This window comes from Vigna umbellata, chromosome 7 (assembly GCF_029865625.1).
Source record: "Vigna umbellata cultivar VRB3 chromosome 7, Vumbellata_1.0, whole genome shotgun sequence".
Taxonomy (NCBI): Eukaryota; Viridiplantae; Streptophyta; class Magnoliopsida; order Fabales; family Fabaceae; genus Vigna; species Vigna umbellata.
This window is the reverse complement of record NC_142171.1, coordinates 37,603,340-37,672,889: the sequence shown is the minus strand read 5'-3', so window position 1 is coordinate 37,672,889 and position 69,550 is coordinate 37,603,340. Positions and strand designations below refer to the sequence as shown.

At 32.9% G+C, this 69,550-nt stretch overlaps 5 protein-coding genes and 2 pseudogenes across 6 annotated transcripts; 5 read left to right on the top strand and 2 right to left on the bottom strand.

Moving 5' to 3' along the window:
* The first annotated feature begins 326 nt into the window (after positions 1–326).
* Positions 327–2,052, top strand: LOC148195912 (protein BASIC PENTACYSTEINE4-like). Its single transcript, XM_088094073.1, has 2 exons — positions 327–799; positions 895–2,052. Exons 1-2 carry the CDS (start codon positions 731–733, stop codon positions 1,762–1,764), a joined length of 939 nt encoding a protein of 312 aa, XP_087950199.1. The 5' UTR covers positions 327–730; the 3' UTR covers positions 1,765–2,052.
* A 17,063-nt stretch (positions 2,053–19,115) lies between these two features.
* On the bottom strand, positions 19,116–21,841 carry LOC124836328 (uncharacterized). Of its 2 annotated transcripts, XR_007028632.2 has the most exons (9): positions 21,412–21,841; positions 21,109–21,288; positions 20,888–20,953; positions 20,713–20,781; positions 20,525–20,611; positions 20,208–20,405; positions 19,817–19,925; positions 19,626–19,700; positions 19,116–19,542 (listed from the first exon to the last, which is right to left on the bottom strand). XR_007028632.2 is itself a non-coding variant. In XM_047311474.2 (8 exons), exons 1-7 carry the CDS (start codon positions 21,715–21,717, stop codon positions 19,836–19,838), a joined length of 996 nt encoding a protein of 331 aa, XP_047167430.1. In that variant the 5' UTR covers positions 21,718–21,841; the 3' UTR covers positions 19,118–19,700; positions 19,817–19,835. The 2 variants fall into 2 exon arrangements, 1 of the variants encoding a protein (XP_047167430.1); XM_047311474.2 differs by having other exon boundaries at positions 19,118–19,700.
* Positions 21,842–40,091: 18,250 nt separating this feature from the next.
* LOC148195911 (cationic amino acid transporter 1 pseudogene) lies at positions 40,092–40,769 on the top strand (annotated as a pseudogene).
* A 2,535-nt stretch (positions 40,770–43,304) lies between these two features.
* LOC124821781 (uncharacterized) lies at positions 43,305–49,071 on the top strand. The gene is made up of 14 exons (XM_047293714.2): positions 43,305–43,501; positions 43,603–43,696; positions 43,798–43,911; positions 44,513–44,610; positions 44,845–44,928; positions 45,071–45,204; positions 45,349–45,421; positions 45,515–45,560; positions 45,657–45,766; positions 45,851–45,958; positions 46,035–46,094; positions 46,651–46,712; positions 47,664–47,976; positions 48,469–49,071. Exons 1-14 carry the CDS (start codon positions 43,424–43,426, stop codon positions 48,679–48,681), a joined length of 1,587 nt encoding a protein of 528 aa, XP_047149670.2. The 5' UTR covers positions 43,305–43,423; the 3' UTR covers positions 48,682–49,071.
* Positions 49,072–49,394: 323 nt separating this feature from the next.
* On the bottom strand, positions 49,395–52,911 carry LOC124821782 (mitochondrial phosphate carrier protein 3, mitochondrial-like). Its single transcript, XM_047293717.2, has 6 exons — positions 51,861–52,911; positions 50,871–51,232; positions 50,679–50,722; positions 50,274–50,488; positions 50,044–50,168; positions 49,395–49,937 (listed from the first exon to the last, which is right to left on the bottom strand). The coding sequence occupies exons 1-6, from the start codon at positions 52,176–52,178 to the stop codon at positions 49,898–49,900; spliced, it is 1,104 nt and encodes a 367-aa protein (XP_047149673.1). The 5' UTR covers positions 52,179–52,911; the 3' UTR covers positions 49,395–49,897.
* A 523-nt stretch (positions 52,912–53,434) lies between these two features.
* LOC124821783 (acyl carrier protein 1, chloroplastic-like) lies at positions 53,435–54,709 on the top strand. Its single transcript, XM_047293718.2, has 4 exons — positions 53,435–53,616; positions 53,881–53,976; positions 54,061–54,189; positions 54,388–54,709. Exons 1-4 carry the CDS (start codon positions 53,542–53,544, stop codon positions 54,559–54,561), a joined length of 474 nt encoding a protein of 157 aa, XP_047149674.1. The 5' UTR covers positions 53,435–53,541; the 3' UTR covers positions 54,562–54,709.
* Positions 54,710–59,298: 4,589 nt separating this feature from the next.
* LOC148195910 (serine carboxypeptidase-like 45) lies at positions 59,299–63,053 on the top strand (annotated as a pseudogene).
* Positions 63,054–69,550: the final 6,497 nt, after the last annotated feature.

Genomic DNA, 69,550 nt, shown 5'->3' with positions numbered 1-69,550 from the left:
ATGTTTTTAAGTGCATAACACATGAGTCTGTTGGAAGTTTTAAAGTCTGAAAGTTCTAAATGTTTGGGCATTGCCTTTTTCCTTGTGCTAGAATAAAGGATTGTGGTTAGGTATGGATTTGACTAAGTTATTTCTGTTCAAGCTTTGATGGTCCTTTTAAATGCCAAACATTTAAATGAAGAGTTTATATCTAGTTAATTACTTTTTTTTTATTAATGTCTATTTCTCAACGTTGCATCATATCTGCTTTATAATGTACATTGGTGTTTGTGGTATGTAAAAAATTGTCATTTTGGTTAAATGAATTTTATCTACAAGCAACAGAAATTAAGTTTTTCACTGTCTACTTTCCACCATATAAATCTATAGTTGATAAAATTGAAACAGGGAAGGTTGAGTGCAGTTCTTGTTGGAGACTGGTGGAATCTCCACTTCACGCCTGAGTTTTTGTTCAATAAATGGTTTCTTTGTATCTACTTCTGTCTGTAGTGTGCAAGATAAAATAAAGAACTATTTAGCAGTCAAAGTTTGCTAAATTCTTTTCAGATTGTATTAGAACAATGTTTGGGAACGTTGATGTCTATTTTCTTTGCTTATTGACCTAATGCTACACTTTTTCTTTTCTCATTGTTAACAGGAGTTTCCTTTCACCTGAAGATTGTTGATTAATTAAATCCATGATTTCTTGACTTCAACTATCACATCTGTTGCAAAATCCTCTGGATGAAAAATGGAGGATGGCCGTCAAAATGAAAATGACAGACATAAGATGGACTACTACAGAGGACCACATTCCATGGTAAATAGAATACATGAATTTGTGATCTTTCTTTTTTTCAGCTTTGCACTACTGGTCACTTTATTCATTAGTTGAATTGGATTTTGCATTTGCAGTGGAATACTGGTTCCCAGCATCAAGTGAAAGAGCCAAATGCACTGGTTATGAATAAGAAGATTAGGTCCATTTTGGCTGAAAGGCAGGCTGCTATTCTAGAGCTTGAACTGGAGGCTGCAATATCTGAAAAGAATGAAGCCTTGGCTGCTCGAGATGAAGCCATTCGACAGAGGGATGAAGCACTTGTTCAAAGAGATAATGCTATTTTGGAACGGGATAATGCCCTTGCAGCTCTTCAGAGTCGGAACAGTTCTGTTACCTTCCCTTTTGGCAGTGGAATTCAATGTGGATCAAAACGAATTCATCATTCTTCAAACCATCTGTGTATCATGTCTGAAGCTGCGTACAAAACAAAGGATGCCTCCCCAATTACAGTTATACCTTCTGAAGTTGTCAAATCTCATCAAGCAAAGAGAACAAAGGAGAACAAGGTCATTGGTTCTAAGGCATCAAACCCACCCTACAAAGTAAAGAAAATGGGCGAGGATTTAAACAGGAAGGCTTCTTTTGAAGGTACAAAAATCCGATCTGAATGGCATAGGCAAGATGTTGGCCTGAATTTGGTTAAATTTGATGAAACTACCATGCCAGTTCCAGTTTGCACATGTACTGGCATACCACGACAGTGCTACAAATGGGGGAATGGTGGATGGCAGTCATCTTGTTGTACCACAACATTGTCTATGCATCCATTACCACAACTTCCAAACAAACGCCATGCTCGCATTGGAGGACGAAAGATGAGTGGAAGTGTTTTTACCAGACTTCTCAGCAGGTTGGTGTTAGAAGGCCATGATTTATCAATACCACTAGATCTTAAGGAGTATTGGGCCAGACATGGAACCAATCGCTACATCACCATCAAGTAGCCTCCTGAAATTTGTCAGTATTGAGTAGGTTTCATTTTGAACCTCTTGCAACAGTTTCATTTTGAACCTCTTGCAACAACTGACCTCTAGTTGAAATCATGCCTTGACTGGTATGCTTGACTCTTGGGAACATGATATGACTTTTCAGTAGAAGGTACCCCATACGTAGTCACTGATTTGGCTAGACTCAACTTTGATCCTTATTATAAATGAGATACCTGTAAAGTATCATGTATACATGTGACTTTCTAAGTAACTAGGGGTAGACCCTTTTGGTTCCCACCATGTTTTCTGCTTTGTCTGTCCACTGTGAATACGGTGTACGAAACTTTCTCCATCTTTTGTTTTTTAATCCTTTTATCAATCGTCATTTACAAAATTCCATGATTAAATTTTCCACTTTCAGTCAACATAAAATTTCTGCAGAGAAACTGTGTGATGAGACACTTTAATTGCTTGTAATTGCTTTTGTTCAAGTTTGGTAAGGAGTTACAACAATCTTTCTAGAAAAATGGTCACAAACACAACGAATTGTTTTTGTTTGTGTAGTCTGGAGAAAGGTATTCTTAAAGATGAAATTGCTTTTCTGTAGTATTGGGGAAGGGTATTCTTAACGATAAAATTTATTAGAGAAAGTCTTGAATTTAAAACGTATATGAAGGCTAGTTGACACGATCTGATAAGAAAATAAAGACATGTTCTTTATTACTTGCTCTGTAATATGGGGATTACAGTGTTTTTTTATCTTTACTGATTCTCTCAACAAAAATTTCACAATTTTAACGAAGCTAAAATAATTCAATTTTCATTTCAAATTGATTACATTTTAAAAACATCTTGTTTTAATAAAACAATTCAAATTTATTAAATTTTAATATTTTTATTCAAATGAAATATTTTAGATACCAAAATGATATTATTTTAATATTAAATAATATTTAATAAAAGTATTAGTCGATATTGATTAAACTTTTTTTATCTTATAAAAAAAATGATCGTGTCAACAAATTTTCTTTTTCGATCGACTTCATGTAGTGTTATTTTTGGGTTGTTTATTAAACTCATGTCCATAAAAAAAATTGACCATAAAATGATTTTGCTATTCATAAAAAAAAAATAACAACGATCAACTACCCAAAAGTAAATCCTAATTGACAAAAATTACCTAATTAAGGTAAAAAAAATAGTATTTGATATATTTGAGAAACATAACTGATGTTAACATAAGCAACGTTGACTGATATCATTTGAGAAATAATACTAGCTTATAAATGAAAAAAAAAATAACATTTGTACTGTTGGTTGAAAAAATAACCATGATCAACAAACTTCTGTATAAATTAAATACGTTTATACAGAAATTCAATATGATTTCAATAAGGAAAAAAAAAACGTTAAAATAGAAAATGCAAACGCAACACAAATATTAAATAACAATGAGAAAGATAATTGCATTGAATTTCATCTAATTACCAATTATGCAACATGCTCCTTGAATATACATGATTTCGTTCAATTAAATATCATTGACTTCCCTATTTCGTTCCAAGTTAATTCTTTATTCTTTAAAATTATAAGAATCTCAACATGTACAAATTAACATCCTTACCTTAAAAGATCAAGAATTTTAATGTCAACAACTTTAAATTTACTCCTAAAAATTAAAACTATTGAGTGATTTGATTTAGATTCGAAGTCCAAAAGTATTTTCCAACCACAATTCAATTTTAATTTCATGAAATAAAGATTTCTTTCTTTCAAAACATTAACAACAAAACCAAAAACCTGATATTAATTAAACCATGAAAACCATATATAAACACATACATATATAAATACATACATATATAAATACACATAAATGATAAGATAATAAAAGAAAATTAGAAAAGGATTTCAGAATTACTTGAACAAAATTTAAAACAAATTATGGCATAAATGAGAAAACAATTACTTCATTGTGAAATTTAAAACAATTACTTGAACAACTTTATTTCCATATTGAAAATAAAAGTTAATTAATTTTTTATATATATATAAAATCCCACTTCCCAAATAATGTATACAAACAGGAGATCCATTCTCTTTTTACAAACTCATTTTATGAAATCGATTTAAATTTTAATTATATCTAAATTTTAAAAATGGTATAAAAATTCGTTTTAGAAATTCTTATTAATTATCATATCACTATTATAGGATCATCCACATAAACATATTATATATTATCAACCTTGAGTACTAGAAAAATAATATATGTGCATATAAAGTAAGAGAAACATGACATGAAATCATTATAATATAAAATGTCACCATATGTTCTTTTTAAGATTCTCTATAATTAGTTAGTTGATTTGATCAGTGTTACTAACATAAAATTTATTAAAAACTACAAGATAAAATGAGAATGATTAAATAAGAAATAAGATTTTGAAATCTGTTATTTTCATTAAATTTTAATGATACAAAAGAACATATTATTAGTGAAACATAATGTAAAGAATGATTTACTGAAAAACTAATGAAAAGAAAGTAGAAGTGAAGATTGTCACATACCATTTAGAGTTGATGATGCAATGAGAAGCAAATGCAGCACATTGATTGATGAGGTTTCATGGATTATGCAGCATATGATAAGAGTGAAGAAGGTCTAACAGGTAAGACAAGAGAGAAGCAAATAGCCATGGAAACTTGCCAATTTACCAAACAAGGATCTCAATATCTTATTATGAAAAATGAAAAAGTCCCTTAGAATGGAAAAACTAGGCAAGTCATCCTTGGCTATTAACATGACTCTTGTCTACATGCAAGACCTCTTCTCTGATCTAAATCTGTCTTCTGCTATGTGTTAGCAATCACTCACAGATCCACTATTTATAGCTCAACTTACACCACACACTTCAATGTTAGTGACCATGTGACAAAAAATATGAAAATGGTTTTGTGCATTATTTATTCCTTGTTATCAATCAAATGTGTTATTATTACTTGGTATCATATCCATAAGACTTCTTCTCAGTGCCCATAACTTTTTTGTCCAATGAAATGTTGAGAAAGATAGAAGAATATGTTGAGAAAGTCAAAAACTAGCCAGAAGGGACCATCGTGCATGGTGTCAATGTGGTTGCTGTTGTTCATATATTTGAGAGATCAGAATATAGGAGAACCGTCTGCAGGTACTACCACAGTTTCATCTTCATTATGCAACTTGCATTCAATTTGTTCCTTTTCACATTCCATCTCTTTCTTACAGTCATTATATACCATGTGAAAAAAAAATGTTAACCCACATCATCTTTAATATCAAATTTAAAGGAATAAATATATTTTTAAATCTCTAAACTTTGATATAAAATTAGAATTTCTTTATGTTAGATTTTCGTATAATGAATGTATTCTGTTTAATTTAATTAAATTATTTTTTTTACATGTCAACTTCCTTTCATAATAATATTTGAATTATTTACATCATTTTACGTGTTGTAATTTTAATGTTATTTAGAAAATGCATTTCACTGGTTAAAATTTTTTAGCCTAATTAAATTAAAAGAATTATATTCTTTCATTTTTAGAGTTTAAAAACTAAATTATAAAAATTTTGGATAAAGACAAATTTAAATTTGTATTCCAATTAAGAAACTAAAGATATATTTTAATGTTTATTGATATTTTTTTATATATATAACAACTTTTTATTATTTTTATTCCTTAAGAATTTGAACTCATTTATATTCAAAAAAAAGATCTTTAAATAAGTTTTGAGAATGTAAAATCTAAGAAAGAGTGGTTGAAAAGTTTTGGATCTCTTTTCTTGTTTGCTTTACGAGCTATGTACCACAATGTTATGGAAAATCCATGCATTAAAGACAAAAGGATTACAAACGAAAGTGTGAAAGTAATTGGTGATGTGAAAATTTGGGTTATATTATGGCTTTACAATTGGACAATGAGACACAAGATGTCAATTTTATAGTTGACTTTGCTCCCTTTATTCCTCTAAACTCCTTAATAAAATAAAATAAAATGAAAAAAAAAGAATCAAATTGCTTGAGTTGACTTCAAAATTGTGGTCACACAAATGCATTTTCAACTGTACCATTGCAAGCATATAGCCCTAATTACCGATTTATGCATTATTCCAATCTTCCCCGTCAAGAGAGTATATTTCAGCTTTGTAATTTTTTAATTTGTATTACAATTACAGAAAAATAAAAAAGAAAATTGAAGTCAATTTTCTTTCAGTTGCAAGCAATTATTGTTCCTGAATTTTATATATCATTCTGAATTATTGTTTTTATAAACTTTCTGAACGCACTGTGTAATATAATCATTTTCTTGTTTTTTAAACTACTTTTGGCTTTAATCATTTTGGATGTTTAGCTTCCCTTGAAATTTTGTTGTTATATATTGGTTATCTGACTTAACCTATCAGTCTAATTAATACGGGTTGCAATGTTTGATGAGGCCCACAACCTTACCTCAATTGGGTCGAAATTGGACCAACGAGCCCATTTTTCCCAGCCCAACTTGATTCAAAGGCCTTATATATACCTCTAACTAACAAGGATCTGTTATTCAGTGCCATTTCTTACTACATTCCATTGTTTCAAACTGCACGTTCATAAAATTTTGAAATTTGAAATATATAATTTAAACTTTTACATTTTAGATTGCACATTCTAAAATATTAAATAAAAAATATATTTCAAATTACATAATTTAAAATGTAATTATATTTTTTAAAATATAAAGTAAAAAATACATTTTAAATTATACATCTTAAAACACAAAGTTTATATTTTGGATGGTATAATTTTAAATACAAGAATTTATGAAAATTGAAAAAAAAAAAATATGGAAGTACATAAAAAGCTGCCATTAGTTCAACCCCTCTTGTTTTGTTCTCTGCACCTTTGCTAGTTTTTTCTTCTTTTTTTCTCAAAATCCTTTCAGAAAACAGTTTTGGAGAAGTGTAACCAATCTAGAAGAGATATTGAAAAATAAAAATTGAATGAAATTGCATGAAGTTAGTGATGATAGGTTATTTATTTATTTATTTATATATGAAGAAAATAGTTATAATTAAAGATAATATTAGAAAAAAAGAATGTATGACAAGCCGATAATTCTTGTTATATGTTATACACTATATAATATGTTAAGTTAGACATAATGGTTATTTTGTATGTATCGCTTACACATGATCAGATAAATTATATAATAAATTATGATATTATATTTATTGTAAAAGTGTTAGAGAACTTGGTTGTGATATTTTTTTATAAATGATTGAATTTGATTAAATTTTGGGAGTTAAATTGAGTTAAAAAGAAGGGAAAAAAAAAAGACAATGGATGAATTTGAAGAGTTGGAGAAGTACAGTGTTTGGACAGGCCATGTTTAAAGTGTTAGAAATGAACGGCAACTTGTATCTCTAACTTGTATCTCTAATTAAGAAGGAAGGGACAGATGGGGCCATTATATTGTAAGCCTTATGCCAAACTGCCTCCATACCATTCATCTTATGAAGAGGAATATGAACCAAGGATGTCTAAGATTATTCACTTTCAATTACTTTTTCACTTCTCAAAAAACAGAAAAATCAAAATTAAATATATTTTTAGGTTTTTAAAATTAAATTAAAATTTGTCTCTGATCAAACTTTCTTTAAATTTTAAGAATAAATAGATATAATATTTTTAATTTAATTTATTAACTTTTTTTAATATGTCAAATGATAATACAAGTTAGCGTTTGAGTCTGTTTAATACTAAATGTTAGTCCATTCTTTAATAAATAAAAAAGTTAAGATTATATAATAAAATTTAGATATCGAAATTTAGAAAGATAGAGACAAGACGAATTGAAATTTAGGAAAAAACAAAATTATCCAAATTTAATCCTTAAAAATATATTAACTTTTTTAATATATCAAAATTATATAATTTAAAATCAAAGAACATAAATAATGTTTGGTAGATATTTGTAGAACTGAAAGACTAAATTTTCTAACGTGATTTTGCTACTTTTCAATGCTTGAGTTACGTACGTCGTTTGGTTAGATTCTAGATGTCGTTGGATTGGACTATGGAGAATATGCAAAAAACACTCTCACACTCAAAAATCCAACTAAACTGACACATAACTCAAACATTAGAAAACATAAAAAAAAAAAAAGTTAGTCTCCTACAAATCCCTATCAAAACAAATAACAATAACAAAATATGAACTCTAGAAGAAAAAAAAATAATGTGAAAAAGGAAATTAATGCAAATGTTTTTACATGCAAGGACTGATTTGTTCTGTCTCCTCTGAATATAGACACATTCACAAAATTTGTCAGAGTGAAACCGTCGCTAAGCCCACCATATTTTTTGAGCAGTATCAAATAGTTGAAACAGGCACAGACATATGATGTTCTTTCATTTTCTTTTTCTTAGCAATCTGACATCTTATTTATGTATCACCACCAACCCCGCCACCAACTATATCATCTCTATTTTAAACAATTTTCCAAAACGATGCCATTTTATTCTCTTATATTCCTTTTTTAATTTCATTTTTTCTTTTACTTTATGATTTTTAATTCACATTATTTTCGTTTAAACATGGAACTATGGGACATATTATAGTAAGATAACTGTTATTTTTTTAATACTGACCGTATTTTAATTTGAATTATGTATCTATATTTCAAACATAAGTATATATTCGATATTTTAGAATAGTTTATGAATTTTTATTTATGAAGTATTTAATCTGTCAAATGGATATTAATACATAATTTTTTATTTTAACAACGTTGATTTTATATTAAAGTATGTTTTTTAATGTTTAATGTGTTTTTTATGTTCGATATATTTAGCATTATTTGTTTTTTTATAATTCGTAATTATATATGTTTAAGCTTTGTTTATTTAATATCATTTTGAGTTAGTCTTAGTTTTTGTTTAAAATTTAATCCACAAATTATTTATTGTTTCTATGTTTTAAGAAGAAATTATATTTTTTAAAAATTAATGTTTGATTGGGTAGTTTAAAAAGATTAATTATTTTTCATAGTTTATTAGTCCATATTGTTTTAAAATGCAAAACTTAAAATTCATAAATATTTGTCAACTATATTTTGTATTGATCTTTAGTGCATATTTGATTTTGATTGATAATCACTTTCATTTCGTGTAATCTAAAGGCTAATATGAAATGCACAAAAATTTGTGAAATTTAAGTTATGTTGTTTAAAATTGATATGTAGCAATAAACTAAAAGAAGTAAATCTTCATCAACGAGATAAGATTAGGGATGACAATTTTATCCGCGGGTAAAATCCGCGACAGGTAGTTACTATCTGCGGGTAACGGGTATTTTAATACCCGTTTCTAAACGGGTCGAGTACGGGTAGTATACTACCCGCCCCGCGGGTACCTGTTACCTGCAAAAAAAATTAAAAAAGTTTAATAATTTATATATTTTTTAATTAAATTTAATTAAAAATAAAATAAAATTATATTTTATTAGGTTAAATTTAATTAAAATTAAAATTTAATTTATATTAAATTTATTTTATATTATATTATATATATTTTTTGTAATTTTATTTAAATTTTATTTTAAAAATGTATTAAGTATATATTTTTGTAATTTTATTTAAATTTTATTTTAAAAATGTATTAAATATATATTTTTTGTATTTTTTGTGGGTATCCGCGGGTTTTAAAATACCCGTGGGTATCTTTTAAACGGGTACCCGCATGGGTAGCGAGTCGAGTACTAGGTACAGTTTTATCCAACGGGTCGGGTTGCGGGTAGGCACTACTCGTGCCCAACCCGCCCCGTTGCCATCCCTAGATAAGATCACATCTTGAATACAAAAGTGAGGTCTTCAGTCATTTACAAATTACTAAAAAATTTCACACAATTTTAGTATATATACATATGGATCGATATCTAATTAATTCATCACGCATCAATGTTGAGTATGAGAGAGGAGTAAAAGACTTTATACAATTTGTTCAACGTAATAAGGGTAAAAGTGATGATGAAGTGAAATTTAGATGTCCTTGTGTTAATTGTTTGAATGGAAGAAATTTGAATGCAACCAAAATTAGAGAACACCTTAGTGATGGTTTCCTTCGAAGTTATACAACATGGACATGACCTGACAAATTAATAGACTTTCAATTGTCTCTTAGACTAAACATGTTATCAATTCCGCCATTGAAGATCGACTGAAAGAAGACAAATTAAAGGACATCATTTGCGATGTTGACACATAAGCTTTTGCCTAAACACATGTGTATGAGACGATGTTTACTGATGTGGTGACTCCATTGTATGTCGGTTCAACTAAGTTTACATATTATCCTAAAAAACTCCTTTTTTTTTCATAGTTCAATTGTTGGACATAACATGTTGTTAGAGAAATCAACTACTAAGGCAAAAAAGTTTGTATGATTGTCCCTCCAGATTTGTTATTTTAGTCTATATAATTTTTTTAATTGTTTTTCTTCCTCAATTATTTATAATTGTATAATATACTGTAATGTAATAAACAAACTAGCTTATATGAATTTGATTACTATGTAATGCAATGAATGACAATCATTGTTCATTTTCATATTACATCTGGTTGGGAAAGTAATAATTGCATTAAATCAAATACTTTACAACTTTATCTTTTTGCACACTATAATTGAAATGATTGTCTTTTGTATATAAATTCAAGAGTCATATACCAATTCCTGATAAGTCCATAAACTATGTAAGGATAACTTGTGCGAAATATATAATAGAAATGTATAATAATATTTATCACATTTACTAGTAAATTATTTAATATTGAAACATCTATTGTACTCAAAGAAACATCTATATCATATTGTTGTATATAAATTTTGATTGATTATGGATATCAATTATATAATATGTTGGTTCTGACTTATTATAATTATGTCTAGGTGTGATATGTAGACATCAAAAAACCAAAATAAAGTATTTAAAAAAATATCTATAGGCTTAAGTTATTACCTAAACTGAAACATAAAAAGAATATTAAATTTTGATTTTAGTAATAATTAAAGTCTAATCTTTTTCTTAGTTATTTAATTTTAAGAGGGTTAAACTTCCATTATTTGAAAAATTGAAGCATAATATCTCTTTAAATTAAAATTAAATCAGAAAAGGATTAAACTTTGATTATTAGCTAAATCAAATCTTGGTTACCTTTTTTATTTATTTTTCGTTATTTATTTATGATTTTATACTTCTGTTGTGAAAAAGGCTAAAACCTAATATAAAAGTTTAGGTTTCGGTTAATCGTTAAAATAAAAAAATTACATTTTTTAACTTGTATTAATATGTTTATATTGTTAAATCGAAATATAATGTACAAAATAATCACTACCAAAATCCTTCTAGTATAAGCAATAACATTATTCTATTATTAGTGATATTATTAGTGATGACTTTTGAGTAAATCTCAATTGGCGTTAATTACGTGAAAATAATACTCTAGCTAGGTTTGTGAGGATCCATCAAAAGATTTGATTTTAGACTTCATTCAATTTTGAAACTTCTTAATCATGATGTTTATATATATAAGAGGATTGCACAATATCAAAGATATGTCGGCATAGTAATCTGGACAAACAAACTCATAATCTTTATATGATAAGTCTCATCATGTCGTTTAAGTGTTTTATGATGTATCGAACCTTATTTAGATTAAATAGTTTCTTTTTTCTACAAAGAGTTTGAACATATTGACTTGGTTATCAACATTAATCATTCACATTAGAAAAATCAACTTTTATAAGCCTCTTTAACTTTAATGACGTGTTAGGCTTCTAAATATCCAATTTTTATTAATAAAATATAAACAAAACAATAAAAAAAAGGAATTAATTAAAAGTAAGAAAGAAAAGAAACTAAAAATACTAAAACAAAGTTTTTTAAATATTACAAAAGAGAAAACGAAGAAGATTTAAAATGAAAATCTAATAAGAGATAGAGAATGTTTGATGTTTTGTAGTTTTCTTTTTTAAAGTAGAAGTATTATAATCATAAAGAAATATTAGTCAATGTTTATCGATTGGAATTTCTAATTAAGTAATGTGTTTTCCATTTGTTATAATCACTAAAGTAGAAATAAATAAATGGCTTTAATTAAATAATACATGCATGATTAATTTTTTTTTCATTCCTTTAATAAGATATTTCTGTAACGGTTTTCTGATATAAGTTTATTATTTAATAAAGTCTATGAATATTTATTAAGTATCGAATAAATTACTATATTAAGATTGTAATGCTTGGAATTTTGTTATATCAGTCAATTTGATTAAAAATAATATCAAGAATCACTTTCTAAACATGTTTTTAGAGTTTGAAATTACATGTTATATGAAATGGTTACATTATTCAAATATTAAAAATAAAATAAATCAATATATTAAAATATAAGATAAAAAAATAACTTATTCTTATTTATAGCACTCATAACTTCAAAATTATGACAAATATGGTAACTTACATATATAAACATAAATGATATAGTAATAACAAAATCATTTGTTGCTTGCTCAAATATCTTGCAGCATATAGAGTTATTGCAAAATACTTATTACTATTTTACAAATATAGAAAAAAAAAAACTAATTTTCATTGAAAATCATTATTTCTATGTTTTATTAATAGCTTTTCGGACTCTCGCTTTTTTTTTTAGTGTCTCATTTTTTTTATTTTTAATATTTTCTCCGATAATTGATTTTCCAAAGTTAAATTTAATTCTAAAGTTAATTTTTTTCTTATTTTCTTTTTACTAAATATTGTTTTTTTTTTTATAATTCTTTTCTGATCTGGTTACAACATGAGTGTTAGGAATTTATGTATTTGATGAATCCAAATAACTTTACTTCATTTATATACTTTCTTTTAAGGACTGTCGGTAAGAGGGACAAGTTAGAAAACAAGAAATCTAATTAAAGATTAACACCATAACAATAATATTCAATAGCATCTAATGTATTCAAGTATTTTATCAATTTATTAAACGATGGTTAAAGTTATCACACTATAATTAAGATATCAAGATCATATATAAAAGATTAAACATAAACATACATAATTTCTCATCAATAATCCTGAGCTTCAACATTAGAATATACGTACGTAGTCCTACACTGTTAATACACACACACATACTTATCTCTTCGAATTAACATTGAGATATAATAGTTATATATAATTATAATATACAAATGTTGTGTTTCCCAGAGAAAGAACACAGAGAGATGTGAGTATTTGGAAATTACTGGAACTATAATATATAAGCATGTTCGCCTAAAGAAATAGGCAGTACCAATTAAAAAGCATATATGATTAAATAATGGATATTCATCTTTAGGATTTGACGTGTCATACAATTGCAACGTGGAAGAGTCTAGGAATATGTACGTGGTTGGTCATGGTCATGTCTTGCAAGGTTACACTCTTGCAGAGTTGAAATCCTTGTGGTGATGATGATGAAGAAATGAAATTTACCTTATTTGGAAACAAGATCGTTAATAACAAGAATTTCTGAGTGATATTATATGGTTTTGGTGTGAAAAAATTGATTTTATTATGTATGGTAGCATAAAAGTGAGGTAGGGTTTGGACGGTGACATGGTGTGACAGGGTTTATAGACGAGTCAAAATTTATTAAATGGATGGGTGTGTCTCTTGTGTCTGTTGTGTAGTGACATTTTCTTGTGTTTTTTACAGCAAAACTACATTTGTTTCTGTCACATCACAGTTCATTTTTTTTTTTATAAAAAGATTCCTTTTGGTTTTGGATCGGAGCACATTCCTTTTACTTTCCTTCTATTTCTACAGCTTTTCTCCGAGTATTGAAAACATAATCAAAATAGCCTTCGGTTCTGCCAAACTTATAGAAATTTTTTAAGTTTGGGTTTTTAATAAAACTGAAACCTGAAATTAACCGTCAGTCCAATAATTTGATTGTTTCATAACTAAAGCTTAAACGTGTTACATATTTTCAAAATACAATTTTTACTTGGGTTAAATATGTTTTTAGTCCCTGAACTATCAAGCGATTTTGTTTTTAGTCCTGCTCAGAACTTTGATGGTTTTTAGTCCTTATAGTTTTGAAACTCTGAGTATTAGTCCTTAAAAATGGACGGTGTTAAGTTTTTGTCAATCTGGCAAACGGCGATGCCCAGCTGTGCTCTACACTCTCTACCACGTTGCTGACCAATAAGAATCTCACGCTCACGTGGCCATTCTCGTTCTTCCTCGAACGCCCTTCTTCATCGTCTTTCTGTGTTTTCTCAATGCCTGTTCTTCTGTCTTCGCCACCCATTTGAACAACAACACCGTCAGCCTCACCGGTGACCTCGCCGTCCCAAACTCCGTTGCTGGCAGAGCGCTTTACTCTGAATAGGCTAGAGGTTTCTTCGGCGACATTGATTCATATGATCGGGAAGTTCAATGTTTGACACCAACCAATTGTAGAAGAAAATGTCATGATGAGCAGGAGAGACAAGATATAGGATTGATGTACCAATCTGAAAAAGAAATTAGCTTTTTGCCGACCAGAAAGTTTAACCAAGACCAAGAATGAACCTTAATAAATCCACCAAATAAAGATCAAGCTTGCTGAAAAATAACAAAGTCGTGCAGAGTGACCAAATAGACCACACCAATGCATGCCACACTAGGTACCGAGCCTTCTTAACCCTTTTTCCTTTTAGAGGAAAATGAGTTTCTCCAAACACTGGTAGAGAACTGTGTGAAGACATGTCCAAGCATACATATGATATCAAAGTAGAGAAGCTATAGAACATAAGAAGAACAGATGCTAGCAATCTTCTGGATGACTAAAGCAAAAACAGCATAAGGTTTGTCAGCGATCATGAGAAAAAAAATGTCTTCTAAAAAGAGCAACTTTAGTGGGCAACCCGTAAAGGAATAGTCTCCAAGAGAAAACTTTCACCTCGTGAGACACAAAACTCATCCAAATGTTTCTACACAAAATTGCAGAAAAAAAAAATTCTACACAAGGCTCCTTTGTTCGGTAAGAAATGAGATTTGAAATATCCAAGAGATCTACCTCCCAAAAAACATATCCCTGCGCCACTTCTAGTTTCAACACCATTGTTCCCTTTTCCAATCCCCCTTTTCAAAGATAAAAATGCTTGCTTGTCTTCTGATGTTTGATAAAACCTTGGAAAAAATGTTTAAAGGGAGTTAGACCTATCCATGTCTTGCCAAAATTCTGACGATTTCCCATTTCTAACTTACCTTAATGCTCTTTTTTAAAACCACAAAGACTGAATTGGACTTACCTCACGCACCATTTACACAAGTTTTTTCCTTAATACATACCCACTTACCAAGCACGCTAATATATTATCTCAACTAATCCATGCAATTTTTTTTTCTCTCATCTAACCCACACCAAAGGCGAGGCCGCTGCCAACAGAGGATGGATTGAGGTTGGTGACAGAAAAGGAGAAGAAAGTGGAGAAGGTCGCCAGAGAAGGGGACCCTTGTTGCCGGAATCTGATGGGGTCAGAGTAAAGCGCTCTGCCAGCAGCGGAGTTTGGGACGGCGAGGTCACTGGTGAGGCTGACGGTGTTGTTGTTCAAATGGGTGGCGAAGACAGAAGAACAGGCATTGAGAAAACACAGAAAGACGATGAAGAAGGGCGTTTGAGGAAGAACGAGAATGGCCAGCGTGAGATTCTTATTGGTCAGCAACGTGGCAGAGAGTGTAGAGCACAGCTGGGCATCGCCGTTTGCCAGATCGACAAAAACTTAACACCGTCCATTTTTAAGGACTAATACTCAGAGTTTCAAAACTATAAGGACTAAAAACCATCAAAGTTCTGAGCAGGGACTAAAAACAAAATCGCTTGATAGTTTAGGGACTAAAAACATATTTAACCCTTTTTACTTTTATACTTTCTCTAAAGAATAGGAGTAAGTTTCGTTTGTCAAAATAATCAAAGAAAAAGATATTATAAATTCTTAAAATATCATTTTTTATGCCTTGTTATTAGTAAAATCGAAGAATATTTTATAATAAGCTTCGATTATTGATAAAAATAAAGTCTACTTTTTATTAAATTAAATTTTCAACAAGCTATTTTATCAGTTATTTGAACGCTATTATGTGAAATTCATTTTCATTTTTTTTTCGAAGAATGCAAAGTTCATTTTCACATCTCCAAGATTTTCAATTTTTTCTTACAAAAACAAAAGTTATCACACTCGTTCATATCTTTTGTTTTTTTCTTTTCATTTCATTCGTTCATCGTTTCTTGTTCGAAAGGGAAGGTCATCTCACATGTTTATATCTTTTGTCTCTCTTTTTTCATTTCGTTATCGTCACTCGTTCAAAAACAAACATCATATATCTCCCTACAAATGCAAAGCACTTCACAGCCTCCACACCACTCAATGCTCGAACGCGAATAAACAAGACATCACTACATTTCATTTTTGAACTATTGGATATGCGAAAATTTGTTTTTTTTTTTTCAGTTTCGTTTATTAATTCACTTTGGTTCTTTATTGAACGAAAATCATTCTTGCATTGCGAAGATGATCATTACTACACTTGCGAACGCGAAACATTCACCATTGTCAAAAGTCCTTCACTGTTGAAACACACGAAGGCTAATCTCCCATTGTTTTTTTCATTATAATTTATATGTTTTGATAATTTAATATAAAAATTTAGGCTTCGATTCATAAGCAAAACTAAAAAATCACAATTATTTTATCTTATTTAAACATGTTTTCGTTAATAAATTAAAATAAATGTCCAAAATAACATGTGTGAAAGTACTTCCCAAAATGCTTCCCTACGCTTGTGACTACTCTCACATACTTTCTACTTGTCACAAACAAACTACTCCGGTATTCACCACTAAGTTCGATTTATAAACAATATGATATGATTAAATATATTAATTTTTTTTACAATCTTTGTTAGTATTGGTGTAAATGGATATACATTGTTGGTGATGATTCAATGAAAAAGTTGAAATTAAAAAAAGAAAATGTACTCGGTGGAAAATGGTGGAAAAGTTGGGTGAGAAGAAAGCAACGTGTGGGTTGAGAAATAGATAACACAGGGGACAAAAAATTTCCACATGGACTGTTTATATCCATTACTCCAAAACTAAAAGTGAATAACGAAAAAAAAAAATTCTTTTATTCCTCATTGGGGAAGGGTGAAATGCTTTATCTTTCCATAACTTTATACCTATATTCACTTTGCTTGTGAAACCTAATCCTAACTTTTAGGGTTACCCTTTGTTATATTACACGAGGAAACGTCTTGGCCATGATTTCTTGAATGTGTTTTTTTGGTTCCAGAAGTTGTTTCCCCAGAAAACAACACATTTTTAAAAAGGACACCAAATTGTTGTCTCATACCATTTGGAAAGCAAACAGTGTGAAGGCAAAGACATAAAGATTGTCGGAACGAAGATAGGTTCACTGGATCACTCACCGTTCCAAACAAAATCTCTCCCTAATTACTCTAATAATATCCATTAATATCCAACCATATTTAATAGAGAAAAATTATAATATCCAAAATCATTGTAGTTATTCTAATTTTATTTAATTTTACAAAAAATATGGACAACTATGAACCTTACCTTCACAATCATCACAATTTAATAAAAATATTTAATATTGGAAGTCTCTAAAGTCGATTTAACTATATAAATATGCAAACTTTATTTTATAAGTATTTTGTAAGATTGATGTTGATTTTGTAAGATTGAATTAGATATAAAATTTATTCCTTAACATGTGAAATAGTCATATGATAAAGTTTATTCTATGAAAATTTATTATTTATTAAGTTTATTGTTTTACACATTATTAAATTATCAATTAATATTTAATTTTACGTTTAAAATATTTATGTTTCAGTCTAGAAAAGTGTGTTGGAAGTCCTATCTCAATTTTGACTAAACATAAGATCAATTTATAATATGTAAATTAATGTAAGCCTTACAATAATTTTGTAGAATTGAATTAAAATTAAAATTCACTTATTACTATTTAATAACTTTATTTTTATTGATACATATATTTTTAATCATAAGTTTATAATATTACTCATGTTTATAGTTTATTTATTATAAACCAAAATCATTATTGCTCGTGTTTTTTGAAAACCTTCAGAAAAAGTCTTTATGTGCATTTTGGTTTGATACCAATTAAATTACATATGGCTGTACGACCCATACTTATTTATAGTAGTTTCTATTTTCCACGTCTAAAACGTGAATATCAAATTTAAAAAGTAAAACCAAATAAGTTTTAAAATGATTCAAAAACTTTGAAGTATATCATCATTTTATGTAATACATATTTTATTATCTCTATTAGGACTTCAATTTAATTACATTTAAATTATTTTCAATGTATTTTATAAAAGTTACTCATGATTCATGATTATAGATTTGTTTCGGTTGAATTGGTCCGATGGTCGGTCGTACTTTTTTACTCTGTTCTTTTTTTATCTTCAATCCTCTCCGAGATATGTTTAGGTGTATATTTTATTAGGATAGAAAATGATGATTGTACCTAGACATCAGTTGTCTATTTATAAGACTTGTGACAGCTATTAACCATTAGTGTAATATATTTTAGTTAATCAAACCTAATAATTAATCATTAATGTTGTATATTTGTAATTCCAATCGGTATACTTAATATAGTACAAGATTAAATTGAAGGTGCTATGCATTTGGAAATTGGACTGAAAACTTTTTAAGGTAAGATTTTAGTTCAAACCTCAGTTCTTCTCATTAAAACCAAAGTATGAGGCAATCAACTGATTGAGCAGTAAAATTCAATGTGTTTGCTTACAGGGACATCACAACCACTATCGATATTTTTCTTTCTTAAGAAACAGTGACATCTTTCCTGAAAAAGACATCACAAAGAACTTGCCTTCACCTGTCCCAAAATAAAGTAACATTAATTTAAGAAACTTCTGAAATGAATTATTTTTCTCTCTTTTTTTTTTCTTCTATTTCAGTTACATAATTCTCATAAATAATTTACAAACAAAACTAACAATAATCAATTTTGATCCAAAATGTAATACTGGAGTGCATTATTGTTAGCCAAAGTGAATTAATTAGTAATTAAGAGAGTATCTTTCTAATCAAAATAACACAAAAATAAACATGACAATGGGAAAAAAAAACAAAAAACTCTCATTTCAAACTTAATGAGAGCGTTGTGACTAGACCATGGTCAGTGGTACCTAGGATCTGTCTATAATGTCGGAAAATCAAACGGCCCAAATAACTAAATTGGAAAAAAAGAGTCATAATAATGCCACGGCTCAAAAGATTCTGCAAATTTAGATGAAATGAACTACACCAGAAAATGCATGCATTGTCTTGTCAAGAGGTGATGAGTAGCATCAACCTTTCATTTCTCAATAACGGTGAAATTAACTGTATCAACAGAATAACTGCCACCACAAGAATAATTTTTCTTCTAATAATTCACATATAATTAATTTACATGACATAAATTTCAATGTCTGCAGGATTGACATAGAGTCTCTTGGAATTTGTGCATCACATATATGTTGGACAGGAACAGAACAACAGATCTAGCAAAAGATATGGTTTTATTTGGTCGGCATTTTCTGTCCTTAGTGTGTGTTCTTCATCCATTAATTTTGCTTCACTTTATTCATCGTCTTCAAAGGTCTCTTTACTTTGGTGACAAGCTAAGAACCAAGCAAAGAAAATCAGGAATTCCCTTCAAAATATGATCATATATTCGTATATATGATGATACTGTGATACCAACCATAGCTTTGATTTCTCATGCATCAGAATATTTCTTTTTCACTGAGATACCGATACGTGTTTTGAATTTGCCAACCTGCCAGCAACAAACAACAGTTTCTTAAAAATGATTAAAATAAAAGGGTAGAATTTAAGAAGACCATGTTCATGATAATAGAATTATATATAGTCATAAAGTTATTGAAAACTTACCATATGTGAAACATTGATATTAATTGAAAGAGCCAGTATTATTGGCGAATCCATATGGTTGAAGAAACTTTTGTCGCTGGTCTACTTCCCAAATCTGACCACCGTTATACTGAAAATTATGTTTTTGTCAGAATACAGGAAAAAAGAAAAACCCCTTCTCTCAATTATTTATTATTTCCCATTTTTATAATCTTGTAATTATCTGATGCTAGTATGTTTTTCTGGATGAGAAAAAGTAAAAGACAAGACAGAAAAAATCGAACTTTTATATATATTCACACTTAAAAATTATAGTAAAAGCTTTTATCAAAATTATAAAAAAAAAAGTCGCTTTAAAGAAAACAACCAAAATTTGAATTGATAAAGAAGTGGTTTGAATGATCTAGCATACCTCGAAGAAGACATTTGGCCTGTGGGGTTGAAGAAAAGATGAAGATGAATAATCCAAAAGAAAGTCATCATTATTAGCGGTGGGGAAGCTGCTGGTAGTGGTGGTCAGGGTGGTCGTGTCAGCAAAAGCAATGGCCTGGTTTGGTCTGCATTGTTCCACACATGGTAGTAGTGATGGGGATGCTGCATTATTTAACTTCTGAAATTCAGTGGGACAAACTTTCATCATTACTCATATTTCAGACACCACCACCAACAACTATAATCTATCATTTTACCACAAAAAAAAAAACAATCTTAATTTTCTATTTTTCTCACCTGATCAGGCCTAACCGTGAGCGTGTCTAAGTCCATTGCCAAGTCAAAGAACATGGGATTCACAGAAGCAAGTTTCATTGACAAGAACTGCAGAAAAATTCAGAGTTACAAAGCTAAATCGTTGGTTTAGACATTATATAAGTAACGAACAATGTTTCAAAAAAGAAAGAAAAAGAAACTTCATATACCTCCACTTGATTCTGTAAGGACTGAACATAATTGATTATTTCGTCCAACACAAGGGCCTTTCCGGTTACCTAATAATATTTATGAAGCAAATCAAACGTAGCTGTCAAGAAGGGTTGACAGAAACAAGCAAATGCTTCAAGGAAGATACATATATATATGAATGCAATTCAAAACCTTATCACAGCCTGGCACAAGTCGCTGCAACGTCTTCATCCTTTCACTTATTTTCTCTCTTCTCACCTGAAATAATCCATTTTATTATTTACTTTTGCAACATTCAAAATGAGACATGTTTTTTTTTTTAAGGAATTGTGGTACATGTTCAACTGGTCACCTAATATTGAAACATACACAGACACACTGGTTCATAGTTGTTAAGAGTGATGTAATTGTACCCTTTCGGCAAGGCTGTGGCTATCCGTTGCTTGACCCCTTCTTGCTCTAACGTGGATATACCCCGTTGGAGGATCTTCTGGACCCTTCTTTTGATCCTTCTTCACTTCTTTTGGCTTGTTTTCTCCTTGATCACCACCATTGCTTTTCTTCTGTTTCTTGCTTGCCCCTTCTGCCGAATCCTGTAACAATTTACATAGTAATTAAGCACCAGTTAATCATATTAATAAAATAGTTCAATTAGAAAGACTATGAAGATGTGTTTGAAGAAAAGGAAAACACAAAAAATGGTTTAAAAAGTATACCATCGATAAGGGGCTGGTTAAGGAAGGTCCATTTTTTTGTGTTCTCTTCTTCTGCATAGAGGTGAGGTTTTGAGTAACTTGTTCACCTATTTCAAGTTTATCTTCAACCATGGATGTCTGAGGACTGTGGTTTTTTATGACAGAAGGCTCAATGTCACTGCTGGTAGATTCTTGATTAGTGAGAGTATTAAGAGACGTTTTTTCCTTGTGAAAAGAATGGGTGGTAGGAGTGTTTATAAGGGGTTGTTGGGTGTTTGTGGAGTGAAGTAGAAAGGGATGGTAGGATTGGGATGAAAAAGCTGCCATTTGATGAAAGGTTTGGGTTGGAAAATGAAAGAAGAGTAGTGGTGAGGAAAGTGATGGAAGAAGAAAAGCAAGTGTGATACTCAAAGGTTTGCAGAATGCAGGTGTATCAGTAGTTTGGACTCAGCAAAAGTTGGTCTGTGCAAAACTCAGAAGCCAGGCCTATATATAAAAGATCTTTGCCACATAAAATGCTGAAATCTTTTTATGCAGTAACTCATTCTCATGCAGAGACAGTACATTTGACTGGTCTAATCTTATCAACTCAATCTATTTTTATTTTTTTATAATACTGTCATCAACTCTAACTTTTTCTCTAACGTGATTGTCAACAATAAATGAACCACAATAGTAATTACTATTCATTCCTTTTTCTAGCAAAACATTTTCTACCCTTGACTAAATTTTTATTTTTCAGATAATAAATAACAACCCCATAAATAAAATTTCAATCTTTTATTTTAGAATAGATAATAAATAGTTTTAATGTTTTTAACTTTTTCGTTACTCTCATTTTCTTTAACTATTATATATATGAAGTCTCAAATTGTTAACATTTGTCAAAAGATTAAATAGTTCTTTTTGTTTAGTTGATGTATGACTTTTGTTTGACTTACTAATACCTTATTAGAGACAGTAGTTACACTGATATTTGGCAATAAAGTGCACAGAAAGTTCTTTGGCAAAAAAATAATATATATTTATATTTAAAACACACACACATAAATAGATTGTGCAGTACTTTTTCTTGTAAAGTGTCCTTGCCCAAAAAATTAGGGGGTTTATTTACAGGAAAATTCAGCTACTAGAACAGTACTACGAAATAAAGGAGTACCTAGCAAATGAGGTACTTCCCAGATGTTTGCTTAGCTTTCCATCTTTTATATATATAGAGTTTCATCACATTACAAAACTTAAATTTCTCTCCCAACTCTCATGTATTTATTAATTAATAATCTACCTTTTTCATGTACCTGAAATAATAATTGCTTAATTTATTATCAGAATTGTGAATAATTAATTTAATTGAACACAAGAAGTTTGCCTTGAATTATTCCCATCATTAATATTTCTTTCTTTTCTTTAAATGTTTTCTGAACAGATTCATTCTAAGCAACGAATTAAATATTAATTTGGTAAACATAACCCTAAATAGAAATTAACGATTAGTGACAGTGTTAAGTATAGAATGACATTAAAGTGTTTGAGAAAGGAACCAAAATTTTAGACTTTCCAATGAAGTATGTATGGTTGAGATGTGTTTGGATTGTTATGGAAAAAACTCGTGTAAACAAACAGGAATGTGTAGGGTCGTAATTAAAAGCGATCCATGGAAGAAATTAATAAAAAAAAGTACTGAAAGTCACAATCATATATAACATGTCAACAAATTAAATAATATATATATATAATATATATATATATATAATATATATATATATATATATATATATAATATGTTACTTTTTTTTTAAAAAAAAAAGGAAAGTGATTGAAATGCCCGTATCTCTTGTATTCATACAAGTATTTTTCATTGTTGAGTTGATACTTGTCTATAGGTTATTTTAACTTCTTTTTCTTTTTCTTTTTCGAAAGAATTTGGAGAGAAATTTGTGAAAACATATGGTTGGACTTATTTAATTAGATAAATTGAACATAAACGTAAAAACAGAACAATTAATGTAAAAAGTGGAATATTTATTTTTCTATACCAAGCTTGAAAACATAGCATTAATTATATGCTGGCATATATGATGTATAATATAATAAAAGTTTAACCCTAACATATTATTAATATAAAGGCTTTTTATTTAATTTTGATATATTGTGTAATAATAACTTTAAAGTTATATTTTCTGATACATTTTTTTAATATTTTTTAATAAGTGAATGAAAGATACAGAAGACACCTAAGGTCTAAAAAGGGTCACAAGCTTCGTCCGCGCGAAGCAATATATAAAGGTTATAAAACTGATATGGATGTGAAGAATTTGAAAATTATTTAACGAATACTTTTTATATTGTAAATTACTTAATGATTATTTAAATATAGTTTTTAGTTATATAATAATTAACCATTAGAAAATAATATTAAATATATATCGTGCCACAAGTTTTTAAAATTCAATCGAAACACAATTTGTGCAAAAAGATAAAGAAAAAGAATATAACAATCAATACAAAGTTAAAATCTAATTAAAAATGTTTGGATTGCTTCAAATTTATTTTAAGAACAGGGTGATTTGATTCATTTTATTGTTTCAATTTTTAAAATCAATTCAAAATAAATTTAATTTTAATATATTTATTATTATTATAAATTATATCTTTCAAGTTAAATTTTGAGCGTGAATTTCTTCATTTTTATTTACCACGTTATCAATTGTTTTTTAGGACAATATATTAGAATTTTCAAGCCACGTATATATTATGTAATATATATATTATTTAAATGTATTAGAATCATTGTAAAAATTATAAAATAGTTTATTAATATTAAGTTTATTATTAAGGGTATAATTGTCATGATTTTTAAAATAGTATTTTAGTTTAATAAGAGACTGAATTAGAATTATTAAAATGTGAAATATGTCTATCAACAATTATAAAATGGGTTATGGTTTCCATTTTTAGAGAAGGTAACAGTTATGTTAATATATTGTTTTCTTTTCACCCCTTTTAGGAGAGATAACTAAAGTCGTGTTTAAGACTTTCTATATTTGAAATATCACACACCGGTGATTAATCTTATCATCCACATCATTCTCAATAACAAACTCGAATACTCTTCTGTATTCTTGTCATCATGAATTAAATTATAAGTTCATTAAAGATTAATATATGAGTGTGTTATATATTTGGAATCTATGTGGATCAAAGCATGTTATTAAGCACAATTATTATTTCTTAGATTTTTCTTCAATTGGTATCAGAGTCAACAACCCATAGTCTATTCATGTGTGATTTTGAAATTTGTGTTTTTTACACATATCAACGTAATATTAATATGCATAAAGTGTGATTTAAAATTGTGGTTTCTAGATTCATGATGAAATTCATTTTGAATTTTTTTTCACTGGATTGGTACATATGAGTTCAAATTTTAGTAGTTTAGCATTTTAAATGAGTTAGTTGAATCAAGAAGTCGCCAAAGTGACCTCTCTTAAGTAGATTGTTCATGAGAAAATTTCAATGTTTGGGTTTATGTTTATCCATGCAAGTGTTGATAAACCCAAAGAAAGATTAATGCTTGACCGGATTGCATACACACATGAGAGGCTAAATGTGTGATAATATCAAGGTTATGCGTGTCAATGATAAATTAATCCAAATATATTTTTTTTGGTTAGATATGTTGTATTGTCAATGTTTGATCATTACAACAAGATACTCCTAACAATTAATATTACTATCCAAAGACTTTATATTAGTGATGCACTAGACATCTTGAGATGGATTATGTCATTATTTGAACATATTGATGATTGAACTTTGTTTATGATGTGACAATTACATTAGTTACTTTGTTATCAATTTAGTTAATATTGTTTCAATATCTTTCAATTTGAATTTAGTTTTGTTCTTAATGGAACAAATTTTAAGGACTAGAAAGAGAACATAAAAATTATTTTTGGCTACATGATCTTGATTGTATGTTAACAATTGAGAAACCCTAATACATGTAAAGAAAGAATAGATTATGAAAAATGAGATCACTAAAATTGCACGAGTCTTATGATCATTAAATGTGACATTCCTAAAGTTTATAGGAATACTATCTTTGAGGAGATAATAAGTGTCAAAGATTTTCTTGTTGAAATTAAAAAGCATTTTGCAAAAGTCGATAAGATGGAAACAAGTGTTTTTCTTCAGAGCTTGATTTCCATTAAGTATTAGGACAAAGGAGATTAGAGGGAATATATTATGGGAATGTCAAATATTTACTTCAAAACTTAAGGATAAAACTTGAGATGTCGAAAGACTTGCTCATATATTAAATGTTGATTTCTCTTCTATCACAATTTGGTTAGTTTAAGACATCTTATAATTATCAAAAGGAGAAATGGTCTTTCAATGAGTTCATTTCATATTGTGTGCGAGAGAAAATTTTGGGTCACATATATATTATTTAAATGTGTTAAGGTCATTATTTTGTTAGTCAAAATTATAAAGTGATCTATTAATAATAAGTTTATAACTAAGGGCATAATTTTCATGAAATCTTGTTGTGTACCTTAAAATAATATTTTAATTTAATAAGGGGTCAAAATATAATTATTAAAATCTAAAACTGGTAATAGTTATAAAATGAGTTATAATCCTCATTTGTACAAAAAAAAGTTAACATGATCATTTACATTTGAAAGATTACATATCCGTAGTTTCATAATCCACATTATTTCAGTGACAAACTCATATATAATTATACATTTTTTATCATGAATTATATTATGATTTTATTAAAAATTAATATATAATTATGTTTCGCATGTGGGATTGTAAGAACCGTGAAATTCATAGAAAGTAGGGAAGACAGGTGTATGCATCTGAGTGGACCGATCGATTTTTTTTTTCAAAATTTCGTGTCATTCTCTGCATGCACTGCTTCTCTCCAAATTTCCGAGTTTTCCTTTTCTCCTCATTCTCTCTACAAATTCTCTCTAAAAATTCTCACTTTTTCTGCATTTGATCATCAATCAGACCGTACCTGAGCTTTCTTGGTGTCAAGAACTCTTCTTTTCACCGATCAAGTTATTGTGTTGGAGTTGGTAAGTTCAATTCCTTCATCCTTTGAGGTTTCTACATTTTCTCTTACATGCAAGCACTGTTCAGCTTGCATGTGTTCATTAACTACTCCTCTGAACCTATTTTTCTGTCTTTGATTCTTTGGTTGGTTCCTTTTCACCTATCAGAAATTGTAGGTTGTCTTAGAAGTTACTTGCGGGTTAGGCAAGACTGTGAAAGTGTAGAATTGTCTGGATTATTTGAGGTAAGGGAAGCTAGTAATTTAATTATGTTTTTCTGTATTTGAAATTTCTGTTTGGACGTTTGCATAAATGGAAGTTTGAATGAATTGTGTTTTGAAACTCTGTATATGTCTGGAAGCTGAGAACGGTTGAAACCTTTTGTATAGTGATCGGTTTGTGTGGTTTTTTTTCTTATTTTGGGTCAGTGAACTTGGTCAGGGAAGGGAGTATAATACAAGTTTGGGAAAAATAGAAGTTGGTAAGAATGTTGTGTTTTGGTTAAGGATAGGTGTTGAACATAACTGTGCAGTATTCTGTAGAATTATGTCGATCGTCAAGAGTCATTAGTTGACCGTGCGGTTTTACTTGAGTGTTTGGTTTTAACTGTGTTTGACTTCTTATGGTTTTTACTAGTTAATGACCGATCAGTCGTACTGTTGTATCATTTTGTCTCTTAGTAGTGTTAAGTTTGATGATTAACATTTGTTATAAATTCTCAGAGTTGATCAAGCATTAGGTGTTTGATCTAAGTTAAGAGTGTTCGGCTTTGGGTGGGTATTTGTTTTGGTAGCGCTTGTACGTGTATTAATGGTGGGTATTTCCTTGGTGGTTGGTCTTAATAGTGTTCTGCCATTTTCTCATCCTTACCTAGTATGGACCTTTCGGTCCTGTTATGTGGATAGTGAAAGACCGCTCGGTCTTACACTAAGTGTTCGGTTTGAGTTCTTAGTGTTCGGTCTAAGATTAGTACTTTATCTGGTGACAGTATTTGGTCTCTAGTGGACGGTTTTAATAGTGTTCGGTCACTTCTTCAGTCTTATCTATTATGGATCATTCAGTCCTGTCCTTGGGAAGTTAGAAACCGTTCGGTCTCCAACATACACAGTGTGTTCGGTCTTATTCATGTGTGTTTGGTTAATTCTGTTCGGTTTATATTTATTCGAATGTGTAGGATAATTAATTATTCAAATTGCTTTGATGAATTATGTATGCATGATCCTCATGGTGTTAAGGTAAAAGTATGATTGATAGAGGTATTACCATTATCCTCAATGAGAGGTTACATGGTGGTGATTTTTTTGTGGGTTACTGTATAAATGGTCGGAGTTTTGTTGGGATTTATCCTGACATTCTAAATGATCATCCATGCTCAAGTAGAGTGTGATGAATCATGTGGTGAGAATAACAGGAGGTCTGAGTCCAAAGTGCTTGTATGGCAAGAGGACGTTTATAGGACTAACCTAGTGTGATGGCTGATGGAGTTTCCAGTTACTTTCATCACACCAGTGCACAAATCCTTAGAACTCGACATTTTATACAATCCGGATGGTCAAAGTCAAGTGTTCGGTTATTGCATGTTTGTGTGGTTAGTGATTTCATAACTTTGAGTGTTTAATGGTTATAAGATTATGTATTTGTTTCATTTGTATGATTAATTAAATTACACAAGCTTACCCTTCTTTTGTTATTCTTTCCGTTCGGAAAATTCTTCTTTGCAATGATCACCTGGTGGGTGTGAGCAGAGGGAAACGAGTGTTCGTTGGAGCAGGTGTTGGATGAAGATGATCCTGCTGTATAGATTAGGACTGTTTGGTACTAGAGCTAAGCATGATTCTCTGTTAACCGTTCGGTTATAGTTCTAGCTTTTTAATGACCACTCGGTTATACACCTAGTTTTGTAATAGTACAAAAGTATTGTAAAGTTTAAACTTTTATAGTTATTTTGTGATAGTTGTAAGATTAAATCTATTTATAGTAACTGTTTTACTATATTATTATATGTTAACTCCTTTATATAGTTTTATGCTATATTTTTGGGATGTTAGGGGATCATGCGTGAAAACATATCATTAAACACAATTATTACTTTTTAAATTTTCCTTCATAACATCGTCAATTTTACATTCTTACTTAACGTATATTGTTATGATATTTAAGTTTTTATTAGACTTTTGCTTCGTATGTATTGACAGTATCGGACTACAAAAGTATATTCTTTTAGCTTTAATAATAGTAAATATTTAATCTTATAATTTTATTAATTTATTATTTAATGTATTTATTATATTTTAAGTAACATATTTTTATTATTATTTTGATTTAAAATATGAAAATAAAATTCTTTAATAAAAGAAAAAAATTAGAACTATAAATTAAAAACAGTAAAATTACTCCAAACTAAACTACACAAATTGGTTTGATTTGATTGACTTTTTTTTTTCCAAACTGAATCTCATATTTTTTTTTATGTTTGATTTAGATGTATTTTTAGCCCAAAATCAAAGTAAATCACACCCGTGAACACTTCTATTTATCATAAAGTTAAATCTGAAATAAATAAAAAAAAGTGTTCAATTCAAGAAAAAAAAAATAACAACACTTAGAAGAACTTGAAAACTATGTTCAATTCAAGAAAAAAAAAATAACAACACTTAGAAGAACTTGAAAACTATGTTTCTAATTGAAGTGGTTCGTATCATATTCTAACAAAGGATATTTTCTTGTAAAAGAAAAGAGTTCCATAACTCACACTAGTGCAGAACGGGCTATAGACGTCTGTTCTGTGGGTCTTTTGACGTCCGACCTCCAACGGACGTCTATGTGGGTGACGTCTATGTAGACGTCCGTTGTGTCAGGCCGGACGTCTATATAGACGTCCGTTGTGTCAGGCCGGACGTCTATATAGACGTCCGCTGTGTCAGGCAGACGTCTATATAGACGTCCGCTGTGAACCTCTCGGACGTCTATACACTACTGCAGAAAGGGCTTTATTAGACGGGTTATTTAGGGTTATTTACGGGTTATTTAGGATTACAGGGTTTGGACGTTTGTTTGTGCACTGCAACACGTCTGAAGAGCAGATTCGAAATGAAAATGGAGGGAGATGGAGGAGTAAACGACCTAAAACGTAGGCCAAAAACGCCGCCCAAGAACACGCTACAAACTGCACAAAAATGCACAGAAAACGACTTTTAATCGGTTCAAATGAAAGATATTTCATCACTGAACAATTTAATCGGAATAAAAGTAAGATTAAATGGTCCAAAACAGATAAAAACCAACCTGGAAATGCAAGGCGCAGAGGGAAGTCTCACGGGTTCGCATAACTCCTCGCGGGTTCGCGTTTTGGTTAGTAAGTCCTTATTTTAAACGTCTTTTGAACGTCCGTCCTGAAGGGGGACGGACGTTTAATATATATAGATGTCCGTCCCCCTCCAGGACGGACGTTCAAGAGGCTGACAGAGTAGTTGAACCAGTCAGCCCCTTGAACGTCCGTCCTGGAGGGGGACGGACGTCTATATATTAAACGTCCGTCCCCCTCCAGGACGGACGTTCAAGGGGCTGACAGGTTCAACTACTCAGTCAGTCTCTTAAACGTCCGTCCTGGAGGGGGACAGACGTTTAATATATACAGACGTCCGTCCCCCTCCAGGACGGACGTTCAAGAGGCTGACAGAGTAGTTGAACCAGTCAGCCCCTTGAACGTCCGTCCTGGAGGGGGACGAACGTTTATATATATTAAACGTCCGTCCCCCTCCAGGACGGACGTTCAAGAGGCTGACTGAGTAGTTGAACCTGTCAGCCCCTTGAACGTCCGTCCTGGAGGGGGACGGACGTTTAATATATAGACGTCCGTCCCCCTCCAGGACGGACGTTCAAGGGGCTGACTGATTCAACTACTCTGTCAGCCTCTTGAACGTCCGTCCTGGAGGGGGACGGACGTCTATATATATTAAACGTCCGTCCCCCTCCAGGACGGACGTTCAAGAGACTGACAGAGTAGTTGAACCTGTCAGCCTCTTGAACGTCCGTCCTGGAGGGGGACGGACGTTTAATATATATAGACGTCCGTCCCCCTCCAGGACGGACGTTCAAGGGGCTGACTGGTTCAACTACTCTGTCAGCCTCTTGAACGTCCGTCCTAGAGGGGGACGGACGTCTATATATATTAAACGTCCGTCGCCCTCCAGGACGGACGTTCAAGAGACTGACAGAGTAGTTGAACCTGTCAGCCAGTTGAACGTCCGTCCTGGAGGGGGACGGACGTTTAATATATATAGACGTTCGTCCCCCTCCAGGACGGACGTTCAAGGGGCTGACTGGTTCAACTACTCTGTCAGCCTCTTGAACGTCCGTCCTGGAGGGGGACGGACGTCTATATATATTAAACGTCCGTCCCCCTCCAGGACTGACGTTCAAGAGGCTGACAGAGTAGTTGAACCTGTCAACCCCTTGAACGTCCGTTAGAGGGGTCGGACGTCTACTGTATTATAGACGTCCGGCCCCGTCTAGGACGGACGTCTCCACACTCAATTACTTACATTTATGCCACCGGTCAATTATTTACGTTGGGGTTTTGGTGGACGGACGTCTATGAGGTGACGTTAAAGATCAATTTTGCACTAGTGTCATTTCTTACCATCGAAATGTTAACTTTTTGTTATCCTAAGCCACACCATCATGCACAACTTTGGAAAGTAGAATTTTCTTCCATATAATTTCTTATAAATAATAGTTACTTACTTGTAAAAAAAGTAGTATAAAATAACTAATTTATTAATGGGAAGAGAGGAATGAAGTGTATTAATCCTTTTTAAACTTGTTTTAAATTAACATACAACTAATATTTAAATGTTTGGTTCATTTTTATAACTGTGTGGATAGTGATTTAATTATCACATGATAAAACAAATTGCCAAGAAAAAAGTTGCATAACAATGGACTTACATGAGTCAACAGAAGTTCTTGGTCAACGTCGGCAAATTATGGGATTTAGAATAGGGGCATCTTCTACTAAAAGATGACTCTTTTTTATGATAGTCTTTTAGGTATCTCAAAATGTGAGTAGTAGCGTGAAAATGAATGAGTTAGCAATTAAAGTAAACTGACCTAATTGTTTTGTGATATCGTATGACCGACTAGATGTCAGTGTTGCTGTAAATGAATTGAGCCATATATTGTGGGAAAAAAAAAGGCTTTTATCACAACAGTATCTATTCATTGAATAAGTTTAAACAATATTTGCATTAGGAAACTAAGATTCCAACAATAGAATGTTTTATTTCTATTTTATAAAATAATAAAAGAGAGCATTATGCTATACTTATGCTCACTTTTTCCAATATTTGTATCACTTTTGAATCTTTTATTAGAGCATAGAGTTCTCAATTTGTGAAATTTTATTAGTATTTAAGTATATTTTTAAGAGTTTATACACTTTCAAATTCCACAATTCAACATAAACGTTCTACCATTTTAATATTTCATTCAAAAATGTTCTATTTTTAGTAAGAGATCAAAATTGAGTTTATATATAGTTCAATTGTATATATATATATATATATATATATATATATATATATATATATATATATATATATATATACCTATTACAGGTCAGCAAAAAGGTAAGATAGAATGTAGGGAGCAAAAAAGCACAGTTGACAGCCATAGTCAATAGTCTAATACAAACAACTCAATGAAAAATGCACAGCACAACAATATGTTGGAGACTTAATTCTAAGAGTACTACTGATCTTGAGTGTGCTGACCGTGTGTGTGTGTGTGTTTTTTGATCCAGAGCTATATATGGACTGCTTTTCTGATATGTACTAGCAGCTAAAAACCTCATGTCTCATCAATGGAATCAATCCCAAATCAAATGATAAGTTTTTAGAACAATGTCACGTTCCACCAGGAATTCAAATTTGAAAAATCAAGTGTATATCTCAGTATACATGAAATCGACCTTAAATGCTTCATGTGACGTGATATATGATTGATATATGCCGAATTGTGAATCTTCTTCATGTGCGTAGAGACTTCCAACACTTTGCAATTTTCCAAACATCTTATGTGTAACACCCCAAAATATAAAACATCTCACACCCAAATTTATTTCATTAATAAAGAAAACATCGTACAATATTACAATCCTCCATTTAGGAGTAACATAGTCCACACTAGAAATACATTATAATTTCACACATAAATAAAACACTCTTAATTTTCTTTATGTTTTATTTTTTTTCTTAAAATATTCTTCATTTTTCTGCTGCTTCCTCCTTCACTTGAATTGGTTCAGACGTCGTTCCCTCATCTGCTCCCGTATAACAAAAACATTATACGATCATCGCAAAAATAAGATTTTTCCGGCACAAACAAACAAGTAAGGGTGAGCTACCATGCAACATTCAAAGAAAAACATTACACTATTGCTATACGTAATACATTCACCATAAATTCATGTAAAATGCAATTATCATTCTAGACTCTATTATCCGGATATAATGTTGATGGAAGTCTCGGGTGGTCATGCACTTGTGGTGATTTCAACAACAAAAATTTTGGCCAAATATAATATATCATATCACCCACAAGGTTAATCCATTAATGTCTATAAACATAGACTAGGACCTCCTACTACTCTCACCACATAACACATCCTTCTCTAATTGATACTGGAAGATTATTAGAGTTTTAGGATAACCACCAACAACAGGAACCTCAACATCAACATATACACTAATACCATACCAATATAGAATCTCTCCATGAGACTCATATCATGCTCATTTTCCTCAACTCATGTCATACTATTACAAAATCTCCTCATAAAACTCATATCATGTTCAGATTCATAATTTCATATCAACATCATAAAATACATTCAACACAGAAATCATACAAGATAAATATATTACAAACAAATTAACAATAATAAAATCTTACTATAAATAGTCAACGGAGAAGAATCAAATGTTTGACAATCATTAAAATAAACTTAATAAAAACTCTTGGGGAAACAAGAAGTTGAATCTGGCAGAGCCGGTTAGACAACTTCTCATCCTTCCAAGAATTCAACATAATTAAATAATAAGAATAATGACAGGTTTGGGGAAATAAGAAGTTGAATCTGGCAGAGCCGGTTAGACAACTTCTAATCCTTCCAAAAGTAAAACGAATAAGGAAAACAATATAAAGTATGGGGAAACAAGAAGTTGAATCTGGCAGAGCCGGTTAGACAACTTCTCATCCTTCCAAGAATACAACGTAATTAAATAATAAGAATAATAACAGGTTTGGGGAAATAAGAAGTTGAATCTGGCAGAGCCGGTTAGACAACTTCTAATCCTTCCAAAAATAAAAACGAAAAAGGAAAACAATATAAAGTATGGGGAAACAAGAAGTTGAATCTGGCAGAGCCGGTTAGACAACTTCTAATCCATCCATAGGCAATTAATAGCATACATATGCATAACATAATCAACATCACATTTTACAACTATCACACTTGGATCTAAGCACAAAAGCATGTTCTCATCAAATATTCAAAATCATACAGAAACAAAATACTTCACACTCAAGATTTAAGATCAACCAAAAGCAACATATACAAGACTCAAAATAATACCAAACAAAATGTAACTCCCCTTACCTCTATTCCAGACTTAGGTTCCTCTTCTCAAACCGTTCTCCGGAAACTTCCAGAATTTCCCCTCTTCAACTAGAATTTCCTCCAACTCTCTCCTCTCACAATTTCCCTAGAATTTTGGTGCAAATCTTCATCCTCCCCCTCTTGGCTATTTATAGCCAAAAATTTTTACTATTCATTTTTACTATTCATTTTTACTATTCACTTTTACTATTCATTTTTACTATTCAAAAATTATTTTTTATTCACCATTCTTATCTCTAATTAATTGATTCTACGTGGAGTGTCCTCTTCCACAATTTATTTTAATATATTTTTTTTAACTATTCACTATTCACTATTCACTATTCACTATTTACTATTTACTATTTACTATTCATTCATTTTTTTTTTTTAACTTTTAAAATAAATTCTCAAATTTTTAAACTCCTTCCTTTGAAATTATTATTATTGTTACCTATCATAAATTTTAATTTATTTTTTTTTTTTTACCATACTTTTATTAACTTTAAAAAAAACTATTTATTAAATTTAAATATTTTTCATGGGTATAATGTGCACACAATTTTGAAATCTCACAGCTACATCTTACAAACTATATTTGAGAATTCGAACTCATTTTCTGCCCTTAAAAGGCATAAAAAAGGAAATTTGATTCATTCATAATACCAGATCAAGCACGAACACAGTCTATAGTAATACCTACTTCAATTTGTTTGTGTGATACACATGATAACTTGGTGTTTCTGCTAATCACACTGTGAATTCTTCCTTGTTGAAGTTTCAATATTGACAAATTTGACTACGGAGCATTCCCAAGTAATGCTGCATTTAATCATTTGTCTATATTTATAAGGTATAACCATTGTTGAACGTGATTGGTTACTGTCCACCCTTTGACCAGTTACAAACTCGTTTATTTATTTAGTAGCAAACAAAATAAGTGTTTAAGTTATTTCTCTCAATCTGTAATGAAAATTATGTTATAGTATACTGTATATGTACAACTACAGTATATATAACAATTTTTTTATGAAAATATTATTGTTTCTCAGCTAATCTTATATTCTCCTTTTTCTTTTTAATCAAAGGTTGGAGAAATAAAAAATTGCGATAGTATTTTTATGAGTAAATGGAATTTTCATGATGTTTCCTTGTTTTGCGAGTCAATTAAAGAAACGAATTTTATTGAGATAAATATATGTCAATGTAAAAATAATATATATCAAGAAAAAATTAGTGATGAAAATAAATTGAAGAGAATGATATACGTTTCAATATAAATACTAGTCAACAAAAACCTAACAAAAGAACATGAAACACGTGGGGATTATAAGATTGTTCTAATAATAGAAGTTGAAAGAAAAATTGAGATACAAGTTTAAAGATTTTGAAAGAGAGGAAGAGAGATATTGTGGATTTATCCCCATTAACAAAATACCGACAAATAATATTTGTTGAAAAAATAAAACATATTTTAATTGTTGAATTTCACATTGACTATAATTTATGTTTTTTTATTATTTAATGTATTGTTTCTTTCATAAGTAAATTTATTTCTCAATAAATTTATCTCAATAAATCTTTTACTTGTTTTAAAATTTTAAAATGTACTTAAAGTTTACTAGTTAATCAAAAACATATTGTATAAAAATGTACTTACTTTATTAAAATCACGAATGAAGTATACATTACTCTATCTAAAAATTCCAACTTTTTTTTAAAGAAAATCTATAAAAAAAATTGACAGATATAATCTGTTCACCGATTTTATATATCAAAGTTTAGTTTAATATATTTCAAATTAAAGCATCTATAAATTCAAATATTCGCATTCTGTCGAGTTAATGCCTACCAATATTTCAGACATGAACAGAATACTATAACTAACCTATGTGACCCAAATTGTTATAGCTATTTGAAAAATCAATTAAAATGGACATACCAACACACAAGATTCCAATACCCCAAATATATATATATATATATATATATATATATATATATATATATATATATATATATTAAGTCCAAAATTAATCAATAAATATGATACTCAAGTGTGAAATCTCTACGTAATATTAATATTTTTAAAATTATAAAAATATGATATTTATGATAATATGAACCAAAAATTTATAATAAATTAAATTCGATTATTATATATATTAATGTTTATTATATCTTAATGTTATTTTATTTGTTATTGTATTAATTGAGTTCTACTTATATTATATAATATGAAGTAATCTAACTTGATATTTATTATTTTAGGTGAACTTTCTTCTTGATGATTTTGGAGCTTAAATACTTAACATTAACAAATTCAGTCTATTTCGGATCAATCCGGTAAAATTTCAATAACAAAAATGTACAAAGTAATGTTATTTATCTAAAAATCTTTAATTCTTGAAAATAAAGATTATGATGTTAAAAGAGTATTTGCATGTTATCCTCATAACCAGAAAATGTCTTTTCTATACGTCCAATGTAAATGGAAATGCAAGATTTTGGGTTACGACCAGAGAGCCCTTCATCTAGGATAACTTGGTCTACTTGATGAGACCAATCAATTAAGATATAATCAGAAAACAATTTTAAAACAAATTAATTATTTCAAATAAATCATACTTACTTAACAAAGTTTTAAGTTGTCCGAAGATCTCATCTTAACCTATAAAATTAATTTACAATATATAAATAAAAATAAATTTCATTAAATTAGATTAAGTTACATTCCATCCAAAGTTTTAAATGACTTCCTATCAAAATATATAATGTTTGGAATAATTTTTAATTTATAGCAAATTCGGTTGTGGATTAAAAATATCTAAGTATGTTGATATTGAGAATACTATAAAACTTACTTAATCATCTTTTATTCTTAAAATTTTATTTTTAACATAATAGCATTATTTTTCTTAATATTTTCTAAGATGATCATAATAAAGTAACTGATTGAGCCTATAAAAGGTCACTAAAATCATGATGGTACAAATTCAAAGTTAGTCAAAATTTATCGTAGTCAAAAGTAATTGTTATCAAACTTCTTTTCATTCCTTTAATTAATGTTTGAGAAATGAATTGAAAACCTTACGTCAACCACCATCATAAGAATTTTTTAATTACAAATATATTTTTAATGACAAAAATGAATTCCTTAATAAATCCAAATTTATTGACAAATTTTAAAATTTAAATTATTAATAGATTTTAGAATTTAAATTACGATAAATATTTTTATCCATAATTAATATTTGATAAGATCTGTTAGTAAATTAGAATTTATATTTTCGATGAATATTTTTGTTGGTAATGTATCTAACTATCAATTTATTTAATAATTTGTAATTTTTATTATTGGTAGATTTGTTTTTATTAATGTGTCTATATATATATACTTGGCATAATTAAAAGAATGTAATAACATGGAAAACAAATATATTTCTTTTGATTTATAGATCTGTATTTTAGAATTCTACACAAATCTTTTCTTAATATATTGATATTGTCCCAAGTATATAGTTTGCCTATATAATAAATGAAGACTCTTTTTCCAGCAACACACATCCAGAGTTATGTGTGGTGAATGCAATGTGATAACCTAATTTCTATATATATGTTCGGAATTGAAGGCATTGTTTTAAGTTTTTATACAGAAGGTTGTGATACGGCTAGAAGAGAGAGATGCATACTGATTTATGTTGTGAAGCGGACCAAACGACCACGCGTGACCACACTCAGCAACCAGTTTGTTCACTTATATTTAATTCTCATTACCCTATACTATATATATGTACTATATATATAGCTTCTATATCACCCCACTCGCAAATTACTGATGCAGTTTATAAAACATATTCATATTTATCTGCAAAAACACAAACATATTTCCTCGTGCGAAGGTTAGATACATGCATGTCGTCTCCCTTCCGTATCTTTCAACACCTTTTGGGTGTTTTTCTCCAACGTTTGTCTCGCACGCCGTTTCCACCATGCACGTTGCAATATACTACATGCATGTACCAGTACTGTTAATCTTCAAAAATTGTATATTTTCACGGTTCTTTTAACGTGATGAAAACTTTAATACATTTCCTTTTCTATATATCTTTCACAGAATGAGATGTTAGGCATGCTTTGCCAGCTAAATGTAGCAGTGTATGTGCTACGTACGAACCAATGCATTAATTGATGACTGTCATGTTGAGTCTTTTGACTCGTAATTGGTATGAGTTTCATACACAGCGAGCTACTTCAATAGATCAGTGTTGACTACAGACAATGATTTATATGCTTTCACACAACACTTTCTCAATTCTAATCCACTTATATATACTAAAAGTTACACTTGTTAAGTTTTCATGGAAAAATAGTGCCCAAATACTTTTCAAATAGTCTGCTACTGCTTCAACTTTTGTCGTTCGTTTCATTGCCTACCTACACACCTACTTTGATTTGTCGAGAACCTGTCATTTATCAGAGATAATGACAAATCAATCGCTCTCTAACATTCATAATTTCTCCTTGTTTATCATTTTTTTACCATACCACTTATCATGAGTGTTCGATAGCCTTTTTGTTTGTGATCTGATGCATGGCAGAAAGCATCTATGATGGCCCCCATGGCCAAGTAGAGGTGCCTAGTGAATTCTAAGAGTTTATCCATAAGTCTTTTAAGGAAATAAATTATTAAGACTTTTTCTCATGAACTAAATTTCTAACAAACTAAAAATAATAATTATATGTTGGAGTTTCTACAAATTAATGCAATTGTGAACTAACTTTGATTTATGAAGATTTATTTTAATTTTAAAACTTTTTCTCTTTTATAGAAACTTGTACGGAAAGTTAAGAGAAATTCATCCAAAATATATAAAAAAAAATTGAAATTCTTTACGCTCTTTTGTGTCTTGGAATTAGATTATTATTTCTTTCCACATGTTATCATGGAGATGCTATTTAATCAAGTTTTGAGGAAGTGATTAGAAGAAGGTTAGCTTAACTACATCATGTTTAGAGTGGAGAGAAGTCAAGTAAAAAACAACTACCCATGTATTTATGTATTTGTTACATTTGTATTAAAACTAAAGTTATTTATTTACGAGGCTTTTAGTAAGGGAATGTTTGTTTAATATCCTTAAAATTATACCCTCTTGAAGTGTTATTACCACAGATGTTGATTCGTATTTATGTAAGAAAATTATTTGCATTTATTTAATTAAAAAATAAAAGTAACAAAAAAGAAAAAATATAATACAAGCATATTCATTATCCGATAGGAATAAAGACGAAACAAAGTTTTGTACGTTAAATATGGATAAAACTCTTTCTCTCCCACCCTGTTATCCCCTTGTTATTCCTACCTAATAATGTGCTATTTTGATATTTTGAATTCCTATATAAATCAATTAATAAATTTTTTTACTAAAACACACCACATTCAATCCCTTGAATAATATGTATCCATTATTGCCACTTTTCCTTTATTTTATTTTACAAAATATAGAGTACCTAGTGATGGTAAATAACTTCCCGAAAAACATAAAATACACTTGGTTTTGTCATGGGAATTACTTAAAACATGAAACAAATACCTCTAATTAATACTTAATGAGATTACCATCCTTCCTTTGTCTTTGAGATAGAATAAATTAGTGGTAAAAAACAAGTCGGATGACCTGATCCGGTTCAGTTCTCCATGGCTTAGTTATTCAGTGAGCCAACCAAATTCGACTCCCTTATTATTGAGTCGAAAAAATTTAAATCCAGTCCGATTTATGATAAGTTGACTTATTAACTTACTTAATTACAAGTTTTTTTTTTTGTTTAAACCCTCCCTTGGTCCTCAAGTTTGTATGGAAATCTCAGTTCGGTCCTCGTTTTTTCATCTATCTCAATTGGGTCATATTTTTTGTAAAAATGAGCACATTGTACCATAACCATTAAGTGGTGTGAAACGACGTTAAATTGATATGAGCTGGTGCACAGAGAATGTGGTGATGTGTGTTGATGACTTACGTGGACTGTTTTGATTAAATAAATAGTGTCGATGTGGCATAAGTACTCTTTATTCATTTTAGGTATATCAGAATTAGGGATTTGAAATTGGAATTGGGGATTTAATTTCGATCTCCACTCTCTTCTTGTTCTCCCTTGTGGCGTTGGCCCTGTTGGTTCGCCGCTACTGTGCAAGAGGGGTGGCTACACAAGCCAACATTGTGAAATTCGTTCTCTGCATTGCTCTCATATTGGGTTCTTCTGTTGCATCAGCTGTTTACTGGGCCAACACCACGAAATGGGTTGGTTACACCATCATGGTGCCACTTTGGCTTGTGGGAACAGTGGGGATTTGGCTTTCGGTTCCGATGACGAAGAAGCCAAAGGTTTGGGGTGTGCCATTGGTGCTGTTCCTGCCATCAGCTTCCATTGGCATCAACGTTTTCCTTCTTGGTTCGTTGGATAAAGCTTCATTCAGAAGATTTGGATTCTGGACTGCGATTCTGCTGGTGTATTACCTGTTTGTGGGATTGCATTCCTCTTATGGGATGGCACATATACTGAAGAAGGAGAAAGTGGAGAGCTTGACTGAGACAAAGTTGGATGAAGAAAATGTTGTTCCATCTCTGACAGAGTCTGGTACAAAAAATTAAATCCCCAATTCCAATTTCAAATCCCTAATTCTGATATGCCACATTAGCACTATTTATTTAATCAAAACAGTCCACGTAAGTCATCAACACACATCACCACATTCTCTGTGCACCAGCTCATATCAATTTAACGCCGTCTCACACCACTTAACGGTTATGGTACAATGTGCTCATTTTTACAAAAAATATGACCCAATTGAGACAGATGAAAAAGCCAGGACCGAACTGAGATTTTCATACAAACTTGAGGACCAAGGGAGGGTTTAAACCTTTTTTTTCAATTAAAAAAATAACAAAATTTTTCTAATTCAAATCTAAATAATGGGGAATAGTCTTAAATTCGATTTATGATTAAAGATAAAATTTCATTCAAAGAAAGATATCACAAAATCTCAAAAAAAATTTAATGGTTTCGTAACAATTCAAATTTGTTTATGCATAAAAATTGAGTTATTTGTAGATTTTTTATGTTGCCTAATTATTTCGTATAAAAATAATTTCACATAAACATCTATTTTAATGTTTTGTAAAATGACTAATTCAACAAAAAGTATTTAAAAATTAAGTGGATTGATGAGTCAACTCAACTCACCACAAATTTAACTCTGATAAACTAAATTCTTAATGAGTCGGATTTAAAATTAACCTGTATTAAATTTAAAATTTTTTGTCAACATAACTCAACCAAAACCCATAATAAAGCGATTTGACCTTGGAATTCTAATCCATTAAAACAACACTAAAATAAATCTTAATGATTTGAAACTTATTGACACTTTAAGCTTCTCTCACCTCTATGATAAATACATTTTGCAATAACTAAACTCATATTGCTGACTAAATCATATTCATTCTATCATACTCATGTTATGTCTTACAATATAAATTCTTACTAACAAGTAGTTTTCATAGAAGAAAAACTTGCATTAAATTTTCACTTGTTTGCAATAAAGAGGTGAAATATTAAATATACTCTCTTTTTTTCTTATCATATTAAAATAAAAGACTTCTTTCTGTAGATATTTTTCCCCAAAGTTTATAGACTTTTTTTTCTTGCATAATTAAGTTTTTTTTATCATTGCCCGTATCTAACCCACCAAACATAAATATACATATCATTGTGTATTATTTGGGAATAAACCCAGCTTCAAGCCTTACTTTTTTTTTCTATAAAGACATGTTTTAATTCAGGATTTCACCAGGGATGTAAAGAGGGTGATGGGTGAATTGACTATTTTATTTTAATTAAAGTAAAAACTCATGATCATTCTTATCTTTTATTGAATATGTATGAAATTTTTATCTTATATACATATTTTTCACTTATAATGGCTTATTTTCGTTTTAAATATTAATTAAATATTTTTTAATGATAAAGTAAAAATAACATAAAAGAATATATAATATTACAAAAATTTTAATGCTAAATTGATACACTTTTTTTTCCTTTATCGTCAAATATATATAAAAAAATTATAATTATATAAATATTTACAATTTAACAAATATAAAATTAATTATAAAAAAATATAAATGGTGAGATGAGTGTCTTAAATATTAGTTACAAAACTAAGGATAAAAGAAAAGTTAATATAGATTTATTAAACTACCTAATAAACTAAAGATGTTTTAATAATTTAAAACAAAATGATTATGAGGACTATGACAAATGTTGAAACGAGGAAGGGTACCATGATGAGTATGAAGATTCTAAGAGAGAAAAATAATTTGAATGTTTCTCATTATGCATATAACAATGTGATATAACTTTAGTATGTAATTATACAAAGCATAATTATAAGAATTTTAATAACCTAATTATATGGATTTGATTAGCTTAATTACAATAGATTAATTGCTAATTGACTTAATTTCAGAAAAATAATTTGGATTTTATCACATCCTTGAAGTCTAAGCGAAAGGGTCACGAATGTCTAAACTAGTCCGAAAATCATAAAAAAGAACTTGAGGTAGGTTGTGGTGAAGATCTGGTGGTGGGAAGGGACATGAAGTGTTTGACTACATGCTACCTTTTCTCAAACAAAGTGAATATCCATCTCAATATGTTTTGTGTCGTGATGCTGCACAAGATTACCATATAAGTAAATGTCACTAAAATTATCACAGTATACCACAGTAACATGAGCGAGAGAAAAATAAAGCTTTAATAGGAGATTGCGGAATCAACAAGATTCGACAAACATTTCGAACCCCTTGGTATTCAACCTCTACACTAGAATGAGAAAGAGTGTGTTAACGCTTTGAAGACCAGGAGATGAGATTGTTGTATAAAACCAAAATTACTAACATGATATTTAGTATTAGTATGAGAGTGTAGGAAATGATGGGGTTGCAAGGAGAAAAAGCCTAACGGTGAAAAGTGTGAATTTTTTACAACAAGACCAACCCAAGTAATTGGGCCGGCAAATCCATTGATGATCCTGGGTTTTTTCTTTTTGCATCGTCCTAGTTGCTTCTCACACCTCTGATTACAGTGTAATGAAACTCCAATTTATTATTGCCTTGAAACCGCCTACGGTATGTATGATTGATGAAAAATCCGACAACTGGTTATCCTTAAACCTCTAAACCCTATCAACAACGTTGGATCCTAATTGACGAAATCTTCAACCTGCTTGGTTCATCCATTCTCCATGGTCATCGCTACACTGAAATTCGCCTGCAAACCCAATCCCCTTCTTCGCTCTGCTCCCTTCCAATGCGTCCGCAAGGTATCACCTTTTTCCTAAAACCTCACCCACCATTCTCATTTTTCCTTATCTTCATTCCCTCTTTCAATTCTCTGTCTCAGTCCTCTTTTTTATTTTCCTAGGTTGTGCCTAAATCTCTCCCCGCGCTTCAGGTAGAGGAATGTAATGCCTCAACCCGTGGACGAGGCAAGGGGACCAGCGAGAAATTCATATTAGGTTTTTCTTTGTTTCAAATGCTTAATTAGATTTTCCTGTATTGATTTATTGAACCTGGTGGTCCTGAAATATTCTTTTTGACATGTGTTGAATTGGTGAAGAAAATAATAGCAAGGTCCCGGCATGGAAGAAATTGGATTCCAAAGAGCTTGGACTTCGGAATTCCATGATAACAGTTCCAACCAGGAAGGTTCTGAATGTGCTGAAGAAAAAGGGTTCGTGCTAATCTCACTCTTCACGTAGCTTTCTCAACCTGGGTCTAGTGTGAAAGAGAGGAAGAGCGTTTTCTTGATTTTGTCTTTTCATATAAGAGGAAAACAACTTGTTTGCGCATGTATGTGAGCCGTGATGGGTGCATTCTTTTCTCTGAACATCTTACCTTTCACTTGTATGTTAATGATTTCGTACTTTTTTCACTTAATGGCTGTATCGAATGATTCAAACTGAAAAAAGAACTGGACTATAGTTCGTTCTTCCTGAACATCTCCCTGGCCTGTGCATGATCTATGGTATAATTAGAAGCCGCTTACTTATTATGACTGCGCAAGACATTGTTTGCTCACTCTTTTAACAAGTGTTGGGCCTTTTTTTGTAGACGTTGTTTGCTTGATTTATTTTCTGCCTGCGCCGGTTATTCGATTGGAGCTATCCATTTTACCAAGTAACTAATAGGGGTCTGGAAATATTAATCTTTACATTTTGTTATGTTCTTCGTGTTTCTGTGTGCACGTTTTAAGATAAGATTCTTTGGATTCTATGTTTGTGTCTGCAAGGGGAGGGAAGTGCATGACTGGTAACCCCTTTTTCTTCTTGTAGGGTATGATGTATACCTTGTAGGAGGCTGTGTTCGAGATCTTGTACTAAAGAAAACACCAAAAGACTTTGATATTATAACTTCAGCGGACCTTAGAGAGGTTACCTTTATTTCTACGTTCATTTTCAAATTGTTGATGTGTGTACATGGCAGTTTACTAAACAACTCTGTGGACCAAGAGATAAGTTATTAGTAATTAGAAGGGCAACATTTGCATTCTGTAAAAGCTAATTTATACAATCTCATTTCAATAATTTTAAAATATACATGTCTATGTTGAGCTTTGTGTCTTCAGACTTTAACATTGGCTGGTGAACCTTAACTCAATTTGCAGGTGAGGAAAACATTTCCGTGGTGTGCGATAGTTGGTAAAAGGTTCCCAATATGTCATGTTCATATGGATGGTACCATTGTTGAGGTTGGTACATTTCCCTTTTGCTTTGAGCATTTTACATTTTATTTGAACTATCTTCTGTGGGTTATTGCTATAATTTTTTCATAAGGGCAGTTTTCTTTTCATTTGCGCTTTTCATGATAGTTTTATTGTTCTTTCTAATTAGGTTTCAAGTTTTAATACTGCTAGATGGAAGTCGAGTGTATACTTCACTCATGGTATTGAGGCACCTAATAACTGTGATAAGAAGGACTTACTTCGTTGGAGGAATTGTTTGAATCGTGACTTTACAATTAACGGGTTGTGCACTGGTTCTTGCCACATTTAAATGAAATTCTATTCCATTTTCTCTCTTCATTTGGCCGCAAATCTGTTTTCTGTAACATGACAATCCACTTTGTATACAATATATATAGTTAGTTAATCAAAGTCTTGCTCTTTCAGGTTGATGTATGATCCATATGCCAGAATTGTCTATGATTACATGGGAGGAATGGAAGATATCATCAAAACTAAAGTATCCATGGATCTCTTTGAAGCTGTTGTTTCTTATATTTTGCCCTTTATAATCAGAAATTTGAGCTTATGTAACTTAATTTTCTATAAATAGGTGCGAACAGTGGTTCCTGCAGCTACTTCTTTTCAGGAGGATTGTGGTGAGTTTTCTGTGGAGGGATGAACGATGTTAAAAAAAAACTACTTCACTCCCATACACATATGTATGACTATCTGACTCGATTTGTTTTCTTCAGCCCGCATTTTACGTGCAATTAGAATTGCTGCTCGCTTGGGGTTTAGTATTTCAAGGGAAACAGCTCAATCTATTAAAAATCTTTCATCTTCAGTGTTAAGACTAGATAAGGTATTTAAAGTGATTTTCATGTCTGCATTATTATATGAACACGTAAGAATATTTTGGCTTACTTAACCCTGTTAATTGTTGTAGAGCAGGCTTCTGATGGAAATCAATTATATGTTGGCTTATGGATCTGGTGAAGCTTCTTTGAGGCTATTATGGAGATTTGGACTTCTAGATTTACTTCTTCCGTTTCAGGCAAATGATGATTCTCTACTTTATTTTCAGAAACTGAGTCATGGAATGCTAGCCTAATTCAGATTTGATATTACAGGCTGCTTATTTTGTCCGCGGTGGATTTCGAAGACGGGACAAAAGAACCAATTTGCTTTTGGTAACTCCATCCTTCTTTAGGAACTTCAGACTTTAGAACATGCAACAATTTAGAATATTTTACTGGCCTTAGTCTAGTGGGAATAGTATACATAATATAACTTTGCTAAACTTAGAACATGTACCATATTTATCAAGTTGTGCATTCAAAAGTATATCTTTGTTTGGAAACTAATAATCTTTCTTCTTTGTTTTCGTGCATACTTGCAAATAACAATTAAACTCTAGCATGCAGAATTCCTTGTTTCTACTTCGTTTAAAATGTTTATTTGTATCAAAACTTGTGTATTCTCATCACCAGACGTTCATTCTTACTGAAATATTTTTAGGGTATGAACGTTAAAGACATCCCATTCCCTTCTACTAAAAAGAAAAAAGACTTCCAAGTTGTGAACAACTAATGGAAGGGATTGGATTTTTGTTTTCAATTTGAATGTGGGTTATTAGATTATCTCAGGATAGTTCCATGTGTTACTTGAGTATTAATTTGAGTTGATAGAATGTTAGCATCGCATTTGCACATTTTTTATTGGATCTTCTTGAAATCTTTTATGCAGTCTTTCTTCTACAATGTGGATAAACTTTTGGCACCAAACCGGCCATGTCATAGCAGTTTATGGTAAGATCTGTCAACAGTGTGGTCTGTTTATTGCTTTACTTTGTTAGTCATGTGATAAACGTAATGTTTAATGCTGAAAAAACAAGGGAATGACAACATCGTACCTATAAATGAATTTTCTATTTTGATGTTGTCCTAGGAGGGTGTGGCCTTGAAGACATAAATGTCAAATTTAGAAGTCCTTTCTCCTTTTCTATTTCAGGGGAAATTTCTCAAAGAATGTTATTCTCCTGACTCTTTTTCCAGAGTTAAGCTCGTAATCTGCATCAGTTTTCTTGTTTTATGAAAGCTTTTCAAGTTATGTAACTATCCCATTGCTTTGTTAAATATTTCCAGTGCCTATGGTTGTCATGAATCCTCTATAATAACTTTGCCCGAGATTATTTTTGGCATGTGTCAATGGGGCTTATAACTTGGAGAGAGTTCTAGAGCAATTGGAACACAGTTTTTTTCCCTCCTAAAAGGATGTCCCAAGTAGGTCCAAACCCAATATCTCAAACACTACCGTGGTCAAAGAGATCATCTTTGTCCATAATCATCTATTCCATCTTTTGCTCAGGTGCATCATTCAGCTATTATCGGATTCTTATATTGATATTATTTCTTAATGCCATTAGATTAAGTACATGATGAATGAATTTGCACCTATACCTGGGAAATGTCTTCTCGTCGTTGATGAATCTTTTTCATTTTTCTTTCTAATGGAGGTTTTGGTTCTTCAGAAATTTATTTTAAAACTGATACTTTGAGAGCTTTTGATTGAACTCAGTTTTTTATATAAACTGTTTGATCACTTTGACATGTCTCTTATAATTTTTGGGTTTTTTCTTCTCATATTTCTTCAATTGTTAGAGTAGGTTCTAAAAACTATCTGATAGCATGATTAGAAATCTTTATAGGCTAGCTACTTGTGTCACCAAAGCAAGACTCATAAGGAATCTGTGCTTTCAGGGTTTCTGTCCTAGCATTACACAAGGCGTTGAGTGATAAACCAAGAGATTGCTCTGTCGTTGCTGCATTTAGCCTGGCACTCCATAATGGTGGAAATTTTTCTGAAGCAATAAGCATAGCAAGGAGGATAAACAAACCACATGATACCAGATTTCATGAGTTGTTAGATCCTTCAGGTCTGGATGAAGAGGATTTGGAAGGTGAGATTCTGGATCTTGCTGAGTCTGTTAAAGGGTCATTGTTTCAGATGACAAATGAGCATTTGGTTTCTGGGGCTTTGGCTGGCTATCCTCAAGCTCCTCATTCAGATCTGGTAAGCATATATATGTGTGTGTATATATATATATATATATATATATATATATATATATCATATAGATTGTATACATTTTTCTGGATAATGCTACTCAGTAGATGAATTGAACTAGTATAGAAGCCATTCGTTCATCATCCATAAAAAAGAAACTCACTATTTCCCTAAAATAGTACACACACAAATGCAAGCATGCAAAGAAACAAAAGATAGAAAGTGTAATCTTTGTATAGCACAATTGACATCAATGTAGTTGTTAAATTAACGATTAAGAAATCGAATTATATACTTGGAAAATTAAACTATTTTGTTTGTAATTCCTTGATTGGCAATTGATGACGATGGTAGACAAGTCAATTAAACACGTAAACCAGATATTGGATGCTAATTGGATTATTGCTCAGCAATTTAAGGCTTGCTCTATTGATATTTTGGCTAATTAATCTTGGTTATCATCATTAATTATACTGTTAATCGTTCACAATTTGACAGGCGCTTATCCCATTAGCAATGTACCTAAAAGCTGTCGACTTTTTTGACTGTGTGAAAGTAAGTGCTGGTGAGAATTTTTTGTCAAAGAAAGGTAGAGAAATTAATTATGAGTACTTAGCTCGTGGAGACCTACAAGAAGTAAGGCATGTGTTTGCAAGGATTGTATTTGATACAGTATATCCACTACACCTAGACCAAAATCAGTCCAAATAAGGCACTGGATTTTCATGAGGCTAGTTTGAAGTTTTGAGAAATTTGATGCTGGACTAGGCATTCATTGTCTCAAGTAATAATCGTTGAAAGTTGGAATAATGTGTGGTGAAGGTGCATTTGACAGGGTACTTGCAGGAATGATCATCATTGACTTTGTCATGAGCAAGTGGTAGGCTAAATAGGCAGCGGATAGAAGAGTGACAAACAGTTTCCACCCGCAAAAAGATTTTTGCCCTTTTCTTTTTGTTCCCAAGTGTCTAATTATTTTTAGTTTAACAAATATCAATCTTACATTTAGTTGTCTTGTCATGTATATATGACAATTTTAGATTGCCAAATCATTCAGTTGCCAAAAAGTCAGTAATGTTGAATTTATTCATTAAATTGTCATACGTATCTTGTCCTGAAAAACAAAATTGTTGTCATCCCCTGTGGCTCAACGATGCAAGCCAATACCACGAAATTTGGGGTTGACTGATTTTTTTCAGACTGATTTTTGAAGTTTTATTCATGTTGGATTGAAATGAGAATTCTTGAACTTAGGTGTAAAATTTTCTTTATATCATTCACTACATATCAATCTGTCTATATATTATTATTATTAGTTAACATTGTTATCTATGTGCTGGTGGTTTTATTTATTTATCTTGGATTAAAGAAGAAACAAAGATGATCCATCTTGTAGTTTACGGGCAGATTTTCAAGACACATCGCCTTTTTCTTTTGCCACTTTCCATTTATCTTTTTTGTAATTGTTTTTGCAAATCCTTTTATGGAAGCTAGCTTTCATATTATAAGAAGTTTAGATGATGTGGAGTAAGAAGGAAGGGCTCGGCTTTGTAGATAGCATTGCCCCGTAGAATATTCTATGATGAACTCAACTGAGACAGTCATAGCCTCTACATCAAGACAACTTTCCTTTTTTCTTCTTTTCATAAAACGGAAACCCATAAAAGCTTCCTTCATTCCTTGAGATATTTGAGTAGAGCTTTTATATTGGACAAGTATGATAGGAAGTTTAAATTAGGAAAAATAGTTCTACATTTCATAAAACACTAATTGTCATGCCCGTGGAAACAAGATTGTCTCTCCTTTTTGACAATCGAACTAAGAATCCAATACAATTTGAAGAAAATGAAATGAAGGACAAAATCTAAACATAGATTATTTTTGACAAAAAAAATCCCCTTTCGCATATCCTTAGTATCTCTGATTTCTACTTAACAGGTGCAGGAGCACTTCCTCCAGTAGTAGGCCTGAAAAAGCAAACAAAAAAAAATGTCATTTGACATGGCAGAGAAGGATGTGATAGAAACTAAGGACATATGATGTGATGACATAGTACGATAGTAGGCTACTTACAGTCCTACAAATACTTTAAATGAATCATAGAGTCCCCACTGTGCTCCGGTTAGTGTTCCAATCATAACTATACGAAGAGGAAGGCCACGAGTGAAAAGACCTACTACCCCAATTTTCTTCACAGCCTGTAAATCCAGCAACAGTTAAAAGACAATGAAGCATTACATCACAGAATGTGTTGTGTGAATGTGGTGTATGATTCTTTTCCTATGTGCTATTTAAGGACTCACATCACCAATAGTGGCTCCCTTGGCATTGTTGAGAAAAGAAACGAGGTTGTCGGCAGGATGTGAGACAACTGCACAGAGCACACCTGCTATGTATCCAGCTGCAAAACTCACTCCAAGCTGCTTATTTTTGCTGCACTTCTCCTTTGGGACTGGGATGACGTTTTTGTAGATCATCTCCACAACGGTCTCAAAGGAAGCAAATTTCATCATCGTGTCTGACACGAAACAAAAGTGTAATATAAATGAGAATAAAATCAAATAAAGAAGATGAGCATAGCCTATTGGCAGAATGCAACTTAGGATTCCGTAATGCTAGCTTCAAACTTTTGCGTCCCACACAAAATTAATGCCAAGGTTATAGACTAATGAACTGGTAACACAAAATATGGAATTATTAAAACTTACATGGAATTTGACGCCCCCAAAGAGGAACTATACCTTTATACAACCTGGATATGAAATCAAATTCATCAGATTTGGATTCCAAAACCTAAAACTACTGATACAGAATAGCTACGCTGGGCACATCCTATGCAGTTGTCAGATTTGATATATACGTATTATTCAAAAACCATAGTTAAAGACCAAAAAGCATACCCAGAAACACCGTCGGCCTTGATAAACTTGGGCAACCCATCTGATAAACCTCGAGCAAAGCCAGGCTGAGTTTGTACACGAACTTTGACAGCCTCCATAGGGCAAAGGGCAATATCAGCAATAACTTCAGCTGAAGCAGAACCGGCTAGATATATGATCGTTTTGTACTTCACTGCATTCTCGGGTCCTGCAAGGTCTGAGTAATACTTCTTGAAGAATTCATAAAACCCAAACTTGCATGCTCCTTGAGCACTGTACCCCAGCAGAGTAGGCACCCATCCCCTGAAGAAACCTTTAGCACCCTGTTCCTTCAGTAACACTCCAAATCCCGATGTGATGTTCTTGTACTTTACAGGATCAATCTGAAAATAACGTCTAACATTAATTTGTACAACTTTTTCTCTCTTCATTATTATGAAAAAATCTTTGGAACAAAATTTAAGCAACTTATTGCAGAACGTTGAAGATGTAAATGATGTATAATTGAGGTAGAAAAATGTTGGAAAACAATTATAGTTCATCTGAAACACCATTCTAAGAGCATGTTTTGGTTTCTCCAGTGTATTTTCCACACAATTCAATCTTTGTAGAGAGACTAGTCCTTTCAGGTAGACCTAACCCTTGTGGACCTAAAGGAATTCATTTAAGCTAAAACTCTTCCAGCCTATTTCTTTCTTTTTCTTCATTAATAATAATAACATTATTCATCTGACTCTAATACCCGAGAGTACAACAACAAAGCCAGTGTATATGAAAATTGCTGCATGGATCACACAGTCTTAACTTGGTTAAAGACCAAGGTTTCACAGATGTTATTTACCAAGAAATTTCTCTTGACGCTGTTTAAGAAAATACAAGCTTCGTATCACTTGGACCAATATTTATTGTTTTCATCCGTGTGATGACATCTTTTGAAATACCATTGGAATGATATGATGGAGGAGAAAACAGTTGAATGAAAGAGAGATCCTGAAAAGGAAAGAAAATAACCTGCATGTTGCACTTGACAAGATCGAGAGGAGTGACAGCCATGTGGGTGAGTCCACAACTGAAGACCCCACCGGCACTGCATGCTGCATAGTAGGCAGGAGAAAACATGCGGATTTTCTCTTTTGGTGAAAGGATCACGGGACTCTTGGCCCCACCCTGCGCTGGTAACGATGAGGATGATGAATGCGATGCAATGGAGGATGATGATGGTAGCAATGGCAACCCATGATTGGTGTTATTACTCAAATGGGACTGTATTTTTGATGAGTATAAGAATTCAGGAACAAGAGAGTGGCGAGATTGATCTGAGGGAGCCATTGAGACCTGACAAAGAGAGTTTTATTTTTTTGTGTTTTTGTGTGACTATGTTTCTGTCAATCGTAAACAGAAGTGGGATAATAGAATGTTGTTGTCTAAGATGGGCGACAAAGTGGCAGGGTTTGTGGTTAGAAAGTATGTATGAAGGGTGAAAATGAAGAACAGAAAACGTGAATCATGTGAGTGAGATCCTTTCATGTCCCTTATTTTCGCAGTCTTTTTATACAGAGGCTATTTCTGTTAGCTTTTGACTCTGTAAGCTTTCCATTTTTCATGCAACAGTTTCACTCTTCACAGTTATTAATCTTTTTTTTTTTACACAGCTTACAATCCACTTTTAAGATATTTAAAATTATTTCAAATGTGGAAGGTCTGCAAAAAAGCACTGTGTAATTTTAGCTCAATCACATTTATAAACTATTCATTTCCATTGAGGATTTGTTTTTATTAAATTGTGGATAGTAGGTTTGAAGATGAAAACTTATGTTGTGTCTAGATAAATAACTAAATTATATATTTATTTCATTAAGGAAACTCAAGCATTTCAATTAAAAATAAATAAAATAAATTATACTTTGCCACTGATGTACACGCTTCATCAAATGAGTTTATCTTATAAACTTAATTACATTTGTTAGCTCCTTCTGTTCCCAAACATAAGGTAATTTGGTTTCAAAATATGCACACAGTTGACCTAAGGGTAAGGCCAAAGAAGCATTGGCTTCAGGGCCCTCCTAAAAATAAATTTATTTACTAATGACCTTTCAAGAAAATAACGTCTACTTGATAAATGATATTAATGTATAGAGTTTTGATAAAAAAAATTAAAGAGTAACTAGTAAATACTTGTTTTAAACAAAAAGACTCTTAAAAATTGTGTTTTTCTTATAACTATAGTGATGTTATGAATCATTCATCATATTATACAAAAACAATCTCTTACTTGCTAAATATTCAACACTCTCAGATAAACATAATGTATTGTATAAATTTGCTCATAATTGATTTTGGTATGAAATAAGTTGTTCTCTTTTAAGACATATAGCATGGAACCTGACTCTAACATGGTACTTGTTTTCATGTGGCCGCTAAATTGGGAAGACGATGATTCAGACAGTATCCAGTAACTGATAACTGCCACCTCAGATATGGATAGAATCTTACATTAAAGAGCAACCTCAACCACTCCTTCATTCCCTTCTCTGATTTCATCCACTATACACCAAAAACATGTTTTACTTTCCAACTAAGCACAAACTACACACAAGTTGCCTCAAATATTCAACATTCTCACTTCATAAACCCAAACCCTATCTCTTATCATTTCCCTCTCTCTGCACCCAAAACCTTACCTTCAATCACAATGGCAATGGCATCTCTTTCAGCCACTTCTCTCACCTTCCAACCCTCTCTCAACTTCTCTACAGCCTCTACACAGGTTCCAAATCCCACACTCTCTCTTTCCAAAACTTCAATTTCTTACAACTACTAACAACAAAAGTTATAACCTTATAGTTCTATCTCACTCTTTTCAACTCACTTCTTTCATTTTTCATTTGATTATTCTTGTACCTGCTTCGACTTACCCTTTTAGTGATTTTTCAAAAACCCAATTCAAATTTTTTAATATCAATGCAAGTGAAAGTTTGAAAGGTGTATAAAGGAACATGATTTGATTTGGGTAGTGGAAATCAACATGCAGGGGTGTTACAAAACTTCAACTTTGGGTGCAGTTTGTGTGGGAAGGAATAGGAGAAGCTTCCCTTCTTTGAGATCCTCCCGTTTCCGCATTTGTGCAGTGAGATTTGGTCCCTTCTGAGTACTCTTTCCCTTAAAACTTGCAATGACAGAACTTAAAGTTTGAGTTTTGTGAATTGGGCAGGTGCAGGCACAACCAGAAACAGTAGAGAAGGTGTGTGAAATTGTGAGGAAACAACTTGCTCTGTCCACAGAATCCGAGCTTACCCCAGACACCAAATTTTCAGATCTTGGTGCTGATTCCCTTGACACTGTAAGATACAAAACTTTCGTAAAAGATCGTTTTCTGCTACATTTGATTCAGAGGCTTCACTTATAATATTTAGCATGAAAAACAGAAGTTTGTGTAGTACATTGTGTGTTAGTTATTTGTAGGGAAATTTGTTGTCGTTGTGATGTGAGTGAAAGAGTTGAATTATAAATAATTCATGTTGTTGTAATGTTGTGGCAGGTGGAAATAGTGATGGGTTTGGAGGAGGAGTTTGGCATCAATGTTGAGGAGGATGGGTCTCAGAACATCTCAACAGTTCAAGAAGCAGCTGATTTAATAGAGAAACTGGTTCAAGAGAAAAAAGTGGACCAAAACAATGCAACTGAATCAGCTAAAACAGCTGAATCAGCTTAATCATTTGTTTATTTTTCCATTGTGATTTTCTTCAACTTCATATTTCGTAGAATTGGTTTGCCCAAAAGCCTTTTATTTTTGTTTCAAATCATAAGCGTCTCATTTGGTTTTGTAGGGAATGATATTAGGTGATGTTACCTTTTTCTCATATTCAAGTGCTTAATTTTCTTTCTGCTCTTTCAAATTGGAAATTAAACAGCAGCATGCTCTAACTTAAATTCTTCAGTCAACAGCATTCTTTCTAATGAAATTATAATTATTTTGTTGTTTTTTTTCATTCAGAATATCACATTAGAAATAAAGTAATGTAATTATAATTATTCAACCAAATTTGTACCGTTGAACCGATAAAACCTTGAATTATTTCATTATTATAGGTTTGGTAATAGTTCGACAAACAGTATTGTGTGGTATTGTTTGTAGAGAAATTATGAGGTGATATTCAACCATCACATTTCTATAGTTTCAATCAACATTCATGTATTTAATTTGTTTAATTATAAATGTACTATACTTATAATTCATTTTGGTCATATTATATATATATATATATATATATATTCTTTTACTTAATGAATCCCTAATTTTAAAAAAGACTTAATTGATTTTTATTTTTTGATGTTAATGTCTTTTGTAACAAAATTTAGATTTGTTATAAAATATGGATTATTTTCTTACAAGAGTGACATTTTAAAATATGAAAAACTCAATAGAAAATAATCCTAAATTTAATAGGTGAGAGACCTAAATCTTGAGATATGATACTTATAAATCGTATTAACATCTATTTCACATGAGGTTAAAAATATATTTAATCGTAAAATAAAATATTAATTTTTTTTATAAAAATAAATACTCTTAAAATAAAATATAACATTTTTGACATCACGCAAATACTTTTACATGCTGTGGTGGTATATTATGTTGATTATGTATTTACTAACTTGTAGCACTTTCATCCATAAACCAGATAAGCAATTTGTCAATAACTCTCATTACATTAAGGATGCTCTGAGCTAATCGAGACAGGAACTTGGATTAAATATGATGTATTTAGAAGTTATAAAATATATTTGGATTTTTCTGAATTTTTTATATTGTTTTCTTTTTGTGTATATTTAAAATCCATTGATTATAATATTGATTTTCATATTTTATAATATATAAAAAACTTTTTAATATATTAATATCAGTATATAATAAAAATTTTGGTACCAAAAATCAAGTACAGAAAATCTAGATTCGTTATAAAATATAATAATTAAATAAAATGAAAACAAAAACCGAATATTTATTATTTTATAAGAAAAAAAACATTTTACCTTCTATCGGTTTCAAATTGTTTGTTTCTCTTAAGCTTTTTAATATAATTCGGTAGCTATAAACACTATGATAAAAGTACATTGAGATTTTTCTTCATTCTTAATTTCATACCTCCAAATTTATTTATAAAAACTTTATAAAAATAAATTTAGATGATGTTCAATTTTCTTTATCTAATATAAGACTTAAATTCATTTAAATTCTTAAACATTTTATATTATTCAATATAAAATTTAGACAAAATTAATTATTGGTTCTGTCATTTTAGCTATTTATATATGAATTTTAATTATACGATGATGTTTAAGTGCTGTTTGAGACATTAGGTAAAAGGTGAAGCTATTGCTTTGAATGAATTTTGACTTTAATTTATGTATCGAACTTCAACTATATCATTTTCCTTTTCTCAATCCGTTTATCTTTTTTCACACCATTCTTTCTCTTGTGAAATGCAAAAGGTAGTGTATTGGATTTTAGGCCAAATTTGAAATTGGACATGGTTGAGGTGAGGGGAGGTTCCTGTGTTACACAAACACTAATAACATTCGAGTCAACTATATAAATGATTGACGTCACTCTTTATTCAAAATCTTAAAACAATGAGTTAATGGGTCTTTCATCTTTATAAGATGCTCTACTTTCTCATTTCTATCCAATATGGGACTTATAATAACACTTGGATTCCCAACAGATTAAGTATTGTAATACCAAACAGGACGTGCAAGAGACTGGTTGAGCACTGTAGCATACCAATAGGATATGCAGGAGATTGGCCGAGCACTATAGCAGACCAGGCAGGACATGCAGGAGGCTGATCGAGCATTGCAACAGACTGAGCAGGACATACAAGAGACTTATTAAGCACTATAGCATACCGGATGGCTATTAAGGAGACTAGTTAAGCTGTTGGGAAGCTCGACTACATTTTGTTCCGCTCATTCACAACATGTGGGAATGTACTTGTAGAAGACACTTTGATTCTTAAATCAGTAGGTGACAGTTCGAATGACTAAAGATACATATTGTGTGCATGATCTTGAAGTCATTATTTATATTAGTTATGATGAACTTTTATATTTTGTTGGTCTAAAAATCGCTCAATCACATCTTAATCTACTTTAGGATCTTAATGAGTCATTATCGCTAATAATATGATCATATTGTGTCTCATCAACCATGTTGTTTGGATGATCAACTTAAGTGATAGATCTAGTAATCGATCTGGTGGTTGGCCTCGAATCCTTTGGATTGGTCTAGTGCCTTTGGGAGTTTGGCCATATGGAAGTAAGAATTTTTCACACTATAGTCGAATCATAATATCTCAGTTCATTCTTTTAGGATTTAATGTAATTTTTCTTTTGTGCCTACCAGCAAATAACTTAATATGCCAAACCACATACTATTTCCTATCCTATTCAATTAAAAACCTTAAGGACAGTCTTATATCTCTCCTCCTCTTTCTAACTTATTAACATATTTTTATCAAACTAAAACTACAATGTAAATGGTGGTTAAAACTGAAAGACTTATTGTTTTATAAAAATTAAGGGTAAATAATTTTTTTCATAAATTTAAAACTTAATTTTAGTGTGCTTGATTTTGGTTTCTATTTCTATTCGTACTCAAGAGTCCATAGTTGGAATTTGGAACCTAGGAAGAAACAAACAAAATTGTGAGAAAGTGGAACACCGTATTAAAAACATCCATTAATCTATTCTCTTAATACTTTAGATTAAGAATGATATTAATGTCTTTTAGGCCCATTGCTATGATGTCTCCTTAGTTAACCGATGGTTAGTCTTAACCGGTTCAGACGGCGTTACGAAAAGAGGGGTTTTCGTGAATGTTGAAGACACTCCCCCTAATAGAATCTACAGTTTTATCATGGTGGAGGGTGATAGCACCCCAGATCATAAAAAGAAGGAAATTGTAATTAAATAGTAAAAGTGGATCAGCTTTTTTCTCCACTCTCATCTTTTACGTTTAGAAAACCAAAAGATTGAACAAAGTAAGAGCAGTTCCTTTTCTACTCTGCAACACATTATCATACTCCAAAACTCTACTAACCACTTCCACCGTTTCACGTTACTATAATATTAAGCCATATTGATGTCACATAAATTTCCCTAAGCATGGAGAACGAACACCGAAGCGGGTGGGTGTTAGCTGGGACTAGAATTCGTGTTTGAGAGTTGATAGAAAGTTGTCAATACACATACACCAGTGACACTATAGTGCAGCTAATGATGAAAAATCTGAAGCCTTCTGCAAAAGCTATGAAGGTAGGGACCCTTTTTTTCTCCTTTACCAGTTCTATGAGCTGCATGCATATATATAACACAACCCCACCATATATGTATATCATATTTGTCTTTTTATGGCTTGTTTGTTCTAATGCTTATACCACTTTCTTATGTTTTTTCTTCCTTACTTTGGTAAATACAGTGCTTCAGTGACTAGACTTGGTTGCAATTACATTATGATCAGACCATCCTTTTTTCCTAAGTTCTAAGAGTACTTGTGTGTGTGTTGTATATATATATATATATATATAGGGTCCAATGATATCATAAAGATCTATAAATTGATTTAACACAGCTGGTGAAGTGATGAATTGAGGGAGGCCCCCCTGAAGAATGAAAAAGTTGGCATGTGAGTTTGTATATGAAAAGAAAAAGAGAAGTGATTTATTTATGTTGGAGGGTAGTTGCTTTGTATAACCAGGACAAAAAGGTTTGGAAGAAAAGGAAAAGAAAGAATCAAGGTTTGCCCTATCATTATGAGAAAAGCCTTTTCACAACTGGTCAAAGGAAACCAGTTCATCCCCACATAACAACATAAAGAAAAGTCCTTAACCACCTCATTTCATTTCCCCTTTGGATTTCAAATCCATTCCATTCAAGTTTCAACAGTATGGTTCTGAGGGAAATCTCATCATCAAGCTTATTATTACTAAGTCCTCAAATATCCCACCAAACTTTGTGCATGGAAGACAAGTAGAAAAGAAAATAAGTGGCAAGTATATGATTCATCCTTAAAGAAAAAATTGATGGTCAATGATGTATTTGAGAACATTATATCACTAGCTTCTCTGACATCCTACGATATAGTGGTCAATTACAAGAGTAGGATTGTTAAATTTTCCTTGGAATCTCCATACTGTAACCACTTTGTAGCTGTGCAAAATCCTGCCCGTACTTGTTGATCAAGAAAAGTTCATCAATCAAACAAGCTTTCGGGAAAACCAAAAACAAACCGTGTATCTCTCTGCATACAACCTGCAATATCCCCAAGGTGCTAAGTACTCATATTCTCTGGTGACTCAGAATGCAGAAAAAATGAGTTACTTTTTTTTGTAATCATAAAATATAAAACATTAGTAATTTTAACTCAAATTTTAAAGAATGAAAGAGACACCGCCCTCTTGGTGTGTGGTAAAACAAAAAAACAAAAAAGGTTACAACTTACAAGGTATTTATGCTTGATGCATCAACACTAAAAGTAGAACTACAAGTCTAAAAGAAGATTCACAGACTGTAATTCTCAAGGTAGCCCACATTCCAATAGCTAATTTCTTTTTCATAGCAGCAAGCTTTATAAACAGACTCTTATAGCATTTGGAGGCCCAACAATGTATACAACTTTCTTTTTGCTTCACAGTATAGACAGACTCGATACACTAAGATCTATACCCCTCATACATCACTTTCAACACCGTTTTCTAGCAAGCCTGCAAGCAAAAAACATGATAAAGCTAGAACTGTAATCATAGAATGAATTTAAAAGCAGCTCCCAATCACTAAGTGGCCCACAATTAACCTCATGCAGTAAATACTCAGTAACACTGTACCAGTTTAAAAGCAGCACACACCTCTCTCTCTTTCTGGTACTGCTTTGCCTTAGTCCTACTCTCTCTCTCTCTCTCTCTCCGTTTTTGTGAAAAATGAAGAACTTGCCAACATGGAAAACCATGGCAGTGACTGTGGTGTTGCTTCAATTGAGCTTTTCCTTGGAGATTTTCTGTCTCTCTAATCATGCAGATAGAATTGTTCGGCTTCCCGGGCAACCCAACACACGCTTCCAACAGTTCTCAGGATATGTTACAGTGGATGATCTCAAACACAAAGCTCTCTTTTACTATTTTGTTGAATCAGAAACTCATCCATCTTCAAAGCCTCTTGTTCTCTGGCTCAATGGAGGTCTGCAATCTCTATCTTGGTACAACTATAGTTATGTAACACTGGCAAATCAGAATAAGTTCAAGACTTTGGATAAAAAGTATATGCATAATCAGTGTAGAATATAGAGCATTTAGTTTCAGAATATGCTTTTAAAATTTTCTAGAAAGACATTAAATGTATAAGCTAATTTCTGTTTTGTACAGGACCTGGCTGTTCTTCTCTTGGAGTGGGTGCATTCTCTGAAAATGGACCTTTTAGACCAAATGGGGAAGTTCTGATTAAAAACGAGTACAGTTGGAACAGAGGTAATCCATGGAGGCACTGATCATTCCATTATAAGTGCAAGAATTGCTCCAATATGATAAGAGTTACATTGTAATGCAGAGACAAACATTTTGTATTTGGAGACACCAGTTGGAGTGGGGTTCTCTTATGCTAAAGGTGGCTCTTCCTATGAGACTCTGAATGATGAGACAACAGGTAATCTACCTTCCATTATCAATTGCTTTGGAACTTTGTTCATTTTATTATTTTTTTAATCTTTTGAGACAAATAAGCTCTTCTTTAGAAAGCTTCTTTAAATCATATCTTCTGTCAAAAAAGGAACGTACTCTATGTTTAGGCTTTTAAAAAGTTGAGACAAAACAGCAATTAGTGCTAAAAATGCGACACAACTTTTGCATGATACGATGTACTCTCTTTGTTTATTCATCCCTTGTCCTTACATTAGAATGCTATTGTTCTTATTTCAACATCACAGTCCTTGAATACACAAAGCCATTATTCCCTTCTGTCTCCTGAAGCAGTAATTTTCATTTCTCAAGCCAGGGACAATCTTGTATTCTTGCAACGCTGGTTCAACAAGTTCCCTCAATTCAGGCACAGAGATCTGTTTCTAGCAGGTGAAAGCTATGCAGGTATGCATGCCACGTCACTGTTCAGTCATCATTTCTAGAAGAACTCAAATTTCTAAATGCCAGTTACGCATTAAACAATCGCTATTATCGGTTATTACACACTTTTCTTTATCAAAAAACATCAGGGCATTATGTTCCACAACTTGCAAAGCTCATGATTGAAATAAACGAAAAGGAGAAGTTATTCAATCTGAAAGGCATCGCCGTAAGTAACAAAAACACCATTTATTTATCAACCATGGTTCTCTTTTAGGACATTTCTAGCAATGCATAATGCCAAGCTGGTCTCTTTTATTGCAGTTGGGTAACCCAGTTCTAGAATATGCCACTGACTTGAATTCAAGGGCCGAGTTCTTCTGGTCTCACGGTTTGATATCTGATTCAACGTACAAATTGTTCACTACAGGCTGTAACTATTCCCGGTACGTCAGTGAATACTACAGAGACTCGATTTCTCCGCTTTGTTCAAAAGTTTTGAGGCAAGTAGCCAGAGAAACCAGTAAGTTTGTGGACAAATATGATGTCACCCTTGATGTTTGCATTTCATCAGTGCTTTCACAATCCAAAGCTATTTGTCCTCAAGGCCAAGTGAGTTTTTTCTCATTTTTTCTTTCTTAATGGATGTTTTTTGGAAGTGTCATCCACTAGAGATAAGGTCAAATTATAATATACAAGTGGGGTGCAAACCTCACCTTACAAGCCGGTTTTGTGAAATTGAATTAAGCTTCAAACCACTTTCTAATAGTTTCTTATATCACCTTTTACCTTTTATACTTCTGGTTATTTCGTTTTTCAAATTGACTTTTCATCATATCTTAAAGAACTTGATGCCTCTTGCCAAACAGAAAACAAATGAGAGCATAGATGTATGTGTAGATGACAAAGTTACTAATTACTTGAACCGAAAAGATGTACAAGAGGCGCTCCATGCCAAGCTTGTCGGAGTCCGAAAATGGGATGTCTGCAGCAAGTAATTTCTTCAAAACTCAACAAAATGGAAAAAGAAAGTTTATCATTCATCGTTCTAGTTGGTTACCCTAATGGATTTGCTTAATTGGTCATGAAAGATAAGTAATCATAGTAAAGTTACTTTGAAAATATTACCAATCCCAATAACATGTATTGTGACATTGTGTTAGCAACAGCATTTTGAACTATGATATGCTCAACCTGGAGAAACCTACACTCCCTGTTGTTGGATCACTCATAAAATCTGGAGTTCGGGTCTTAATTTACAGGTATAACTAGACCAAAACTATTTCCTTCTCCGTGTTGATTGTATTTGCTTCAGTTACTTGAACTTGAAAGTTCATATGTATGCTTTTCAAATACCATGTACAAATTAACATAAGCATGTTCTGTTTCACTATAGTGGAGATCAAGATTCAGTAATTCCACTGACTGGAAGCCGCACCTTAGTTCAAAAGCTGGCTAGACAACTAGGACTGAATACAACAGTCCCCTACAGAGTATGGTTTGAAGGCCAACAGGTACATACTAATACTACTTAACATCTTGCTTAAAGCTTGTTATATTATATCTGATTGCAAGATAATGGTAGGAAGCATTTTTTTTTCTTGGAAGTAAAAGACTATAAAATATAATCCAACTTGTTTAATATATATACATCATGAACTGATGTGAGTTTACAAATTTTTTGTTTAGGTTGGTGGATGGACTCAAGTTTATGGCAGTATCCTCTCATTTGCTACTGTCAGAGGTGCCTCTCATGAAGCCCCTTTCTCTCAGCCTGAAAGATCATTTGTTTTGTTCAAGTCATTCTTGGAAGATAGGCCTCTGCCTGAAATTTTCTGACAAGACTTAGTTTTTTCTCTAATCTAGTTGAGGGATTGTAAGTAAGCTTCAATTTGTACTATATAACTATTAAATTTACTTTAATTTCAAAAGAAAAATTTAAGGGGAGAGGAGAAATATGAGTCACATGTGAATTTACTTCCATGATGGGGTGCTTGTTTGTTCATTGGACTGTCAAATGTAAAGTGGATCCTTGGCTTAGAGAACTTCTGTAAAAATGTAGCCAGAGAATGCAAAATGTTGTTTTTTTCTTAAATACTCTTTCATTTTTGTGGACTTTATTCAATATGAAACTCATTTTTTCGATGTTATCTAGATCGTTAAGAACAAAACTGTACACGGTAGGCAGTGTATGTATTCTAATAGTACTTCTTACCAAGTAGCAAAACTTTTAAAGTTTGGCTTAAGAAACTTCTGCTGTTCTGCTTTATAATGAACAAAAGTCACTCAGAAAAGTAACAGCATATTGATAATTTCATCATGATAAATCACTCTATCTTTGAATAAAATGTACATATATTTTATCGAGTAATTCATTTTACAAATGTTTTTGAATGATCATTCTAATGAAGCAATTCCTGTTATACCATGTAATCTTATTTTTTTTCAGTAAAATGCACATCTAAATCATACTTAATACATTTACATATTGGTGTTTTACTTTGTCCATAGCCAACAGTGTGATTTTCAAGAATGAAGACAAAATGGGGTGCCTCCCCCTATGTGTGATAAGAAGCTTTCCAACTGTCCATACTTTAATAATGGCCTTAGCAGTGCCAAATAGCTTCAGCATGGTGATGAACCTAAACTAGGGATCTATCTATAGGCTCTCAGGCGTTGACTTTTATTCCATCTACCTTTGTCTGTCATAATTTTTATAACTATGTAGCAAAATTATCTTTTGACAACCACTTCTTTTTCTGAACTATTATACTGTTCTTAGTTGTATGGAGTATCAGAATTGTAAAAATATGATAAACATGTGATCTTAAAACCATGCTTTGTTGTTTCCCATGGAAAAGCATGTCATCTGGGAATTGTTGGTTAAGCTAAAGACAAAATCATTTCTTGAAGAGAGTTTGTACAAACTCATTGGCCTCACTTCTGATTCTGATCCTATTTCTCTTATGTGCAAGAAACGTGCGCTGAAATGGTTTGCTTTTATAGCTCTTTATCGTACAAAGATATAAAAAAAGTAAGACCTATCAATTTAGTATTCGAATTTGATGTTGTTGCATGCTGAGATAGCAGCAAAGTGGGTGTCTTGTTCGTGTCTCTCATCCTTTATAGGTATAGCGTGTATTGATGGTTTCTTTAGTCCTTTAATTTGAATATTTTTGTCTACATCCAAAAAGATAAAGAAAAAAATCATAAAAATAGTGAAAGATTACATTTTGAACGAAAAAATCACCTGAATATGTTTTTCTTGGATCGTATTTCCGACAAGATTGAGAGAAAAGATTACATTGTCTTGCCAAAAAATGTTGCTGGAGTGACCACACGGATAGAGGTTGCAAATAAATGTATGTTTAGGCAGGTGAAATTGTTCTGAGTGTGATATTTTAAAATTAACAAAAATACGATATTGTAATATTATTACTCGGAGTTCATCTTTCAGGCTTCGTTTATTAAATAAATTATCCTAATTGTTTTCATTTAGTTATGTTATGTATTAAGGATATTTATGTAATAACATAAATATCTTAGATATTTTAGACAGTTAAGATATTTGTCAAAGCCACTAGCCACATTTTTAGGTAAGGTGGTTATTTTTTATTTTGCTTATAAATACAGTGACAGGACCAAAGTCTAGGTACGTTTCTTTTTATGCTCTAGAGATCCTAAGTATTATTTCAGAGCAGTATCCAATTACTCTCTTGAGAGCTTCAGCTCCATAACTCACATCTGACTTGAGCGTCGGAGTATCTTTGCAGGTACCTCCCCCTCCTTTGGCGAATATGAAGAACAACAATTGAAGAAATGCAAGCGTCCCAGACAACCAAGAGCAACAAAGACACACAGGAAAATGTACACCGAAACATTTTGGCGCCCACCGTGGGGCCGAGTGCAATCCCAAAGAAGCCACAAGGAGAGCCTCGGCCTCCACGAATCATTTTTTCGGATAAGCTACTCCATCAAGATGAAGCTGCCGCATCACTCCAGGATTCTCCTCCGTGAGCCATTGGCTCCCCCACGAGCACCTCTACGAAAACGCTGATCCTACGACAGTGGTGGAGACCACCGAACTGATGCATCTCAACAGGAACAACCCACACCAGCACCTCCATTGACGCCACTCCTCAAACCCCAAAGCGCGCAATCAAACCCAACCCAGATCACGAGTTTCACGAGCTCGTTCATCATTTTCCTCGGAGACCTTCATTCATATCTGCAAAGAGGAAACGGTGCAAATCAGAACTCATTCATTTCCGCCTTCACCACGGAAGGACCATCCTTACTCCCTCACCCTTTAATCATCAGCTATTTTTTCCATAACTACTTTGAAATCCCAAATCTGTGAACCCCTCATGCGGGTCTCGTAGCAGAAGCCACCAAACTCATCTTCCATCAGCGAAATCACACCCCTTGAAATCACACCCCTTGGTGGGTCAGAACCAACGCCCACAAACCCAGGTTTTTTTCCAAAGCAGCTAACGAGAAGTACCCCCACCCAGTCATGCACACTCGCCAATATCTCCGCCCAAACCGGCCGTCACCGGAGCTCTTCCCCTTCTCCTCTCTCGCGTGCGAGGTTCTCTCCTTGCCGCGTCTTCGCTGTCTGAAGGAGGCCTACCATCACAAGTCGCGGCTGAAGCCACCAAACCAGGGCCGCCGCCATTCGTCAAGGTCGTCACCGGCCGCGGAATCAGGCTCCCCTTTTTCTCTTCTCGTTACGCGCGAGAGGGATAGTCTTCTCCTCCATGAATCGCCTCTGGAATCAGGCTCCCCTTTTTCTCTTCTCGTTACGCGCGAGAGGGATAGTCTTCTCCTCCATGAATCGCCTCTTGGGCAAGCTCAACCACCGTGCCGGCCAGGGTCGCCGCTCTCCCTCAACCAACCCCAATTCGTAAGAACGGGAACAATCTTCTACAGTTGGTGATGAGCCTAGTCCGCAAAGAAGACCACCACTACCGTCACTCACGTTCTGAGCACAGGGTCACGGTTCATCCACCAGACTTCAGTTCCTGCCTCCTTAGAACTTAAGGATAAAGAGGTACATCAGAAATCCCTAATTTCCCAATTTCCACAAACCGCAATCCCCAAAATCGGAGAACAGAAACCCTAAATCCCCAAATTGAACTCAGTTCCAGCCACATCAGCAGACTCGCCGTTTGCGCGGAAGATTCCCACCCGAAAGATCGCCAAACTGATCGCAGACCCATTCTCCACGTCTTCCGCAAGACTCGCTCCACCCACGCGTCATTCAGTTTGGCCTCCACGTCATCCAACCTAATTTCTATTCCTCAAATACTCCAGCGTTCGACCTCGACTTTCGGCTTCGAGGATGCTCGACAATGACTATGTACGAGCGTCCAAAAAGTCGGCCTCACATCCCACTTGAGCGCTCGAAAAATCACTGTGTACGAGCGTCTGTCGGTCGTTCGGCCTCGTAACGAGCGCTCTGACATTCGAGCGTCACGATCGTTCGACCAAACTGATGATCAGCCATCCGACGACAAAGACGTTCGTCCTCAAACGTCCAACAATCACTGTAAACGAGCGTTCAAGCAATCGGCCGTTTGGTCTCGACCATTGGATTCGAACGCTCGACAATCAATGTGGACGAGTGTTCAAACAATAGACCGCTCGGCCTCGCCCTCGTAGACGAACGCTCGACAATCAATATGTGGACGAGCGTTCGTCGATCCAATTCAACGAGCGCTCGTCAATCACTTTCAACGGGCACTCGTCCATCCATTTCAACGAGCGCTCGTCCATCCGTTTCAACGAGCGCTCGTCCATCCGTTTCAACGAGCGCTCGTCCATCTCTTTCAACGCGCGCTCGTCCATCCGTTTAACGAGCGCTCGTCCATCCGTTTCAACGAGCGCTCGTCCATCCGCTTCAACGAGCGCTCGTCCATCCCTTTCAACGAGCGCTCGTCCATCCGTTTCAACGGGCACTCGTCCATCCCTTTCAACGAGCGTTCAGACGCTGCTCGACACTCCACTTGGTTTAGGCCGCTCGGCAAAAATTGGGACGAACGTTCAAACCATCCCCGACGTTCGTCCACTCCATCCCCAACGTTCGGCCATCCATGGCCTCCCCACTCGGTCATCAACGTTCGTTCACTCTGTCACCAGCGTTCGGCCATCCATGGCCTCAACCATTCGGCCACTCGTTTCAATAGCGTTCGGCCAACAATGCTCTTTGGTTGACGTTCGGCCTAGAGGGTTAGGAGCTTCGCTCATCATTGGTGTTCGGTTCCAAGCGTTCGATCTAGGCCGTTCGTCACTTCGTTCGGCCATGCTCTTGTTCGGCCTCTGTGCGTTCGGTCACTTGATCTCTCTAACGCCCGTCCTCAAACGTCCCGTACTTGGCCTCGTGTACGTTCGGCCTCACGGCTACGAGGAAGCTCGAGCACTCGACCACACGTACCACACGAACGTTCAAGGAATCAGACGTTCGACTTCAAAAGCGTTCGCCATTTAGTTTCAACAGCCCGACCATCAATATCAACGAAAGTTCAAAGAGTCAGCCTTTCGGCCTCAAAAGCGTTCGTCATTTCGTTCAGCGAGCGTTCTCAAATTCGTGTGTACGAGCGTTCAGACACCACTCGACCGCTCGTCAATTCATGTGCACTTCCAACACCGCTCGACAATCCTTGTTAACAAGCGTCCAAATACCACTCACCAATCCATTTCAGCGAGCGTTCAAATACCGCTCGACAATGCCTGTGAACGAGTGTTCAAGCAATCGGCCGTTCCTCCTCGGACCGCTCGTCCTCGCCCTTTAGATTCGAACGCTCGACAGCGCCTGTGGACGAGTGTACAAGCAATTCGCCGTTCGTTCTCGGACCGCTCGTCCTCTCCCACCGCACTCTAACGCTCGACAATGCCTGTGGACGAGCGTGCAAAAATTCAGCCGTTCGTTCTCGCCTTCTGGTTACGACCGCTGCACGCTCCAACGTTCGTCCCTTCGACGCCATTAATGTTGGCCACCCCTCACAACGACATTCGGACGCTTGGGCTCAACCGTGCGAACAATCCATCTCATCGACCATCAATCGTCCAGCCTGCATCCTTAATAACGTCCGTTCTGAAAATCAGCATGAAGCGTTTCAGCATCCATTCTAACGGTCGTTCGGCCTAAAGCGTTCGGCACTTCACTCACATTGACGATCGGTCTCTAGCGCTCGATCTTGAACGTTCGGAATCTTGGCTTCAACTGTTCGGGCAATAGCCTCCTTAACGTTCGACAATTCCCGCAGGAAGCGTTCGATCATTCGGACTCACTGGCGTCTAGCATTCGGCCTAATGAACGTTCGGTCACCAGGTTTGCAACTCGACCAAACGGTCTCACCTATATGCTTAATATTATTTCTTACAGTGCAGATAAGCATATCTTGTACGTAAAAGCGGACACCTGAGCGTCGTTCATCCTGAAGCACTCCTACACTCGGTAGACGTTCGCCCAAGAACACCCAGGTGCATAAAGGGATACACTCCCGCTGGTAGATGTTCTCCCTAGAACACCCAGGTGCATCGAACAAAGGGACACACTCCCGCTGGTAGATGTTCGCCCTAGAACACCCAGACCATCAAACCTAGGGGACCATCCCCATAGCCTAGCTTATGTTCATCCAAGAACATCAACTTTTCAAAGATTCTGTCTTTCAACGCTCGACATTCAATTGTCAACGAGCGTCCACTCGTTCAGTCGTTCGGCCTCAACGCTCGACATTCAATTGTTAACGAGCGTCCACTCGTTCAGTCGTTCGGCCTACACGCTCGACATTTAATTGTTAACGAGCGTCCACTCAATCAGCGTTCGGCCTCAACGCTCGACATTCAATTGTTAACGAGCGTCCACTCAATCAGCGTTCGGCCTCAACGCTCGACATTCAATTGTCAACGAGCGTCCACTCGTTCAGTCGTTCGGCCTCAACGCTCGACAATCAATTGTTAACGAGCGTCCACTCGTTCAGTCGTTCGGCCTCAACGCTCGACATTCAATTGTTAACGAGCGTCCACTCAATCAGCGTTTGGCCTCAACGCTCGACATTCAATTGTTAACGAGCGTCCACTCAATCAGCGTTCGGCCTCAACGCTCGACATTCAATTGTTAACGAGCGTCCACTCAATCAACGTTCGGCCTCAACGCTCGACATTCAATTGTCAGCGAGCGTCCACTCGTTCAGTCGTTCGGCCTCAACGCTCGACATTCAATTGTTAACGAGCGTCCACTCGTTCAGTCGTTCGGTCTCAACGCTCGACAAACAACGAGCGTCCAAACTTCGCTGGACATTCCATTTTAACGAGCGTTCAAGAGCCGCTCGTCAATTCACATCAACGAGCGCTCGGCAGTCCATGTTTACGAGCGCTCACAAACCATCCTCACGCTCAACCGCTCGGCAATCCATGTTTACGAGCGCTCAAGAAATTGGCCGTTCGGCCCCAAATTTGTTCAACCTTTTGGTTTTCAGCGCTCGACAACCCATGCGTACGAGCGTTCAAGACAGTCGGTCGTTCGCCTTCCCTTTGCTTTCAACCACTCAGTCTCACATGCCACTCGACCGCTCGACCTATGTAACA

Bases quoted from the DNA above. Each gene is read 5' to 3' on its own strand.
- LOC148195912 (XM_088094073.1), top strand. From the start codon at position 731: ATGGAGGATGGCCGTCAAAATGAAAATGACAGACATAAGATGGACTAC. The intron at 800-894 runs GTAAATAGAATA...TTGCATTTGCAG, and splicing joins ACAGAGGACCACATTCCATG to TGGAATACTGGTTCCCAGCA.
- LOC124836328 (XM_047311474.2), bottom strand. From the start codon at position 21,717: ATGGCAGCTTTTTCATCCCAATCCTACCATCCCTTTCTACTTCACTCC. The intron at 20,782-20,887 runs GTTTTGAATTGC...AAATATTATTAG, and splicing joins TTGTGCCAGGCTGTGATAAG to GTAACCGGAAAGGCCCTTGT. The intron at 19,926-20,207 runs GTATGCTAGATC...CATAATTTTCAG, and splicing joins GGCCAAATGTCTTCTTCGAG to TATAACGGTGGTCAGATTTG.
- LOC124821781 (XM_047293714.2), top strand. From the start codon at position 43,424: ATGGTCATCGCTACACTGAAATTCGCCTGCAAACCCAATCCCCTTCTT. The intron at 44,929-45,070 runs GTTGGTACATTT...CTTTCTAATTAG, and splicing joins TGGATGGTACCATTGTTGAG to GTTTCAAGTTTTAATACTGC. The intron at 46,713-47,663 runs GTAAGATCTGTC...CTGTGCTTTCAG, and splicing joins CCATGTCATAGCAGTTTATG to GGTTTCTGTCCTAGCATTAC.
- LOC124821782 (XM_047293717.2), bottom strand. From the start codon at position 52,178: ATGGCTCCCTCAGATCAATCTCGCCACTCTCTTGTTCCTGAATTCTTA. The intron at 50,169-50,273 runs GTGAGTCCTTAA...CTGGATTTACAG, and splicing joins AGGGAGCCACTATTGGTGAT to GCTGTGAAGAAAATTGGGGT. The intron at 49,938-50,043 runs GTAAGTAGCCTA...TTGCTTTTTCAG, and splicing joins TTTAAAGTATTTGTAGGACT to GCCTACTACTGGAGGAAGTG.
- LOC124821783 (XM_047293718.2), top strand. From the start codon at position 53,542: ATGGCAATGGCATCTCTTTCAGCCACTTCTCTCACCTTCCAACCCTCT. The intron at 53,617-53,880 runs GTTCCAAATCCC...ATCAACATGCAG, and splicing joins TCTCTACAGCCTCTACACAG to GGGTGTTACAAAACTTCAAC. The intron at 54,190-54,387 runs GTAAGATACAAA...ATGTTGTGGCAG, and splicing joins GTGCTGATTCCCTTGACACT to GTGGAAATAGTGATGGGTTT.